Here is a 72,089-nt window from a genome sequence, read left to right as displayed (position 1 = left end):
ATAGATGCTTCCTACATTGATGGAAGGGGTTTTTCCATCAATGTGGTTAATCCACCTCTCTGGGAGGCAGTAGTTAGGTCAATGGAAGAATTGACCTAGCTGTGTCTACACCATGGGTTAGGTCAACCAAACACAGTGCCCAGGGCACAAAATTCTTCACAGCTCTGAGAAAGGCAGCTAGGTCAATCAATTGTTTAAGTTTAGACCAGGTCTTAATCTGAACTGGTTCTCCCATTGCTCCTAGTAAAGAAGGATAATTACAGTTCTCTGTTCTGTTAATCAAAGAGCGGAAGTTTTAGATTAAAAATAGAATAAGTACAAGGAGCAAAGTGTTAAAAAGTAGAAGCCAGTGTGAAATGTAGATTGTGGCAGAGAGCCAAGAAACTAAAAGGTGATTTAAAGAAATGTATAAGAAGAAAGACAGACCAGAACCTGGGAAATGAAACACTTGGAAATGGAAGGGTTTGCTTCATGGATGTTTTTGTTTTATGTCTTGCTTCTGTTTCATTTTTTATTCTGTAATAAATGCTCAAAGAGCTCTGGCACAAATTAGTTGATTTCATTTTAGCTGTGTCAGAAAATACTCAAGAAACACATACCATCGGCTGTTACAAGCATACACAATTCCTGAATAGAAAAATAAAAGACAACAAAAAATAAAAGGATAAAAAAACTTAAAACCTATTATGTACAAACTGTTCAGATAGTACTATGCTCAGAACAATGTCTCATAAAGCCCATAAAGAGCTATTAAAATTGTACAACGCAGTGAACTTCCTTACTGCGTGTAAGACACACACACACAGGAAGTTTGCATAATGCTGGAAATCTAGTCTCTGCCAAGAGAGAATCTGGCTAGAGTTTAGTCAATTTCTTTTCTATTTGTTTAAAAAAATCAATTACAATTTAGTAATTTCACTTGCAATAGAATAAAAACAAACAGTCTTTCCTATCTCAAGCAGATCGTGCCCAGACTGAACTAACTGGCAAACCAATTGCAACTTGCAGAAGTCTGAGGTAATGTATGCCCCCTCTCCCCAGAGATCAGAGTGTGATATTTGCATATCCTCTTTCAGCCTCTTACAACACTTCCTGCTTTACCTAGTCAGTGAAAAATACTATACAAGGTGAAGCCCTATGCAATGATTATTTAGCAAGAGGCTCCGCCCCCGTAGTAATCACAAATAATTTTATATTATAATTTATGAAATTCTGTATTCAATCACAAATGTGTCATTAAAAACTGACTTTTGAGACACACACAACCTGTTGACTGAGTCTATCCAGTCTATGAATCAAAGCTGTGTCTTACCAGTTCACTGTAATCAGGCCTGTAAACTGCCTGGTATTAAATTGTTTTTTCCTGTCGTAGGCAAAGATACAGTGAAGTCAGACAGGTAACAGAATTAGTTCCTAGCTTGATCTCCAGACTTTGTGGAGCCAAATTACTCTCCACCAATCAGGAATGAGCAATGAAGGGTAGTGGCTGTGGGTCTGTTTTAATAGATTTTACCACATGGGCTGGAACTCCATAAGCCAGGAGTAGCGGGAGAGAATATTGTTTCACAAATATGATCCTGTAAAAAAAAGCTACAAATCTATTCTTCAATATTATTTCCCACAAAAGTGGGAATGTGTTTTAAGGATGTATGAACTTGTTGGAATAAAAAGAACATCCATCTCCATTACCTACATCACCCCATAGGATATGTTTACACTGCAATAAAACACTTGTGGCTGACTCAGGTCAGCTGACTTGGGCTCATGGGGCTCATGCTGCAGGTCTATAAAACTGCTGTGTAGTCATTTGGGCGGAGGCTGGAGACCAGGCTCTGGGAACGCACTGCCTCACAGGATCCTAGAACCCGGGCTTGGGCTTGAGCTGGAACATCTACACTACAATGTTATATTCCAACAGTCTGAGTCCCACTAGCCCAAGTCAGCTGAACCCAGACAGCTGTGAGTGTTTTATTGCAATGTAGACATACCCACATGTACATATATGCTCTTTCTTCCATACCATCCTTGGATTCTTCATTCAACTGGCCGATAGGACACTAACATCTCATATTTCAAATCCCACTCGAGCCTGCAAGAAATGTATGCCCACACTGACAAGGTAGAAAACTTGCAATAAGTGTTTGCAAATTAATTCCATCTTCAGCCCCCAACTAAAACCTCTCCAGCGCATCATCAATGATCTACAACCTATCCTGAAGGACGACCCATCACTCTCACAGATCTTGGGAGACAGGCCAGTCCTCGCTTACAGACAGCCCCCCAACCTGGAGCAAATACTCACCAGCAACCACACAACAGAACCACTAACCCAGGAACCTATCCTTGCAACAAACCCCGTTGCCAACTCTGTTCACATATCTATTCAGGGGACACCATCATAGCACTTAATCACATCAGCCACATCATCAGGGGCTCGTTCACCTGCACATCTACCAATGTGATGTATGCCATCATGTGCCAGCAATGCCCCTCTGCCATGTACATTGGCCAAACTGGACAGTCTCTACACAAAAGAATAAATGGACACAAATCAGACATCAAGAATTATAACAATCAAGAACCAGTCGGAGACCACTTCAACCTCCCTGGACACTCAATTACAGACCTAAAAGTCGCAATCCTTCAACAAAAAAACTTCAAAAACAGACTCCAATGAGAAACTGCTGAATTGGAATTAATTTGCAAACTGGACACCATTAAATTAGGCTTGAATAAAGACTGGGAGTAGGTGGGTCATTACACAAAGTAAAACTATTTCCCCATGCTAATTTTTCCCCCTACTGTTACTCGCACCTTCTTGTCAACTGTTCGAAATGGGCCATCCTGATTATCACTACAAAAGTTTTTTTTTCTCCTGCTGATAATAGCCCACCTTAACTAATGAGTCTCATTAGAGTTGGTATGTCAACCCCCATCTTTTCATGTTCTCTGTGTGTGTGTATATATATATATATATATATATATATATATATATATATATATAATCTTCCTACTGTATTTTCCACTGCATGCATCTGATGAAGTGGGTTTTAGCCCACGAAAGCTTATGCCCTAATAAATTTGTTAGTCTCTAAGGTGCCACAAGTACTCCTCGTTCTTTTTGCTGATACAGACTAACACAGCTACCACTCTGAAACCTTTGTAGATTGTCTTCTCAAATCATAATCTCTTAGGTGCAGGAATTGTGTTTCCTTATAGATGAGCCCAGTACCACTTGCATTTGGTGTGCTACTTCAACACAAATATTCAAATAATAATGGCAGCATATAACAAACCTTCATAAAATAGAACCCAAATCAAACTTTCTTTGAGGTTCAAAAATGTTCAGTTCACTTTTGTTTGCATGTGCAAGAGAAAGGGATGGGACTGAAAAAAGAAGTGCCAAAATAAGACAAGAGAAGCTGTTCTTTGCTGCTTCCCGAGGTAGACTGTGGTGTGTCTGGCCTGAATAGAAACAGGAAGCAATAGAAGTGTTTCAAGAAGGCCTGTTTCAAAAAGATGCCTAAGCCAAGTGCTGCAAACCCCAGGAGGTTCAAATTGTTAATATGCTTTGGATAAACATCCAAACACATGGAATATCTGAGCTGTTTGAAGCACAGCCACCAGTAATATCTTTCTTCTAGAGTTTTAGACATGCATTAAAAAAGAAGCTAATTATTAAAAGAACAAAAATAGATTTTATCTTGCCTATCATCACATTATTTCTGTGACAGACTGTTCAAATCCTGTTTTATAAATCTTTTATACCACATCTCAAAAATGTCTATTGTTTGGTTATCAACGGGTAATAAATCACAGATATAAAGAAAACAGCTAGGTAGCCCTATTTAACATGCATCTAGTGAACATACATCCTGCTAGACTACTATACTGTAGACACTCTTTTTTTAAACTACAGACAACAATAGCCTGTACATAAAAAGAGAATTTTGTTTCATTTAATTTAGAGATATGTTTCGCATCCTTCCAGTTAGCTGCTACTCACACAAGGCAGACAGTATATTTTGCAAGGCTCAGAGTACACAGTTTATTTAAAGAGACCCTGTCAGGTTAAAAATACAAATTTTAAAACCAAATTTCTTTTCCTGTGGTACTCAATGAATATTACAAAATGTTACTTTAATGTGCACTGTGAAAATACGCTAGTCATACCATTTCAAGTAAGTTTCACTTTCTGGTTCCTACACATTAATTAGCACAATATGCAGTAATAGGTTTGCAAAAGACTAAACTAAGGCCCTGGTTATATCCTTCCCAATGTTGTTTTTCTCACATTTCAGGTGAGAATCTCTAAGTTTGTGCTTCCAGGGTGAAATACTGGCCCTGTTGAAGTCAATGCAGATTTGCCATTGACTTCAATAGAGCTACAGTTTCACTTGCAGTGTTTCCATCAGATCATTCCCTTGGGGAGGTAGCCCTCCACCCATTCCTCAGAACAGGTATGGGGTTTGGACCAAAACAATTGTTGATCTCCTGGTGCTAGGCATGTGTTGGAAATTAATGACATTGCTGTTCTGTATTTTTCTCAGGATAACAGATGTATAGCCTGGGAGTCAGAAGCTGACCCATGTCCTCTAGAGATGTCTCTATGCCTTTGGAGTAGTTGATGGAGGAATCAGTGGTCTTGGGAAATGGAGGACTTAATGGACCAGTTTCTCTAATTTCTTAAATTACAAATCACAAAACTTGTTACCATCAAACCGACTCATACCTGGTAGCCAAGTGGCTCAAACTGCTGTATCAGGAGCAAATACATATTACAATTATTATAACTGGTATCTCTCTCTGCATGCAAATGGCTGCATTTCCCATATCCCCTTGTGGAATGTCATAATGCACAAGTTGCCAGAGGGATGGACAAGGGTAACTGCCAATGGGAAAGATAGCAATAGCCAATGACTACCCAAATCTCATGGGTTCTGATCTTAGCAGGGTGCAACACATGGGCTCAGCACAACCTTTTCAGTGACTTGCCTCAGGTTCTTCTAGATTGATTCTAGAAGCTCTTGTTAAGATGCATCTGACCAGTTCTTGGTTTGCACTGTATTGAAGGGTGCATAGCACTAACCCTCAGGTTTTCTGTACCAACTAAACCTGCTCTGGGGCAATGGTGAGGCTGAAAGTATGTGCAGAAGTGTGGAGTTGTGTACAGTTAAAGTGCTAGAAGCACATCTCTCCCTCTGACCATCTGGCCCTGGGCTGCTGTTCCAGCATGTTGAGGGCTCCCAACTGATTAGACAGCAGTTGAGCAACATTTTAAAAGGGGAAAAACCTTCATGAGGGAGCATATGAAAGACTTTGGAACCATTCATTCAGTACTGAGGAGGTGGGTTTTGGTCCCAGTGCATTTGCATCATTGGCACTCCACCAAAGGACACAACTGCACATTCCTCCCTCCCTCCACCCCTGCAAGCAACAAGTTAACAGGTAATGAGGGGTTAATTTAGTTTTCCTCTTTTAAGAAGTTGTGCTATAAGTTGTTCATTTATAGGCATTTCTGCAGCACTTGTTACCATAGTTTCTGAGCACCCCACAATATGAAAGATATATCACATTTCCTCTAGTTTGTAGACCCCTCTACCCTTCTCCTCTTAAGCTGGTGTCACACAGTGATAGGAGCTGGTAGTTGATTCTTTCTTCCATGGGTGTCCTTATGGTATGGTTGACTGGAGCAATGCCTGTTTCTTAGCCCAATTTCCTTCAGACATTTGTGCATAATTGTACACCTTTCCTAAGAGGAAACCTATACTGTGTGTGCTCTAGTGATCCAGGTGAGTATAGAAAGCCTGGTGGGGAACAGAGAAAGAAAACAGACTTTGAGGTAAGAAAGAACTATTCCATTCAGAGGCAAGGACCTTGAAATAGTCTCAAAATTCATTTGCAGCCAGAGCAATGTCCAGAGCACTGGTGTGATGTGTTCATGATGGTCAGTTCCACTTGGGAGGCAGGCTGCTGCATTCTGTAGCATCTGTCACAGCCTGTTAGGTAAAGCTGATTGCAGTAATCCAGATGTAGACTTTGTTAGCAGGGCAGTAAGGGGCATAGGCACTGGCTCCGTGGGTTCTCTGGGGCTGAAGCACCCATGGGGAAAAATAAGTGGGTGCTCCACACCCATCAGCAGCCAAGCTCCCCCATCCTCACCTCCTTCTCCCGCCGAGTGTGCCGCATCCCCGCTCCTCCCGCTCCCTCCCAGCGCTTCCCGCCCTCCCTCCTCTGCCTAACAGCTGTTTGGCGGCGCTTCGGACAGGGGTTCTCAAACTGGGAGTCGGGACCCCTCAGGGGATTGCAAGGTTATTACATGGGGAGGTCGCAAGCTGTCAGCCTCCACCCCAAGCCCCGCTTTGCCTCCAGCATTTATAATGGTGTTAAATATATAAAAAAAGTATTTTTAATTTATTAGGGGGGTCGCACTCAGGGGCTTGCTATGTGAAAGGGTTCACCAGTACAAAAGTTTGAGAACTACTGGTTTAGGACTTTCTGGGAGGGAGGGGGAGGCGCGGGGACACGGTGCGTTCAGGGGAGGAGGTGGAGAAGAGGCAGGGCAGGGGCGGGGACTTGGGGGAAGGGGGTGGAATGCGAGTGGGAAGGGGGCAAGGCTGGGGTGGGAAAAGGTATATCGAATTATTTTGTATGAGGATGTCAAATAAAATACCATTAAATATCAGTAGAGTGAACTTCGGTAGCTCAATACTTGTTAACAATTTAGGGCCCAGCCCTTCATGAAATCCATGGAGATGGACCCCATGCCTACGCAGAACCCGTTGAAGGCAACAGAGGTCTCCCTGAATGGTTCTCAGTGCAGGACTAAAGCCTTAGGTATTAGTGTTCATTGCCAGTGACACAATACTTAGAAAGAAATATTTTTTCTGTTTTGGAATCAGTACATTTCCCCAGGTTATGATCTAGCTACTTTACACATAGGTGTGTTATTACATAGTCATCCTGGATAGGGGGTTTACACGTTTCTCAGAACCAGGACACTGTACTGGATGGGGTTGGTCTGATTTAGTATAGCAATTCCTATGATGTTATGAACCATTAACTAACCACAAAACAATTGTCCTGAGGTATTAAACTTACTTGTTTGAAATTCTTATTTAGTCTTTCCACCTGTCCCATCTGTTTAGTCATACATGCTGTTCTTTGATGAGATTTCATTTCATTCACTTTAGCCCGATTCTTCTATAGCATACCTCCTTTCACTGGAATCCCCTCATGAAGAAGAGACTCTTCCAATAGAATTCCTGACAAGGGAGATTTGTGACAGGGAATCTACAAATAATACTTTAAAAGAAAAAAAAAACCCACTGTATTTAAGAGACATGGGATTCTTCAAGAGAATTCCTCCTTTGTAAGGCCCCACCCAGGAGATGTGAAGGCTTTTTGAGAAGTTATAGTAGTTATACACATTTTACAAGTCTTTCCATTTTATGAGGTATTACCCCAAACTCTGATGTACTGAACATAACATCCCAATTTTGTCTCCTTTTTTCAAACAAATGTGATATTCCTTCTTACATAAATTAAAACCATAGGACCCAGTCCTGCAGTCCTTACTCAGCCAAAGATTCATTTCCCAAGAGGACTATAGAATAAGGCCCATATGGGCAGGTTGTGGCTGGCTCCTTTGCAGATGTTCAAGGAAGAGTGCACTAAAAGCTTTGCCCCTGCCCCCCACCCATGCAAGTCAGCAGAGGTGCCCGACAGAACAGGAGCGTGAACACTGCATCTCCTGAAGGTGTGTAGTGGTGAATGCACTCCCCTGTGGTGGTGAATGCATGGGCGGGAGGTGCAATGGTTTCCTAGTGTTCCCACTAAAGTGGTGTCGTCATCCACTTCCCACCCAATGCCACCTTACACACTTACAGGTAAATGCCACACAGCAGGTGTGTGTTTATTGTGTGATATTCATATGCAGAAGAATTCTCCTGATTTCCCAACTCCTATGCACTGAGACTTAAAGTCCCACCTAGGCCCTGGACCTCTGCATAGGGGAGCATATACCCATTGGGAGGAGTTTACAAGACAGACCAGTTAGCTCCAAATAGAAAGGAGATTATACTCAAACTTGAGACAAATGAACAATAAAGACCTTTCATACTGTATTTGGACTCCTTTGAATTTCTTACACAGCTATTGCAGACATTCACAGAAGTCTAGGGTTTTGGTTTTTTTGTTTTTTTTAAAAAAGGACAATTTTTCAAGTGTACCTAACCAGAATAAAAAGCCCAAGCTTTTTGATTTTAATCGTAGCTCCCTCAGTCCACCACATCCTTTGGCACCATTAGCTGATGGCTCTCTGAGTTAGCTCTGTGTGGTCTCTTACTGTCACATGCTCTTTAATGACATTCTGAACACATTTAAAACAGTACTTCAGAAAAAGAAAGAAGCAAGAGATAAAGGATGTAGATGAACAGCAGTTTCTGATTAGAGCATTCACAGAGATCACTATAGCTTTTGTTTTTATAAAAGCAACTAAGAACATATTTTTTGCTGTTTATATACAAATACTCCTGTCTTCTGCATCCAGTATTTTCTGTTTCTCGTTTTCCATGGGCATAGCCCAAGGACATTTTAGGGGAGTGCGGGGGGAAATAAAAAAGAAAGACTTTTGAAGTTATTATTCCAGCACTCAGTGGGACTCCTAGAACAGTTTCAGCAGGCCCAACAGCCAGAAACATGCACACACACACCCCTACAGTATGCTACACAATTGCGCTTTTTCTGCTGGGGCCTCTTCCCTGATGTGTAACTGCCATTCAGGACTGAATAAAGAATATCTTGCTGAAAAACAAGTCAGAACAAATGAATTATATTTCCACATAATAGCTACAGTTTCTCCATGTTTTTCCTCTTGTAAGTCTCTTGCCATTACTGTAAGTACAAGTATTGTTCATTTTCCTTCTCAAAAAGCTTGATCTATGTGCAGGAATATTTTACACTTTTTGTTAAGTAAAATTTTTTTTGCAATCTGTCATTGCTCTAGTACACACGCCAATTATGCCTACCAAATTAGATAAGATTACATCTCTATGTCTAGTATTTATTTCCTTTAGGTTCCCTACCCTTAATATTATCATTAATTTGCACCATCATGACGCTTAGGAACGCCAGTCATGGACTAGGACCCTACTGTGCTAGGCACTGTACAATCATAGAACACAAAGACAGTCCCTGCCCCAAAGAGCTTACTACAGGAAATCTTCAAGATTTTCAAAAATTGGCTCCTAAAATTAGGCTTCTAAATCCTTATTCCAGGCACCAAATTAAGTGGCCTAATTTATTAATATTACTGAGCATAAGGCAGCTTCAACTGAAGTCAATGGAAGCTGCCAAGTGCTCCATTCTTCTGAAAACCAGGCTACCTATTTAGGCACCTAAGTTAGGGTTTAAGAGCCGAAACGTTAATCATCCATTTTTGAAAATTATGCCCAGTACCTTGACTTCTGCAAATACCAAGTTTCTTTATTGGCAAATATTTAGCTATCTAAGACAATTGGCCACCTGCACAGAAAACCAAAGAATATTTTCTATTTGCAAGGCATTAGGCATTCCCATTCCAAAAGCTTTGAGTGATTCTCTAATATGATTTTTAACAAATAAACAGCATGAACCTTCAAGTAAAGGGAAATTGAAATGACCTTGTTTATGGTGGACACATGGACGATGAGCTCTGGGGATAACAAATCACTTACTGAAATCACTTACTGAAATCAGTTTATAGCTAGTAACCAGAGCTAGGGGATTTTCATATAGAACAGTAAGTGAAAACTTAGCACAAAATATGCAAAGAATTGTATATGGCATTACAATTGTGTGGGGTACCTTAACTCTACACTTCCATCCTTTCAGATATTTTTAAAAAGCAACATGTAACAAGAACAGCCCACTCCAGAATGCCCTCTTCCAGCAGGCCATAGCACAAGTGTGTATGCCTCAGTTTCTCCTTTAGGGTCCCCACAAATTATTCAAACAGTCATTCTTAGTGCAAATAGCCCTTGTGAGATTCATTTATTACAAAAGAAAGCTCCATGCACATAAATGATGACAAGAGTCCTACAACCATAGTCCAGAATTCCCCAGCATAGTTCAAAAACACCCCAGCTCTCCAGCACAGCCCCAGCACCCCTTCCCAATACCCCAGCTCTCCAGCACAGTCTTCTCCTGTCATTATATCAGGACAGCCATCCAGGCCCTGCCAGCTGGAGTACAACCCCACTCTTCCCAGTGGCAACCCAACAACATTTCTGCTGGGAGCATTCCTCACTCCCCCAACCCTCTCACAATTCTTCTGCATCCAGCTCTCCATCTCTAGAAATGTCAATGGATAAACTCCTCCTCTGCTTCCCCGCCTTCAGCCTTCTCCAGCCCTTGGCTCCAGCTTTCCCGCTTAGATTCAGCAGGCAATTCCTTCTGCTCCTGCTGCTGCCTTCAGCCCTCTCCAGCCCTACAGCCCAGCTCTCTGACTTGGGGACATCAGCCAGCAAAATCATCTTGCTGCTGTCCTTCCTTCAGCATTCTCCCAAGAAACACTTTCTGCTTCCTTCTGGGATCTTCTGCAGTCCCCTGGCAGCTCTCACCTGCCCTTCCTGAATGAACCAGTCTGTTCTGACTCACTGGGACCCTGTTTCCTTGCTTCCTTCAGGGATTTCCTCTCCCTGGGCCTCTCCCTGTCCCTTTACAGACCCTACGTGCTGCCTGGTCCTGGGAGCACCTGCTCTGGAACAAGGGCACTGGACTATCTCAAAAGTTACTGATACATATTTACAACCTTAACTGCAGCTTAATGATATTTTGATCTGGGAATTAAAGTACTGTGTATTCAGCACTAGTTTCCAAAGTTCACACACTTACAGTATTGCTATTATTATATTTGTCTTTTGGTAGCATCTAGAGGCCACAGGCAGGGCCCCACTGAGCTACACACCATACACAGATAACAAAAAAGTTAGACCCCATCCCACCATTTACAATCTTAGCATAAGACAACAGTTGGACACAATAAACAAACAAGAGGGAGAGGAGAGGACAAGGTTACAGTGAAAAGATCATGGTCCTTCTTATAAACAGCAGTCACAACACACCAAGGAGAAAATCCAGCACCTCAAGTGCCTAGTCATCGTGGAATGTTTTGTAGACATCATGGCAGGGGTGAATTAAGGATAAGAACACTAAGAATATACTTAGGGCTTCTGGTTTCCAGGTTTTATTAATTTCATTTTTCAGGATTCCTTTTCAGCAATGTTTAGCAATGTCCAAAAATCCAAGGGGCAGGGGAAGGGTCTGGGCTGACTCTTTCTCCATACTGTAGTGAGTAATCCCTTTGTAATGCTCACTAGTGTACGTTAGCAGATTACTGTTTCAAACAACAGAACTTAAAGCACACGAGGGAACTGTTACCACACACCAGCAGGGTCCACAAGGACCAATTAATGCACAACACATTAGTGCGTTTTAGAAATCACACCTCCGTCATCTACGTTACTGTTCTGCGTAGACAAGCCCTTAGATACAAGTAACCATTTCCAGTGTTTATTGGAGAAACACCTCTTTTTAAAAAAATCAGGGGTGTTTTATTGGTGTTTATTGGTTAAAACCTAAAATCAGAAGCCCTAAATATACTCTACAAATACCAGGTGTCTATTAAAATGAACTGTTAGGGCATGTAGGTCTTCCAATAGATGTTACTCCTAATGCTATCTTCTTCAACCTTCCCTCTGCTCAGTAAGCAAACTGCATTTGGAGTGTTTCTGTACAGGGCCTGTGATTTAATAAGACCATGAGCACACCATAGAACGGGAAACCATTAGCCTCTAGCTCAGAGGTGGGCAAACCATGGCCCGCGGGCCACATCCAGCCCGCGGGACCCTCCTGCCTGGCCCCTGATTTCCTGGCCCAAGAGGCTCACCCCTGGCCCCTCCCCCACTGTTCCCCATCCCTCGTAGCCAGCACAACGCTCTGGGCAGCGGGGCTGCAAGCTCCTGGGGCAGCGCAGCTGCAGATCCCGGCCTGACCCGGTGCTCGGTGCTGCGCAGGGCGTGGCCGGCTCCTGCCGGGCAGTACGGCTGTAGCACCACCAGCCACGGGTGCTCCAGGCAGCGCGGTAAAAGGGCAGGGAGCGAGGGGCAGGGGGGGTTGGATAGAGGGCAGGGGAGTTCGGAGTGATGGTCAAGGGGTGGGAGTGTGGATAGGGGTCGGGGCGGTCAGAGGGCGAGGAACAGGGTGGTTGAATGGGGGCAGGGGTCCCGGGGGGGGCAGTCAGGAAGGAGGGGGGCAATGAGGGGTAGGGGTTCCAGGGGCAGTCAGGGAGAAGGGGTGGTTGGATGGGGGTAGTCAGGAAGGAGGGGGGGTTGGATGGGGCAGCGGGGGGCAGTCAGGGGACAGGGAGAAGTGGGGGTGGATGGGGTAGGGGTCCCAGAGGGGCCATCAGGGAACAGTGGGGGTTGGATGGGGCAAGAGTCCGGGGAGGCCATCAGGGGGCCAGGCCATGGCCCCCTCCCCTAACTGGCTCTCCATACAATTTCCAAAACCCAATGCGGCCCTCAGGCCAAAAAGTTTGCCTGCCCCTGCTCTAGCTGATATATTAGTGGGGAACACATGCTTTAATACTTCTACGTGGACGTTGAATCTGCAATCTGAAGGAGAGACTGTGGCCACAGTTCTGCATGGCGTGCAAAGGGGTGGGATGGGAGGAGCACAGGAAACTCTCCCTTTTATGCCCTCCAGGCAGAGGCCAGCCATAAGTGCAGTCACACCACTCCCCTGACTACAACGCTTGCTCCCGACTTGTGCCCCCACAGCCGCTGGCCGATTTGAAGGCCAAAATGAAGAAGCAGGAGTTGGCAGGGCTGTAGCCCCACCCCTTCCAAACCGACCAGCAGAGGTGGCTGTCTGTGCACAGTACCCTTTTAAGGGTGCTGAAGTGGGTGTGCTCCCCCTGTGCAGTAGGGAGCCCCAGGAGGTATCATGGGGAAGTGCCTCCCAGAGTTCCCCCTGTCCAGCACCCCTACAACATGAAACTACGCCAGACAGGCACAACTGCACTGTTAGCAGACAAAGATTACACAGGGAAAGAACGGAGTGGGATGCACTCCCAACATGCTCTTGTAGATGGTTTGTGAGAGTAACTCCAGAAAACAGGCAGCGTTATATTGTGAACACTGGTAGACTAGGTTCTGTTGTAAGCTGCTGATTATTTTAAGAGTCAGTCTCCTGAAAAGGCAAACTCACTTCCTCGTCAAATAACCTACATGAAATTATTAAGATTTGTAAGTCTGAAAGTGGCATAGAATATCTATTGCACTACAGGTCTAAGGTCAGTTTCAGGTGGGTCTTTTGATTGTTGGTAACAAGGCTCTCAGAAACCGTCTGGGGCACTTCAAAACAGCCAAAATGCATCTAGAGGAAGTCAGAATTACTGTAAGTATTAGGCTTCTATATCTATTACCGCCAGCTCCCCTCCCACCCTTTCGTTCACATACCTACCAACACAGTTTTCTGTGCTGTTATTCCGGAGAGCAACACCACAGATTCTTGTTAGTTCCTCAATAACATCACAGCTCTGATGAACCAGGGTTTCATGTGCTGTAGCAGAATGGAATAGAACTGAGATAGCATCAGAGGAAATGCTGTCCTTTGATGACATTACAGCGAAATGAGTGACAGGGCATCACTACAGAAGGGAGGCAGTGCCCTCTCTGCTTGTGGGCAGATTCCAGAATCCCCCCAAAATGTAAGGATGGGTGTACTTGGAACTTTGTGGGGCTATCGAGGTTATATACAGGAAAGGCATACCAACCTGTTTCCATCCCAGCTAGCTTGATGAAATATAGCTTTTGTAGTGCTAATGAGGCCAATACACCATCAAATTAGGCCTGAATAAAGACTGGGAGTGGATGGGTCACTACAAGAACTAATTTCCCTCTACTGATACTCACACCTTCTTGTCAACTGTTTGAAATGGGCCCCTTTGATTGCATTGGCCTCATTAGCACTACAAAAATGATTTTTCCTCCCTTGGTATTCACCCCTTCTTGTCAACTGTTGAGAATAGGCCACTTCCACCTTAATTGAATTGGTTCATTAGCACTGACCCCCTACTTGGTACGGCAACTCCCATCTTTTCATGGGCTGCCTATTTATACCTGCCTACTTTGTATTTTCCACTCCATGCATCTGATGAAGTGGGTTTTAACCCACAAAAGCTTATGCCCAAATAAATTTGTTAGTCTCTAAGGTGCCACGAGAAGTCCTCGTTGTTTTTGCTGATACAGACTAACACGGCTACCACTCTGAAACCTATGCACACAAAGGACACTTCACCAGGAATCTAGACTTCCACATTAGTCTTGGATTGGATTCCAATTGTGCCGTATGGATTCATAAAAATAGGACTGGGACAATGGATTGGCATGCAGTGTTGTTGTAGCTGTATTGGTCACAGGATATTAGAGAGACAAGGTGGGTGAGGTAATATCTTTTATAGGACCAACTTCTGTTGGTGAGAGAGACAAGCTTTCAAGCTACATGCAGCTCTTCCTCAGGACTGGAAAAGACTCAGAGTGTCACAGCTACATACAAGATTGAACAGATAATTTAGCATAAGTAGTTAGCACATATTCTAAGGGACTATTCAAGGTGAAGTGGCCCATTAACACTCCTGTTCTCATAGGACAAAAAGGAGGGTTAGTAGGTTGCAGATTATTGTAATAAGCCATAAATCCAGTGTCTTTATTAAGACCATGATTTTTAGTGTCTGGCAAAGTTATGACTTTAAGCTCCAGGCTCGTCTTTTGAAAATCTTGTGCAGGTTTCCCTTGTGGAGGACTGATGGGTCACATACAGAGTGATCGCTTTATGAAAAGTTTCAGAGTAGCAATCATGTTAGTCTGTATCCGCAAAAAGAAAAGGAGGACTTGTGGCACTTTAGAGACTAACAAATTTATTTGAGCATAAGCTTTCGTAAGCTACAACTCACTTCATCGGATGCATGCAGTGGAAAATACAGTGGGGAGATTTTATATACACAGAGAACATGAAACAATGGGCATTATCATACACACTGTAACGAGAGGTTTCAGAGTAACAGCCGTGTTAGTCTGTATTCGCAAAAAGAAAAGGAGTACTTGTGGCACCTTAGAGACTAACCAATTTATTAGAGCATGAGCTTTCGTGAGCTACACCTCACTTCATCGGATCAGAGTGATCACGAGATCACCGGATCATGAGAGTGATCAGGTAAGGTGAGCTATTACCAGCAGGAGAGCGGGGGCTGGGGGGAACCTTTTGTAGTGATAATCAAGGTGGGTCATTTCCAGCAGTTGACAAGAACGTCTGAGGAACAGTGGGGAGGGGGAGAAAATAAACATGGGAAAATAGTTTTACTTTGTGTAATGACCCATCCACTCCCGTCTTAGTTTGCAAATTAATTCCAATTCAGCAGTCTTTTGTTGGAGTCTGTTTTTGAACAGTTCTTTTTTGTTGAAGAATTGCGACTTTTAGATCTGTAATTGAGTGACCAAAGAGATTGAAGTGTTCTCCGACTGGTTTTTGAATGTTATAATTCTTGATGTCTGATTTGTGTCCATTTATTCTTTTACGTAGAGACTGTCCAGTTTGGCCAATGTACATGGCAGAGGGGCATTGCTGGCACATGATGGCATATATCACATTGGTAAATGTGTAGGTGAACGAGCCTCTGATGGTGTGGCTGATGTGATTAGGCTCTATGATGGTGTCATCTAAATAGATATGTGGACACAGTTGGCAATGGGCTTTGTTGCAAGGATAGGTTCCTGAGTTAGTGTTTTTGTTGTGTGGTTGCTGGTGAGTATTTGCTTCAGGTTGGAGGGCTGTCTGTAAGCGAGGACTGGCCTGTCTCCCAAGATCTGTGAGAGTGATGGATCATCCTTCAGGATAGGTTGTAGAGCCTTGTACAGAGGAAGTATTTCAATAGCTTTAATTTCATTTCAAGAGGATTTCAAGAGCCAGCACTGTGTAGCCTTTTATCAAGGGTTACGTTATCATAAGCATAAAACTTCTTCTTTTAATATATCTTTTGAGTTTTTTCAAAGCAACCAATTTCCTTTGGAAATGCTTCCATTACAGCATATGCCATGCCCTGTGAGAAAGGGTTTAATCCATGCTGCTGCTGCTGCCTATTGTGTCAAAAAAGAGCAATGCAAATATTCATGCTATTCAGAAACAGGAGCTACAGTGCAGAGAATGGCTTCCTGGTTGCATAGTAACTATCCAAACCTAACTGCATTTGCACGCACACATCACCAAAACCTTCTAATAATTTTTGGTAGCATATTTCAAAGATTGATTAGGCAGTCTTTCATAACTGCCTGAATGGTTCTATTAATTTGTCACTGTTCTCAGTTCCTTTAAGGTACCTTAGGTTTGGGTTTATATTAACCTGAGATCCTTTTTCATACTGCTCCATGTTAATGGAGTTCAGTTTAACATTCAAGGGCTGTTTTGCCCACCTCTTTGCTGCGGCCTTAAAATTTGATCATGAGAATGTTCTCCATTAAAAAGTCAACATTGCCAATGGAAATTATATCGTTCATGCAGAGCCAAACTGTACCCCTACATGTAGGGAGAAGGAAATCCCATGAGGTCCCCTCACAGAGCACTTTCCTCTTCATCTTTTGGGGTTGGCCCCTGCAGAAAAAAGCCAAGGCCTGGGCCACAAATCTCTGTGCAATGTCACTGTACCTCCACAACTGCAGACCCAGATCCCCACAGCATAGCTCAGTTGGAGCCATTCAGTCTCAGACATCCTTGACTGCAGCTGCCCAAGACCCCCTTTCAAAAGGGGGATCCCTACCACAGAGGGGAAAGCAAAGGGGACCTCTGACTGCATTAAACTTTGAGGGCAATTCTCCATTGCGAGCATAGAGGGGAAGCCATGCACATCACCTTGGCTCCATCTCTGACCCACCCCTTCTCTCTTGAGCTACCTGCTTCAGTTTCCTACCCCATGTAGATCCCCATACCCAAAACCCCTCCAGTCGAAGGAGGGGTTTCTGCTTTTTATATGTGGTGGGTGGGACATGCACTGAAAGGACCCTTTGAAGGTGAATCACAAGAGGACTATTTGGAGCACATTTATTTCCAACCTAAACACAGGAGAAGATTGTGGCAATCCCAGATACCTCTGTACAGTGACCATGGGCTAATGCTGCCTTTCTAATTGCAGCTCCTGTACCACTGCAGGGTGGGGGCTGATATATTTTTTTCATCTGGAAAGTGCTACTCCTAACGTAGCGCTTCAAGAAAAACGATGCCCTTGTTTTAGCAAGTTCCCTACGTACTACTTGCCAGAGGTAGATTTGAGACAAGCATCAGATCATAGGGCTTTGTGCCGGTATGCATAAGAACACAAGGGCACTCCATCCAGCGGGTCCCTGGTAAACACGTATGCCTTGTGCCATTAGTAAAATTCTTCACTGTACCAGTCTAACACGGCAGTGATATTAAGCACAGACTTCCTGTTTTGTGGCATTTCTCACATTCCTAGCTTTTTTGGGAAAAAGGACCCTACCATATTATGTTTCAAAACATGACGCTAGAAGTCACTGCATGTTCAGTTTGCCGTACTGTAGCTGTGCAGAGTTTAGCTAAGCTCTGCAATGACTTCCTGTAATTGGAGCTAAGTGAAGCAATTTTCAAGAAAAGCGAAACTGATGATGAATTTGGGCTTTTTGCCTGGTGTATAAAAAGGCAACATAAAAAAAAAACAAAAACAGGTTCTCTGTAGCTTACTTTCATCAGTGAAACTAAACAAACAAAGCAAAAACAAACCTCTAAACGTTCCTGAAGGACACAGTGCAATGTGTGTTTGCTGCAGTAAATCCTGATGAGCTGGATTAAGTAATCACCAGACAGGACAGAAACTGTCCAATTTGAAAAGAGGCGCTTGCTTTCACATGTGAACCAAAAGAAACAGAACAGAAATACGGAGGATATGATGTAAAGAGATGAACAGACTAAAATTAGCTAGCATGCTTACTTGTTCTGAAGTGTTTTTAAGTTCTTTTCTTTGTTTTATTGAGAAGCCAACAGGGCACTGGGTGGTATGGAATTAGCACAGGGTAGAGGTGGGCAGCTATTATAAAACTAGAGATTCTCTCTGTTTCTGGTTTTGGGGACATCTTCCAAAATGCAGTTCTGTAAAAACTGGGAAACCAAGCATCAGCTAAACCTCAGGACTTAAAAGTTTCCTTTGGGTCATTTCTGCTCACCAATTGATCTGCGAATGGCATTTGAGGAGCTAACAAGGGGAAAGACTAACAGCCCAGGAAACTCTAACTGAGGTTTCAGAGTGGAGGCTGGCTCAGCTGAAATAACGAAGCCTTCAACAGCTCTTAGGGAGCTTGCACAGGAAGATCCTTATCATCCTGCTGCACAATGAGAGCACGTGCCTGACTCTGGAGGGTCACATTTATATGTACTCGCTAATAAAATCCGAAGAGCGAATACCCAATCACTGCCCATCCCAGGTTTTTTTCCCCTCAGCCTTCCAACATATTTTTGCTTTGTGAAGACTATGCCGATTCCTCCCTTCGTCCCTGCAGCAGCATTGGATGCCCTCCTCTCCTCCCACTGCTTCACTCCCTTTTCCTTTGAACACTAGGAAGAATGGAAAGGTGATACGTCTCATCACCTACTGTCCATTTTCAGTTGTCTTACAAGTGGGTGCTGCTCAAAATTTGCAAAATGTAAATGAAATGCATGAACCACAAGCAAAGCTTTTGTCAGGATGGGAAATTAATTCACTGTCTTTTGAGCCCCCTGGCAAGAAGCACATGAACAGAACAGTATGTAAGAGTTCAACTGGGCTGCAAACACAAAGCTGGATTATTTTCTCTACCGTGCTATTGTTGATCTCAGCAGAGCTATTTATAGCGTGCACTGCAATTTCCCCATGTACTTTGGATTTTGCAACTGAAAATGGAAAAAACAAGTTTTATCGTCAACATAGTTTAGTGTGATCTTCAATTCAGCATGAACCTTACAATAGAAAGTTTTTTTTCTAGGCAGAGGAATGAAGCAAAGCCAGGCACTTAGGAGGTGCATCTGAAGGAAGGATTTTGCTGTTAATGGGGAATGGGTGTGTAAAGACCAACCTTCACTGTCCATCATGATCCCACTGTCTCCACCTACCCTTCCCACCCTCTAGAGGTCTAACTGAGACATAGACTGTAGATACATAACACGCAATGTGTAGGTTACTGTTTCGCAATACGACAGAGTTTCCCATACCGTAGGCTGTGGTTCACTGTCCAGAGAGCACTTCCAGTCAGTCTGTAGAGAACAGAAGGGTCACAGGCTGTTGACCCTTCTCCTTGTTTCCACATGTCCAACTGAATTTTTAAAAATGCTTAATTACATTAAATAATTTATGAACATTATTTTCCATGCTGGTAATTGTTGTAGTTGCCACAGGGCTGTCATATGAATGTGAACAGGAGGGAGAAAGGGTCCACTTGACAGAAATAAGGGGAGAGAAGGTCCACAAGTCAATCTCACCATTAATATGTGATCCACCCCAGCAATAAGGGCCAGATTAAGTCAATAGGTGTCTTTCTATTAACTCAAATAGGAATTGTATCAGGCCCTAAGTGATGAGGAACAGTTCAATTAGAAAGTAAAAGAGTTCTTTAGGGCTACGTGTAATAATTGTACGATCAGTTCCAAGGTCACTAAAGAATCTATTGCAGTTGACATTAGTCCCAAGTTTACAGGTAGAAACCAACAAAATCTAATGTACATTTTCTTCAAATGAATGTAAATTTACTGCATGGCTGTGAATTAGTTGTTGGCCTAGAGAGTTTAAAGGATGTTTTCTGATTGTTTTCTTGCCCTTGAGTAAAATTTCAGTTAGTGTGAGATTTAGTGATGAGGTTACAGCCTTCCTTATTGCAAGGTAGGACTATTAAGAAAGAAAAAAAAAACATCCCAGAGTCAAACAGGATGTGGTAGGAGTGAGAAAAAAGAAGAGGTGTTCTAGGTGGAAAAGGGTGGGAAATAAGACAGAAGAGAAGGACTGTGCTAGAAAAGAAGAAGTATTAGTCAAAAGGAAACTTCAAGAATAGGAAGCCATTAAAAAACAAATACTTCGCTGCTAAGTAATTCAAAGGAAAATTTAAAATGAAAATTTCAAGACTACTGCAAAACTCTCAATAACTAGGATTGCACAAATCTGATTTACCCTGTGACTATGGAAAAAAATGCGAGCTTTCTTCATTGTCTGTCTGGTTGAGGAATGTGGATGATGTTAGGGTAGATTTTCAAAGGCACTAATAGGAATTAGGCATCCAACTCCTACTGACTTTTCCTGGGAGTTGGGTAGCAAACTATCCTTTAGGTCTTTGAAAATCTCCCTATTGTCTTTATTTGCCAGTATAAGCTCACATAACACAAAGCCAGAATTACAGTATATACGATTATATCATGGACTGTATGAAATCAATAGGTCATGTAAAATTTTCTTTAGATATGCAGAAGATATATAAAAAGGCTAACCTGCTGCAATCTGTCCACTACAAATGATCTGAAATGCACATTTTCAATAGGACGGCAACCCAGCTAAACCTGCAAGCATAATTTTTCAGATCCAGTTCTTGCAGGCATAAAAGCTCAGATTTGTGCAGGCAAACGGCAAATAATGCACATGCAAATAATGCAGTCAGCCATCAAACTACTCAGTTTCCAGACATAAATCTAGTTGCACGTACAATTTACACCTGAAAATTTTTGAAGGTAAAAAACTATGGAAACGTGACTAGTGGCAGTTAGAGAAGTGTTTTTGGAATTTGCAATATATTACACATGCATATGTAAGAATTTTACATGGGTATATTTAAGAAATTGTATTATCTTCTCAACTCTTCACTTCTGAACATGTAAACTCTAAGGGTAAAATTCTGGCCCCACTGATGTCAATGGAAAAACTCTCATTGACTTCAGTGGGGGCAGGATTTCACCCTTAGGATTTTTTAACTAATACTCTCTAACTTGCAGACATAGCACAGACTTTTCCTCTATTAACATTAGTTAACCCATTTTATTATGAGAGAAAATTAAATTCATGCTTTTGCTAAAAGCATCATGGTTGCCAATGCCTGTTTTAAAATTATGCACAAGGTCCCCCTGACATTAACTGCTGATAGAAGCGGCAGAAATTTGCAGCATCCTTACTCAATATGATAGATCTTAACCCATTTGAAGTAGCTCTTTTTTTGTTAGAACAATATTCATGGTGGCCTCGTTGTGGTATAACGAGGCATGCAGGTGTGCACGGCACTTTTCCTTGCTTAGACCTTTTTAAACAACATAACAAAAAGTGCACACGCACACACACAAATTCATCCCAGCTGTCCTCTTTGACATGCCGCTGATTTTAGCGCTTCATCATTGTATCAAGGCTGGTGCTTTGAAGCAGAGCCTGAACAAAGTGTGCCACTTGGTAGTCATGGTAGCTGGGTTTTTTTAAAAAATAAGCTTTTTCACAGTGTATAAAAAGGTGATTTTTTTTTTAAGATGCATGTGCTCTATATGAGTTTCTCCTCCACTCCATCACAGTTGGTTAACAAAAACATAGGACAAAAGCCTGAAAGCACAGTCCCTATCCCCCACCCCCAGCACGTGTAGTCTTTAAAACCCAGCTTTGTACTCACCATAGCTGGGCTCTGTCAGTCGTCCTGTGTTCACTGCTGGACAACCACCCCAGCCTTTCCTGCTGGGGTACAACCCCGCTCGTCCCAGCAGGAACTCTCACGGCCTCTCTGCTGAAAGCATCCTTGCCAGGGGAGCATCCCTCACTGTTCTGGGCCCTCTCATGATTCCTCTGTGACCCACTTCTCGGTAAGGAGACCTCAGCAAATAAGCTGCTCCACTGCTCACCCTTCCATCAGCCTTCTCTGGCCCTGGGCTCTGCCTTGCTGGTTTATTGCCAAAACGTATCTCCTGCCGCTGCCACTGCTGCCTTCGGTCCTGGCTCTCTGGCGTGGAGATGTTAGCCAGCAAACCTCTCTTGCGGCTCTCTTGCCTTTAGCCCTCTCCCAGGAACCACTTTCTCCCTCTGGGAGCTCTCATCTCCTGTTCCTCCTGACTGAACCAGTCTGCTCTACCGCTCTGGGTCTCTTTCTCACCATGTCTCCCATACCCCCCCCCCATGTGCAGCCCACCCTCTTAAATGGTGCAAACAAGGAGCCCCTGGACTGGAACAGGAGCGCTGAGCCCAGTGGCATTTAGTGGGTCAGCTGCCCAGAGCACTATAAAAGGATGCTACAGCCCTGCCTTTACTGCTCAGTGAGTTTAAAGGGCAGTTGTACTAAAAGGTTGTCGTTTTCAGGTTTGAAAAGCTCAGTATGAGTTATAGGCCAAGCCAATTGTTTTTGAAAATAAAATAGTTGTTAGCCATCTGTAGTGTAACATTCACCCTGACCTCCTGGGTGCAGACAGATACTGCTGAACACATCAGCAGTACAGCCTGTGTCTACACTGGAAATGTCTAAGTCAGTGTCTGTTGCTGCTGGTTAACCTGAAGATGAGCAGCAGGGCATTCGCTGCAAGATCTTTTATTCCTCCACATTAACTCTTCATAATGGCTGTCTGAGGGTGGGGAAGTGTTAGAATTGGATCCAGCTACCTTCGTTGTCACTAGGAAGAGCCAAGCACACCTGCAGTAAGTCCTGGAGGCCAAGAGAGATGGATGAAAAGGATTCAGGCAGCTACATGGAGAGAGGAGTCTCTTTTTAAATGTAAACTCCCCCTCTGACCACAAATTAACCTCTTAATCCTGACAACAGCTTCTCTTTCTCAGCTCCATTCACAGGACAGAGGCTGGAACCCTCTCTGAGTTGAAATGGGTGACCATGGCTGCTACACATAAAAATTTCTCATTGAATCTACTCATTAAGTTTTTGTTGTTCTTGTTAAAACATGCTTTATTTTAATGAATTTTCAGTGAAATAGAGTGCACAGAAGCACCCACTCTAAATAGTCTGAATTTGTCATCACCATCAGGTAATCTTTGGAATTTTCAGTGCAGGCAGTTCTGGAGATCACATGTTTGGTAGGCTTTACCCTCAACTGAAGTGTAAAGCCAGGCATTATTGGTCTTCCCACAGAGCTTTACAAAATGTGACCGAGGGTCTATGCAGAAGAATTGCGAATATATTACAATTGTAAGCTCAGAAATTCACACTGTATTAATTGTAAGTTATATGCATTACAGTTTAAATTATAAATTGTAATTATGGGTCAGCCAAAACTTGAATTTCTTGAACTATTTGAAATTTGCACATCAAATGAAGACATCTGGAAACAATTATGAACAACATGGCAGAATTTTGTAATTTGTTTGTGGATGGATTTTCAAATGGGAACAATGAAATTTATCAAATACATTATTTATTGTGAAATTTTCAGTCATCACTAAGAGCTAATGCAGTTAGATCACTTTTAAATTCAATGAAAAGTAAGAGAAAACCCTGAGAAATGTACTTAAAATCTAGGGTGGGGGAGAGAATCACTGACATTTTTGTTTGAGCCCAGAGCACAGTATGGTAATTTAGCCTTGTAGCAGCGCTGTAACATTTCTTACAAGTACACCCAAAAAAAATTGCCCAGGATTAACCTTTGATTTAAGAGAGCAACCTGACAACACTCCCTCATCTTGTTTAATTGAAAAAGTAATTATTTCAAATTTTAAAATCAAATTTCATTTACCCACAGAGACTAACACTGCTCATTTTTACCTTCTGTTTTTCTGTCCAGTAAGAACATTTGGGGCATGACTAGTGGAACAGCGTACTGTATGAACCTCAAATGTGTATGCGCTTTGTCAAGTTGATCATCGCTTTGTTTTTTTATCTGAACAAGATACAGTCAACTTTAAAAATATGCAGCTATATCTTCTACAAATAGTCTGATGAGTGTTGTCTTGAACAGCTATAACAGGTTTGTGATTTCAACAGCTGAGATGGGCTGTCATCTCATGTGGTATCTGGGAGAGGGAGAAGTAATATGGGTTGTATGTACTTCCCCGGGTAAGATTCAGTGTGCAGAGCCACTCTACACTATTGCAGTGACAAAAGGAAACAACCTCCTTTTCACTCTCCCCAGGCTCCTGCCATTTGGAGCCCAGTGGAAGAGAGAAATAGGACAAGAGGTTTCTCTCTTTCCATTCTCCCTCAAGCATGCAGCCACTTGGAAAAGAGAGCTTCATAGCAACAATAGGCAGTTTTTCATAAGGGCCAGAAAACAGCCTTGCAGCATGCAAGCAGTACAGAGCAGCTGCCCTAGGGAGCTCCAGAGAAGAAAGGACCTTGGAGCAAGAGCTAACAGCAGAAATAACCAGCGACATTAATTCAGCTAAATAAACCAACTGAATCACAATGTCGAATGATCCCTAGCCTTTACACAGGTGAATGGAGGGAGCACGGAAGGATTGGTTATTCAAATATCTTTTCAAATACTTTACAGTGCTTGACTGTAAATATTCCAAATTTGAGCTGTGTTACTTGCTTGTGACTGATGAAACGGGGAACAGAAACAATGGCACATGATCTAAGAAGATTAGCATGCATGCAGTATTGGCACTCACGGGTGTGACTATCATTTTGCTTGTTAAATGGAGTCAAACCCAGGACCCCCAAAGTTATGAGCATAAGCCTCTAGCTCGAGCTACAGGGCTGAATCGCCGCAGTGGTAACTGTAGCAGACTCAGTTTCTATGGATCAGACACAACCGGGGATGCAGCAAGGCATACACTGAACAGTGGGTTACACATGCTTGCTTAAACTTTAATGTCTGCAATTCTTGTGCCTGGAACTTTGAAATTCATTTTCTGACAGTAAAACTCAAATTTCCAGGGAACGCAAACACAAAGAGAGGCACGAGCACAGTTCTATTTACTGGCCCAGGTCTACTTTGTTGGCCCTATTATTCTGACATAGTACCCATGGAAACTGCTATTAAAAGAAAACTTCAGTAAATCAAAATCTTTTTTTGTTCCTGATCCCACAAACAAGAGTTTAACAACTAAATTCTCCTTCAGCAGAGGGTTTATTTTAAAATAAGCATCCTAAAACTGTAAGTTTGGAGTGTCATTCCCTTATTTTCAAAGTGCTTTAATCAAGTCATTGTAGGTACTGTGTGACCTAGAGAAGGAGAGAATCTCTAAAACCAGTCAGCGTCGTTTTCCAGATTCTACCCTTTGTTGTTCTTTCACAACAGTAATCTGCCCAAAGTAGGCTGGACTGGTGCAAATTGGATGGGTCTTGTACTGAATGTTGCCACAACAAAACACACAATGAAGAGATAGACGATGGTATATAATTCCCCCTTCACTCCCAGTTATTACAAAGGCACACCAGACCCAAAAATCAGCATGACCAGCCAGTCTCAGGGAATCCAGCAACTTTTACAGGCAGAAAAACGTGCAAAAGACAAACTAGAAGAAGCCAAAAAGAGTAAGTATCTGGCCTGCGTTTATTGTATTTTCCCACTGAATACTCATTAGATAAAAACCACTGTATTTATTTTTAAATGTTGGGTTCTTTTTCCTGGCCAGTGCAACTGAGCTGCCCTGGAAGGTATTGCCATTTGCTGCTGGTTTAGCTCAGATGCAAATTACTATCCCCCAGAGCAAATGGGAAGCAGACAGGGTACTGTACCTGACAACGCCACTATCTAGCCCTAAATGAAGTCAAAGTGAGTTTTGCAAGAGTTAGGGATACAAAGTTAGGCCCTTAGTTATGATAACTTAAAGCTTGTGGCTGCTTACTTTTGATTTGGAGGAACTTTAAAAAAAAAATTAGTCAGCCAAAAGGAATATTTCCAAATCAGAAATCTGGATAATTGACAAGCATAATTATATACATGTACTTAAACTGTGCCCATACTTAATCAGGACCTGAGATGCCAGGTGCACTTACTCTGCTGTGCATGAACATACATTCCTACTGTCATCACCTCAACCACTGCCACACCACATGGGATACTCGCAGAGCCTTTTTAGCTTAAAACACCTTCCAAACCCCTTGGAGCCAGAAACTGACATCAGAATGCTAAGTGCTTCTGGCAGTGCTGAGGCACGGGGATGAGAGTTAGAGTCCGGAAATACAGAAACCCAGCTATTGTTTTGTCAAAGTTACAAAACATATTTATTGATCAAGTACCTGCTTCATCTATATTATTTTTAAGCAAATTATGTTTGTCTCCTCTTTAAGAATTATTGGTGATTAGGAAACAACTAGAACCTGTCCCTCTCATGAACTATTTTATTATTTAGTATCAGAAACAGGGCAAAAGGTAAGACCTTTCTCTAAAAAGGACAAATTTGAAGTACCAGATTCATTCACAATCTAAAGAACTGGGATAGATTTTTGTCTGTATGCTAAATATTGCAATCTGTGCCTATTAGTGTAAATGACAAAACTCTAAATGACTTAAGTGCAAGTAAGGTCAGGCCTTAGCAAGATTCCCATTTGGGATTTCTAAGATCTAGTTTACAGAAAGTTTGTGTACCGGTATGGTCATTCTGGTTAGGGGGGTGCTTTTTTTACTGTGATAATTATAGTGGGACTGGTGCTTAAAACAGGCATATTGTATTCTCCTTGCCTTACAGGAATAGCTATAGTAGTGTAGGTATAGTCTACAGTAGAAAAGGTTGCTCTATGAGTGTAGCAATACCACAAAAACTTCCTAGTATAGACAGTTTTTACCAGCAAAAATATGCTTTTGGCAACACAGTTTAGAGCAGGTCCTCAAACAAAATAAGGTACACCAGCAATTGGATTTTTATGCCAATATAGCTGCGTCTACACTAGGGCTTTTGCTGGTATAACAGTGGTCTATCGATGGTATTTTCAGAATTCTTCTATGAACCATAATTTAAAGCATTATAGTTTTTTATTCACTGTCTGAATGTCCGTGTTTCACAGCAGTAATTTAACACAGACCAGATATACTAGTTTAAATCCAGAATAATTTCAACAACTTCTGGATTTAGACCTATGTAAATGACAGCAGAATTTGACTCATGATTGGAAATAAATAAAATAGAATGTAAACAAAAAAAACAAATATTTCTGAAACAGTCATTTAAAAATACTAATGTATCTGTTATAATTATCACTTAACAGGTAACCTGTGCACATAGTAATTTGTAAAGCAAGTCAAGCATATTCTGTTTCAATTCAGAAAACACCAACTTTGAGCCAATTTGTACCAGTTAACATCAGAAGATCCTGCTCACAGGTTGGCAATCAGCAAATCTCAGTTGCAAAGCAAAACAGTGAACTTGTCCTACCTGTTCTAATGCAACCCTTTTTATGTTAACTGTAAATATGACCTGCATTGAAAAACAGCTGTTGTGCAACTTCTCCAGTGGATTTTGCAAAGGGGATAAGCAAATGTCCTCTGGAGCCTAGAATGAGACTACCAACTCATTTCATACATTGCAGAAACAACCTTTGAACCCAAATCTCCCTTTAAAATTATGCCACCTTGCCTCCCCTATTTTCATTAATAATTACCCAGCTCTCAAAAATAAACATGCATTGTCAGAGCAGGGATGTCAGTCCAGCAAGGCTCCTTTTGGACAAAACAAGAGAGAAAAGAAACACTAATAGAAATATGTTTTTAAAACAAATGATGTATCTGGCCTTTTCTTGGTTAATATCTGGTATATAATGTAATATAAAAACTGCAAATACCGAACCACTAACATATATTAAATTTGTATAAAGTGCGGCATATCCTCCTCAAAATGAGTATTCCAAATACCTACATGACAGACAATTTAATGACAGGTTTCAGAGTAATAGCCGTGTTAGTCTGTATTTGCAAAAAGGAGTACTTGTGGCACCTTAGCGACTAACCAATTTATTTGAGCATAAGCTTTCGTGAGCTACAGTATGCATCGGATGAAGTGAGCTGTAGCTCACGAAAGCTTATGCTCAAATAAATTGGTTAGTCTCTAAGGTGCCACAAGTACTCCTGTTCTTTAGACAATTTAATGTGGTCTTGAAACTAAAATGTTCTAATTTTTTTTAAGAATGCCATTTTAGTGCTTGGCAAATTACCATCATGTCATCCATATGTAGACACTTACCAGAGAATCCTCAATTATGTATTTGAAATTCCAAAGCATATTTGAGCAAGGCAGCTTTAGTTTAATAGAAAGTGATACATACATTTTTTTTTGACTAAAGTAAAATGTGGCATTTGCAGAAATGACCGATTTACCATGATTTAGTTTTTATGCATGACTTCACAAACCTGCAGCAGTCCTAAAAATCTCACCAATACTTTACTAATCAAGTCTAGTATATTACTATTAAAGAACTACTGCTCCAAGAGTACATTTTTATTCCTGGCGCCTTAGAGTCTAACCAATTTATTTGAACATGAGCTTTCATCCGATGAAGTGAGCTGTAGCTCACGAAAGCTTATGCTCAAATAAATTGGTTAGTCTCTAAGGTGCCACAAGTACTCCTTTTCTTTTTGCGAATACAGACTAACACGGCTGTTACTCTGAAACCTGTCATTTTTATTCCTGGCAGTATTTAATAATACTTTCCAGCTGAATAGAGGAGATGACAACTAATAAAGGGCTACCGAACCACAAAAGGTGAAACTGCAGCCTGGCCAGCATGATGGCAGTGTAGAGGGGTAAGAGAGCCCTCCCCCCACTCTCCCAGCACCACCTTGCAGGGGTTCGGAGCATCACAGAAGGCGAAGCACCTTCAGCAGAACTGCTATGTCCTTTCCCATACAGGTGGGGAGAGGGGATGGGGAGCAGGCAGAGCCAGTGCTGTTCTGCTGCCTGTGCTCCCCTTCCCCAATAAATGTGCCTTTTCAATGAAATTCTCTTTGTGGAAGATCTGATTATTGTTGCTGAAGTTGGTGGCCATGGTTTTTGGTCAAAACTCGAAGTCAGCATAATTATACATTTACACACACCATCTCAAATTTATTTATTGATTATTTTTGCCCCTCCCAAAATGAATATAGCAATCTCTCTTTGTCATCAGAATGGCCTTCCTGCCTTCAGATATTTCTAGCAGACGCTTCTCAATAGCCTTGGCTGAATTTCGGTTTTGTGCCATCACCAAACATGTAGTACCAGATCCCCTGACTTGAGCAGAGCTATACTGATTTACACAGGCAGAGAATCTGACCCATAAAGTTATCTGTATCCCTGAACAACAGGCCTAACTTTGAAAAGCAAGACTTGTGCAGATAGGGTAGCAGACAAGAGGTTAGTGTTAGACAAACTGATTCATTAATTTTGGCGTGCCTCTAGTAAAACAGCAGGTTTAGATATATTAATACTTAATGTAATCAGGTGCAGCAGTCTATGCCCTATTACATACGTAGGCAGCAATGTCCACTAGCAGCAATTCACCCGTAGCTCTTCCAAAACAAAGTCACTGGTGTGCCATGACCAATGGTATCATGGAGAAACTAAATGGCTGCCACTGTTAAGTGACAACCAGTGTGTGGCAGCAGATATGGTATATCTTACTTACTAGAACACAGTAAAAAAATTTCTGTTTTTTTTAATTCATCAGATTAATTACCAAAACCAGAGAAATCCAATTTTGTAATGTGTCTTAGTTTATTTAATATGGGGTCAGGAGGGATTGTTCGTGATTAAATGGGTAACAAATGTACTAGAGATGGGCCCCAGCTGGAATCCCAAATTTGAAACTCCCCCAGACTTAAGGGTAGCTTAGTTAGTTCTCGAGAACCAAACCCAGATTGTGGATGATGTACATCAGCACAGCTCCCATCAAAGTCAATTGGAGCTCCATGGGTTTACATGTGCTGAGAATCTGACACCCTCATTTAATTATTAAGGGGTAGCGCTATAAAGCTTTAACTGGAAACCCAGATCTGAAGACCTTCAAATTTAGAGGGGTTGTATTTCAAAATAAAGACCCAACCCCAGCTCCAAATTCTGTTGGTTAGGCCAATCTCAAGTATTTACATGAGTCATTCAATCTATGCTTACTGCTTCTGGATATTTGGAGCAGTAACAGAACCTGATGTAGCAAAGTCTGATTCAAGAAATAGAAGAAAAAGAATATACTTTAATCTTAAATGGGTAAAAAAATGTCCATCCTCTGCCCTTCTCTACAAACTCTTAGTGATCTCCAGTGACATGTGGACTCTGACAAATCTAATTAAGTAAACATAAAAACATTCCACAAGATGGGCTGATGTTCAGTAAATCCACCAGGTTCTACACTGTGTATTACTCCTTCTGTATAAAGGCTTTATATAATCATACCTGATCCCTCCTTGAATCCCACAATAAGCACATTCAGTGAGTCAAGTAGCCCATAAATCAATACGAGGCTTTTAGGAATTTACTGCTTCTAAATCTATTCACTGAAATGCTGGTAGTGACTTGGGACTGGCCTGCTCACTGAGCAGATAATTTACCCCTGAATCAGTCATTTTTACTTAGAATTTTCTTGAGTTACAGACCCATTAAAAGCACTTTTTCTGGCAAACTTCAGATTCATTTTTGAGCTATGCCTAGGAGAGTTATATTACTGTATGTTACATCTGATATGGCTTCATATGTACAAAACAACTGAAACCAATCCACAGTAGCATGATGTACTACAGAAGAAATGAACAATTGCCTCAATCTGATGCTGCTGTCTGAACTAAATCATGTACCAAAAGTGGATAGTTAGGGCCTGAAAGTGTTCTTACTTACACCAGTTTTACAACAGGTTTCAGAGTAACAGCCGTGTTAGTCTGTATTTGCAAAAAGAAAAGGAGTACTTGTGGCACCTTAGAGACTAACCAATTTATTTGAGCATAAGCTTTCGTGAGCTACAGTATGCATCTGATGAAGTGAGCTGTAGCTCACGAAAGCTTATGCTCAAATAAATTGGTTAGTCTCTAAGGTGCCACAAGTACTCCTTTTCAGTTTTACAACACTGATTTCAGTAGAGTTACTCCTGATTTACACTGGTGCAACTGACATCAGAATCAGGCCTTCAGTGTCTAGCAGACTCTGAGAAATGGCATTTGAGGACTACATGCAGGGCAATTTTAGTAGGATAGATTCAAAATGTGACATCTCTTGGCAAGTTTCACTGTAAGAGCAGATTAAAGCTGATCAAAATGCTTAATAATGTATAAAGGCCTGGCATATTTAAGGATAGTGTGGGAGGGGTTGTGGGATTGGCTGGTTTTATCTTAGAAATATAAGGAACATCAACTCTTAGCTCTCCGCTTTTGCTGAAGAACTTATCTGGGGGTTTCAGAAAAGGATTTTTTTTTAACTCTCACACTTTAAATAAAGGGAGGTGCATGTGATGAGCCTTTTTCTCCAAAGCATTAATAAGTGTAAAGTTGTGAATAGGTGTTAACCAAAAAAGAAGCTATTTTAAATAGACTAAGACTTGCTTTCTTAAATGCCCAACGTTCACTCTCATGGTTCTTGGGTGTGTGTGAACAAATGATTTTGGGGATCTCTGACTGAAATAAAAATTGAAAATAAATTGGTTCAAGTCAACCCAAAACAAATATTTCTGGCAAACTGAAAAAGTAAAAAAATATCATTTTTGCTCAGCCTGAAACAAAATACTTAATTTGAGTGGCTTTTACCTATTTTAAATAAAGCTGAAGTAAAATTTCAAATAAAAATCTAAACTTTTGTTTTGAAAACATCAGCATGAAATGTTTAAATTTTTAGGATTTTTTTTTTACCAAAACAATCCAGCAAATTTTATGCAAATTCACAAAATGTTTTGGTTGACCAGAATCTACAATTTTTGGCCAAAAAAAAAAAAAAAGTTTCATCTGAAAAATGTCATCATGCTCTGCGTGTGATATCATCATTTCATTCATTTATATGTCATCATAGAGTCTTCCAGGCATGACAAGACCTAATATAAAAACAAAAAAACACAAAAGTGACAAACCCATTTCTTTTTCCCCCTTGTGGATCAGTTTTAAATCTAGCATTTATAGCTCCCTCCAGGAGTGCTGGAAGAATTTTTATAGTAGGGGTGCTGAGAACCATTGAACCAAACTGTAAACCTTGTATAAATAGAAACCACTTCAAGCCAGGGGGTACGGCAGCACCACCAGCAGCCCTAGTTCCAGCAACTATGGTTCCCTCAGCTGAAAAGTGCTGGTTTCCCAGACAGCAGTTTGTGGAGAATTTGTAGGATCCTGTAGGGATTAGGGGGATTTTGACAAAATCCTATGAAACAAATACACATATAGATATCAAATTCCAACAGTTATCACAAATTCACCACTTGTTTCATGTTCCAATTCCATAAGCAACATGTTTCTATTAATTCTTTCTCTCTCCTCCTACACAGAGCATCCTGTCAGATCCAGGAGTTACATAGATCATATCCAACACTGCACTGATTTTACACGCTGTTAGTACTCATTGACATCAGTGTGACTGTTCACAGTGTGTAAAGTTAAGCATGTACATAAGTCATTTCAGAATCAGGGCCTTAGTCTTTATTACAGCTAAGGGTCACTTAGCATAATACAGTAAAAGCTGGGTTATCCGACACTTTATTAACCAGAAAGCGCTATTAACTGGCATTTCTGATATCTCCCAACTAGTAACTGGGACTAGTATACTGCCCAGGAGGTTATGCAATTGTACATTCTGCACTCTACTTTCATGCAAAAGAGGCAGAAGACAAGTAAGCAAGCTGCCGTCAGGGATTTATTCAAAACAGCAGCTTCCAGGGTGTCATAGGGTCATTACAGATTCAGCCCAATCTCCTACACCTTCTACATCTACAAATGATAATTGATGTTGATAATGATGACTCTGAGGCACTGCAAGATCCTGAAGTGTCTTCTGAATCATCAAAGATTAAATTATATTCAGTATAGTTTTAATGTTAAGTGTATTTTTAGTGATCTGGGTGTATGCCATGTGCTTCCCATAGTGATATATAGTTTCATAAGATAACCTACTGTATAGAAAACTTTACCTGTATAAACGTAAGTGCTTCAAGAAACCAACCACTCTGCAGTGCAGTACTGGAATGATGAGTCCTTGTATACTATTTTATTCTTGATTAATTTTATTGTATTCTAATTCTTTGAAAATTGGTATTCCATTGGTAAGTATAATTCTTAGCTAACCGCACACTCCTGCCCCTTCCCCCCCCATTCCTAACATGCCAGATAACAAAGATTTTTCTGTAATAAATAAATAAATTAATATTGATTTTGCCATCACTTTCATGTTTCCACACATTAGAAAACAAAAGCTGCTTTGATGTCCTCTGTGTCTTAATCACCCACCTGTGCATTTTACAAGTGTTAGGATGAAAGGGGGGCGGGCAATAAAATGTAAATGTTGCAACTTAGCTTGTTAGTGGCTGAGCTGTATCTTCAAAGTGCCTTGGAAATTTGCCAGCATTAAATAGAATCCAGTTGGTGTGGACTGAAGGGTTCCTGGCAGCGAATCAATACAGCAAATCTTATAGAATAATGTCTCTTCCAATCAGTGACAACTCAAACCTGTTCTCTGATTGCTACTGTTGCCAATTAAGCAAAGATAAGCATTTTATTTGAACATGAAGCAGTGATAAGAAATGGTCATTTATGTTGTGATAAAGAAAATCAGTTGAAAATGCCGTATGCTCTATTGTTGACAACCCTACCCATTTTTTATGATTGTTGTGTACTTGTAGACAAGAAGGGCCTGATACCATAGGTTGGGCGCTTTCGTGACTTAGGACCACAAGTTCTATTGGCTTTCAGTGGAACCTGTGTTCCCTAAATCATTTAGGCACTCCTGAAAATCTTACTAGTAATCTGCAAGCAATCAAAACTCTCAAGTACTTTACTGGGGATTCAGCACATGGAATACTATGCTGTGTAGAATAAGTACTGTGTGGAGACAACCATCTCTTCAGGCACAATGCTAATTTCAAAGTAACCCTATGTTTCCTCTCTCTGTCCAGGAAAGGGAAAGAGACTGAAGCAAGCCAAAGAAGAAGCCATAGCAGAGATAGACCACTACAGGTTACAGAGGGAGAGGGAATTCAGGCACAAACAATCTAATGTAAGTAAGAAGCTTACATACATATTTCACTATGTCCATGGAAGTCAATAGAGAAGGGGAGGACATGATTCAATAAGCATTGTATTAAGTCCTTACTGTAGATCCTTTATATACGGTACACTATCAGCTGTCCAACAATTCATAATGAATTTACTTATTCACTGAAAATATTAGCAATGGGGCTGGACTTCAAAGTTCAGCTCTTTTCACAAACTTCAGGGACTTTTGGATCTGGGGCTTTGGATCCAAACCTTACTAAAATTCAGGACTGTTCAGATGCTGGGGATCATTCAGGCCCGTCTCTTGGGAAATATATATAATGCACATATTTTTTGAAAAGTACCTTCAGTTTCTCTTTTTTAATGCCAGGCAGATTTTCTGTTAACATCAGAGCAGAAGCTGGAGTAAGGTACAATTCTGGTTGCTAACTAATATACAAAGAGTTCAGCTGCAGTGACTCAAAGCTTATCGATGTCAACAGTTATCTTTCCACTGACTTCAGAAGGCTTTGGGTCAGGCCCTATGAAAAGCTATTGCGTTTATTCATTTATAGTGTCGGACAAAATTTTACAGGCAAAACATTTTTTCAGTGAAAAATGCAGATTCAACAACACCACAACGTTTTACAAGTTTGTGTTTATGTCATCAAAATTTGGTTGCAAAAAAACCAAAACAAAAAACAGAATTCTGATCAAATGTGAACTTTTTGTTTTGGAAAATTTTTGGTTTGAAATGACTTTTCATTGCAAAATTTCCTTAATTTGTTTATATACATAAAAATCCAAAATGATCTTTCTTTCAACTTTTTGATTCATCAACAAGTGGAAAAATATTCACTTTTGGTCCAAGCCAAACAATTTTTCTAAACTGTCCGTGAAATGCAAAATCTATTATTTATCTAGTTCTGATAATTTAATCTTAGCTTCCAACTATGCACACAGCAACATCTGTTCAAAACTGATTTTTTTTCCATTACATTTTTCAGAGTAAAACAGTAATCTGGCTGGCATTTTTTCACCTGAATTTCTGAAATTTAGTAAATTTTAGATATTCCATCATTTTTCAATTTTCTTTGCTGTTTTCATGAAGGGGTATCACAAACTATTCTCTTTGCTTTACTGGACTTCCTTTTTGTCTGATTCCGTGTAAAGCTACAACAGCTGAATGGGGTGGGGAGGAGAAGAGGAAGTCAAATTTATCAGCTTGTCACTTCAGCCAGAGTGTCAGCTCCAAGAGATAATCTCACAGTAAAGCAGGCAGACTTGTCCTGCACATGCTATTTCAGATTTTTACTGACAATTGAAAAAAAGGTAAAATATCTTTCAGATGTGTTCACCTTTACATTCAAGCCAGAAAGAGAGAAATTGTCGTCTGATGTCTGAAACAGCAAAGGAGACAGAAATTTCTCTGTGCCTTACTTTGAGCAAAGGAGAAAGAAATTTCTCTGTGCATTATTTTGAGCACAATCTTCTCATTACACCCACAATTACCACACTGAGCTAATATTGTAGATTGTGAATTGAAGCAGTTTACACAAGACTACAAGAGCACATACAGCTCTTCCAGTGCCAGCATGTTGTAAACGATCATTACAACCCTCCTTCACTTTCCCTGACCCCTTTATGTCGGACATTTGTCTGTCCCAGAAGAATGACAACATTATTAACCCAAGCCTGGAGGGCAGTACGGAGGGCAGTGCCAGAGCAGTGGTCCCTAACTAGTTCATGTGCTGGCTCATGTGTTCCTATGAAAACATTTATAATTCCACAGTTATTACAGCCACATTTAAAGTTCCCCATTGTACTTAGCATCTTGACTGTGGCTCATTAGAGACATGTTGGACTAAATTCTGTGCGGACTCACACCCCAGCCACAACGTATCAGACCATAATACACAATAACAATAAACAACAATTGGTGTTGAATAAGAGTGATAATTGCTAATATCCACTTTAGCAGCGTGCAAAATTTGAGCACAGATCTGGATCCAAAATTTGCCAAACAGCTCTATCTTTATAGCAGACTAAATCAACTCTCTCCCCAGGATTCTAACTTTGGGGTGTACAAAATCCATTTCTGAATGTTGAGAGTCTCTCTCATAGTGAAATAACACTATGGCCCTTCCACATGAGGATCTCCAAGAGCTCGATAAACATGAATGAATTAAGCCTAAGAAATGGAGTGTAAATAAGTGCATAATTTACCTGGTTAATTTAAACTACAATGAACGGGTTACACAACATCCTTAAGGTATGGCACCTACCTATGGAGATACAAGGCCTGATGCTGATCTCATTCATACCAGATGTAAGATTAGGAGCAACACTATGGAAGTCATTGGTCTGACACTGCAGTAAAATCCTCAAAGTCAAAACAGATCATAACTTAAATACAACATCAAATGAAGTTCAATAATATGAAGGGTTTGAAATCAGTAGTAGAAAACAAGAACATGAAAAAATCTAGGCAGAAATTCAATCGTTAATTAACTTATAACACTGTATGTTTTTCCTATGGTGTGAATTAAGGGGGAAGGGTCCCTGGTGTGGAGGAGGCTCCACCCAAGTGCGTAGTAACACTCTTGAGCATTTTCCATAGGGTTGATTTGGAGACAACATCTAGCTACCCTGAATCTGCATAAAGTTCTCTCTATGGAGATGGCTCGCTATGTGGAAGGAGTCAGATCTTTCCCAAGTAAAGGCCCTCAGGGTTTGGCCCAAAGTTAAGATACATATAATGCTAATTATTATCCTCAGAAAAATAATTATTACAGATAATGATAATCCCTTCCCAGCATTTAAAATTTTGTTTGTTTCCTTTTATTTCTCTCAAACTAGCAAAAGTTTTAATTCTATATTATAGATCAATTGTTTACTCGATGCTACTTAGAAAATGAATATCATTTCAATGGAAATCCTTCTAAAGGATAATCTTTATTCATTCACTTTGTCATCTTTGAAGGCAAAAATTGGGCTAAAGTCACAAGGAAAATGAATTTGGTGATATTAGGTGAGCAGCAAGAGACCACTGATTTGGTCGCCTTCATGTATCCTCTCTACACACACATAACATGCATCTTTTGAAAGCTTATTATGTCTACTTTAAGATGAAGTATATTGTGGACCTGTCAAATGGTGCTGTTACCACAGAAATGAGAACAAACAATGACACTATCAACATGTTAAAATGACTACTTTGAAATATTTGCATTAGTTTCTGGTAGTTTAATGACTCTCTGTACTATTTCAAGACATGAAATCGGATTTTTTTGTGACCTCAAATCATCACAATAGCAATCTAAAGGGTAAAACAAAATGTAATAATAAATTTGTTAAGAGCACTCGGCCTCAAATGCAAAAAAATCACAAGCCACGTAGAACACAGCTGAATTGCTTACCTGCAGCATTTGATTTGCAGTACAAGCTGCATACACATCAGAATCAACAAGAAGCTTTAGCAATCCTGCATCTCCCCAGAATTTCCCAATACATGCTATAAAACAGCACAAGGTACAAATCATAGAATCATAGAATATCAGGGTTGGAAGGGACCTCGGGAGGTCATCTAGTCCAACCCCCTGCTCAAAAGCAGGACCCATACCCAATTAAATCATCCCAGCCAGGGCTTTGTCAAGCCTGACCTTAAAAACTTCTAAGGAAGGAGATTCCACCACCTCCCTAGGCAACGCATTCCAGTGTTTCACCACCCTCCTAGTGAAAAAGTTTTTCCTAATATCCAACCTAAACCTCCCCCACTGCAACTTGAGACCATTACTCCTTGTCCTGTCCTCTTCCACCACTGAGAATAGTCTAGAACCATCCTCTCTAGAACTCTCTCTCAGGTAGTTGAAAGCAGCTATCAAATCCCCCCTCATTCTTCTCTTCCGCAGACTAAACAATCCCAGTTCCCTCAGCCTCTCCTCATAACTCATGTGTTCCAGACCCCTAATCATTTTGCTGTTCATATTGGTACCAAGTTCATTTGAGACAGTCCATTTCACTTGCCGAGCAACAGCATACAGCTGCTGATTCTTGGTGTCAAGGACATGCTGCTGTCCTACAGCGGCTGACATTTCAGCACTGTAGGACAGACTCTGGCCTTGGCAGCTGTCTTGTATCCACAATAGGTGCATATGCAACTACTGTGTAGGTGCTTTTCTTTGTTGCAAGCTATCAATATCATTTGGTATTGGCAGGACATCATGAGGTAATAGTCTTAAAGACACCAGGAGAAATCTTGGACAGAGTTCATTGGTAAGATACCAAAATTTATTTTCTCAAGTACTTTTTCATGGCAAGTCAGTTCTGGACGTGTTCTAGTTTTTCAAATGCTGCATACTGCATCAGAGACTCTAATTACTCGGGGAGACTAAGTGACTTTTCTTTCCCATGGTTCAGTGAATTTCTCATGATGCTGGACTATCTGCAGTTTGTTCTTGAAATAGCACTCTAGCCACGGAATGGAAGGTATTCTTTCCATCAGTGGTCTCTGTGTTGATGTCTATACTATCATCTCCATCATGAATGAGATTTCTACCAGCATGAAGTGGTTCAATTCCGTTTGGAATGAGCACACCTCACTGGAGTCTTTCTACTTCGGCTGTTGCCGCATTAGTCATGAATCACCTTAGCTCATCATAATTGATGCAGAATCCCTGATGATGTTGTATGTCAATTAAATTGCATGACCCAAACTCAGGTGTAGCTGCGTAGCAAAGCTTATGTGTAATGGTGTGATAATTTTGGACCTGTTAAATACTATGCACTGCACGACTGAGAAGCAACTCCTCTGACTGTCTTCTGAGGTATGACACTCATTGCTGTCTGAGTTATATGCCTCTTTATCTAGCAACCAAAGGACAAACTCCTGCACTAATTAGGGTACAAAAGCAGCTAAGCTCTGTAAACTGCAATCACCTGGCATTGGATAATATGCGGAGGCTTTCATTTTGGCTATTTCAGACTGAAGGACTGAAGTAGCATTATACAAAACCACTTGTTCATTTGAAAGCTGGTCATCAGGCTCACTCATCAGAAGAACATCTATAAAACATTTGGATGAGTTAAGTTCCTGCTTCAGATGACTAGCAGCTTAGATACCATCAGCTAATGTCATTGCACTGAAGAGAATGATGGTAGACTTGCCTTGTCCATGTTGTGTATGGAATGAATTTGCAAAACCTCATTGTTGTTTCTGATCTTGCCTGTAATTTGGGACTGGAATAGCTTGCAGCTTCTACATCTGAGAGAAGTAGAGCTTTATAGCTTTTTAGCAGCTTGGACAGGAGAAGAGCCTTCTTGTTTCACATAAAGATCATTGTCTATCTCTTCAATCAGCTGATAAAATGCAGTGTCATAAGTGTAACTAGATGGTTTTGCTTTAAGATTTATTTTACATAAATAGGAAGAAAGGCATGTTGAGTGATACAGTGCATCCTTAGCAATCAAGTCTTCCACACATAGTCTGTGCAACATGTCATCATCTCCTCTTTCAAGTGCTGTCTCCCTTACATTGGTTGCTCTCTAAAATGTTTCTAATTTACAACTTTTCTTATTTTTCTTGCGTGTTTCTCTCAAGTAAACAATGCACCAGGATCAAACACTGGAGGATGTGCTTGCTCTGGTGACTATGAAAGCATGTGAACATGATGCTCTCTGCTCAGATTCAGAGTCAGTTTTCTTTCCTGGGTTCAATACATTCCTGACATGTGCCAAATTTGACTTGCTTGTGTTTTTCCAAAAGCAGCCCCGGTGATAGAATATTGGTGGCACATCACCTAAACTAGATAACTCATCCAGTCGCCACCAATACAATTAATCTCTCCTGGCTTCGGCTGCCAGCACCACAGAATTCTGTGCAGCTCTGGTGGCTTCTGACAGTTTTGCGTTCTTTTGATTTTTTTGACAAACAACTCATTTTTCAATGCTTGTGGGGAATCTTTTTCTCTTTAACGTAAGCTTTACGGGACTTGTATCCTCCACAACTTCATATATTTCCCTGTGAAGGTAAAATTCCGATGGTATATTGTGAGCACTATCACAACCACCACCACCATTTTCCATTTTGTAGACGTATACAAATTTGTGCTAAATTAGATACAGTTTAGACCTATGGTACTATCAAAATTGCCATTTCCATTTAGTGAGCACTTGATTGAAGCCCAGCATGAAGCTGTGTATTGTCATCTCTAACAGGAATACTGATCTGTGCAAAATTAAATTTAAAAGCTAGATTCTAGACTATTTCAGTGGCTTGTACTACATGCATCGGCAATTACAAATTAAAACCTCCTACCAGGCAAACTATTTGCTACATTGTATGTACAAAAGCTTATAAATGGAGGCACATTACATTAGGAATTCACATGCATTTAAATCTACCCACTATGCAGTATAAACCATTGGCACATAATCTGCTACTACTGGTGCCCAAACTTCAGCAAGAGTTTGATCTGGTCAGCAAATTTCAATTGAAAATATAGGAAACTATAATCACGTGTGAGACCCTGACAATTCAGAATATGCAATGCAAAAACATTTCATGTAAGTATGTTGCAATATGTTGATATTTGCCCTTTTTATCACATGCTAAACAGCGTCATCATTTCTGAAAAGAAAAACAAACTTGGCCATGCAAAACTAATATATATTTTTAATGCATTGTCATTTGGTAGCTTGGACCAATAAACACCACATTGAGGTGTTGAAATTAATGTAAACAGTATTTGTGGAACTGTGCAAAAAAACGACAATCATTTTGGGTACCATTGTTTCACTTTGCCTTAAGGCTTACAGTACCCCTTGATAGCTCTACATCAGACCTCATCTAAACACACACAAAATAAATTTTCCAATGATACATGATGAGGGTGTGCCAACATTAAACTCCAAAAATATGGCCCTTTTTGGAGAATTGCTGCTCACCTATATGCTCCCTTGTATCTTGTGACCATTGGACCACAACACAATTTGCCTCAACAAGTAGCCTCGGCTCAAGAGAACCACAAGACTGAAACAGTAGTAAGGGTGTGCCTTGGAACCACAAAACCTAAAATTCATACTATGTATTGCTCCTTTATCACACTCACAGGATGTTCTCTTTAGCTATGGGTAGCTACTGTATATTGCACTATTTTTAGAATTATCTGCAACAACAGACCAGAGAAAAACTGCAACTCTTATGAAAAAGCCCTATAGAATTGAATATTGATGACTACAACTGGATTATATAGAGATCTAAGAGGCTATCAATCTCTATTCATTTCTTTTCCCAGGTTTTGTGAGCCATCCTACAGCAAGGAAGATTATGTTCGATTAAACTCTTTAGGACTTTTCTATAAGGGAAGCACACTCACAGGAAGTTGGGGCAGTGGAGGGATAAGTGGAGGGATAAGTCACAGATTTGGAATGTGTGCATCTGTTTACAACATAACCTTGCTAAAATGTTCCGCTAGTCAAGAAAGAAGGGAAGATACAATTACATCCAAAGCGAATGTCCTGATATTTATTGTGCCAGAAGCTGTCTGGTATTTGGCCAGATAAGAAAATGTAATATTAAAAGGCCTCAAATGAGGCCTATTGAGGGTTATACATCAGTAACCATGGAAGATGTTTCAGTGCTTTGGAAACACAAAGGCTTCATTTTTAATTTATTTATTTATTAGGAAGCATTCCCATCTTCCACACTTCAAAAGCCATGGTTTGCATTAATTTTATAAGCTCAAACAACCTATCAGTGATAGAATGTCATGGATTAATCAATAAAATGAAAATATTCAAAAATGTTAAAGAGAAAAAACTCTTCATAAACATTGTACGCAACAGTGACATTGGAAACCTGCACTACATGGGGACATTTCAACGCTAACAAGTATCCAAAGCGTTCCCATTAATCCTGTTTATTATGTTTATGGTTTAATGTACTTTAAACCTTACTTTTACAGAGTACTGTGAAAGGTTTGCATAATGTTTATGTTCGGGGATAGAAAGACATTCTTAGAGGCTGCCCTGGCTACAGTAAACATGGCTGTGATGTAAGCCTTTATTTTGCTCATAGGGTTTCTCTTGTTTTGCCTTTGTAGATAATGGGATCCCAAGGTAACCTCTCCACTAAAATAGAAGAGCAAACAACAGAAAAAATCCGAGACATCACCAGTAGCTTCCACAAGTATATGGAAAACATAATGAAACAACTTTTGAACATTGTATATGACATCAAGCCTGAAATCCACCCAAACTACAGAGACACAGTTTAAATCCCATTGATGTGTGCATGTATCAACAGAAGGCACACTGTTTTCCTAGTAACCCAAATCATCATCTCCTTTATGGGATTGTCTGTACATGAAAGAGAAACACTAAGCCCAAAGCACACAGCTATACACAAAAATTTTTATGTGACAAAATTCTATGAGGTTTCCCAAGAATTTGGTGGAATGGATTTGTTTTTCCTATTGATAGCTATTACCCTGTCATTTAAATAGTAGAAAGTTGACAACAGCAGAACAAGTGATTATTTGACACTGACAGCTTTTTAGTGGGTGTCTTTATTTCTTTTCTTATATAAAGTGTTCTGTACTACTTGGGGTATTGCATGAAATTGTTTGTCCCAATCCTTAGTACATTTTAAATGATCAGATATGTAATAATGTTTCATTTTACTTAAAATTAAAGAACTTCTTTCTTGTTTTGAGCAAATGGACTGTGTTGGTTATGGATATTATAGTAGTAGGCTGTTTCAGTTTCCTGTATGCATTTGCAATGACATGTCTAGAGTAATGACCCTTAAATCACAATTCAGACAAGTTGGGTGACCAACACGACTAGAACAACGCTACATGCAATAACATAGTTCATATTTCCACAGTGGTGGCTCTTCGTAATTTATAAAATGTAAATGCACAATATAGTTCTGGCTGATTTTACATATTTACCTGCCATGCCACTCTCAAAGAATTGTCCTACTGTTAAATTGCACCATATACCCTACAGGCTTTGCTTTAGGTCTGAAAATCGATATAAATGATTTATACTAATAATGAAATAGCTTTAGCTCAAGATACATAACAGAATATCTGTCATGAAGCAAAAAAAATTAGGTAGGGCTGTTTTCTGCAATCCTTACATTGAATACTACCTAAATCCATGAGGAGTTTCACTGAAATCAAATTACTTAGGGCCAGATCCTGTTGCTTTTACATTGGGCCAGATTCTCCCATCTTTACTCACCTTGAGTAGTACGTGAGTCCTCAAATAGCTCCATTGATTTTTGTGGAGTAGAATACCACTCAAGGTGAGAATAGCAGAATCTGCCCCATCCTGATCCAGCCCCTTAGAAGTCATTGGAAAAACTCCCATTAACTTCAATGGGATTTTGATCAGGCCCTATGTCATGAGCTCAGCTGAATGCTTGTTTTCATTAGAAAATTATGTCAAGTTAGATCATAACCTTAAGGAGTTGCAATAACTAGCAAAACAATTACCATGACTTTTTTTAGTCTATGTAGACTGAAACAAGTTGTGTTCCACTTCATGCCAGTGGGTCATAGGCAAATCCTTGTTCCAGTTAGGTTTACCCAGATGACATGGCGTTAAACACAGCTTGCCTCTGTGCAGAGAGACTGCACTGCCATAGTAAACTGTGTCAGTTAACATGAGTCCTCAAGGTTGTATCCTAATTCTATATAATCATCTAGTGAAAACAAGTGCTGATTATTACATTTTCTGTGGTTGCTTAGACTCTGTGTATACAAGCATACTTCAGACATGAAAATTTATGTCTGTTCTGAATTCCAGACTAAGAGAATACTGAGTATCAAGGAAAATATTTTTTGGGTGGCTTCTTAGCAGTTGCTAACAGAGCACTTATTCTGATGTTTCAAAATGAAAAGATACACTGATTTGCTAGTGGAATGAAGATATGGTGTGAGTTAAAACAATTCAGGGAGAATGGTGTAAGACAATTTCTTGTAATGGTTGCAACTTAAAAGTGTGGAATAATTGTTTTCAGAAAGCTTTAAAGCTTTTCAGACAGAGGATTATCTTCTGATTTCAGTTAATCTGGTGTAATGCCAAAATAAGTACAGTGATTTTAGTGGAGGTACTCCAAATGTGCACAGGATTAACTGAACCTGGTGTACAATGTAGAGGATAACTAACTTAATTGTTTCAGAGTAGCGGCCGTGTTAGTCTGTATCCGCAAAAAGAAAAGAAGTACTTGTTGCACCTTAGAGACTAACCTATACCAGAAACCTACTGGCCGCTATGCTTACCTACATGCCTCCAGCTTTCATCTAGACCACACCAAACAATCCATTGTCTACAGCCAAGCTCTACGATACAACCTCATTTGCTCCAACCCCTCAGACAGAGACAAACACCTACAAGATATCTATCGAGCTTTCTTACAACTATAATACCCTCCTGCTCAAGTGAAGAAACAGATTGACAGAGCCAGAAGAGTACCCAGAAGTTACCTACTACAGGACAGGCCCAACAAAGAAAATAACGGAAAGCCACTAGCCATCACCTTCAGCCCCCAACTAAAACCTCTCCAATGCATCATCAAGGATCTACAACCTATCCTGAAGGACGACCCAACACTTCAATCTCTTTGGTCACTCAATTACAGACCTAAAAGTGGCAATTCTTCAACAAAAAAACTTCAAAAACAGACTCCAACGAGAGACTGCTGAATTGGAATTAATTTGAAAACTGGACACAATTAACTTAGGCTTGAATAAAGACTGGGAGTGGATGTGTCATTACACAAAGTAAAAATATTTCCCCATGTTTATTCCCCCCCACACACACACACACTGTTCCTCAGACATTCTTGTCAACTGCTGGAAATGGCCCACCTTGATTCTCACTACAAAAGGTTTTTTTCCCCCCCGCTCTCCTGCTGGTAATAGCTCACCTTACCTGATCACTCTTGTTACAGTGTGTATGGTAACACCCATTGTTTCATGTTCTTTGTGTATATAAAATCTCCCCACTGTATTTTCTACTGCATGCATCCGATGAAGTGAGCTGTAGCTCACGAAAGCTTATGCTCAAATAAATTGGTTAGTCTCTAAAGTGCCACAAGTACTCCTTTTCTTTTTGCGGATACAGACTAGCACGGCTGCTACTCTGAAACCTGACACATTGTTTCTCTGCTTCACCACAGAGCTCCACCTCTTCCTCTTTGGCTTCTAAATAAATGTTTAAAGACAGTGCATAGATCTTGTGGAAGTGATATGTGAATCAGTGTGAGGATGGATTGAATACTACAGAATATAGCAGCAGGTAAGGATTGAATACTACAGAATATATCATGAAACGCTTGATATTAAAAAGCACAAAAATCCAGCTTTTAATGATTACATTTCTAGAGCTCAGCAGATGAGGTATTTGCCTTGCAGAGAAAGGAGTGGTAAGGAAAAAATATGCACCAATAGGTTTCCCACCTGTTATTGGAAAGTTGGTGTACTAATATGATGCAATTTGGTGTATTGCTGAGCTGCATTGTATTAAAAAAAATGTGCCCACTAAACGACAGCAGTGTGTGAAGTGATGCAGTGTTGTTTAGCAGAGCAGGGAGTAAGAGTAAATAAACCAGGGCTCTGCTCCAGTTTCTGCCATTGACTCAGTGTGTAGCCTTGGACAAATCATTTGAACTCTGTGTCACAGTTTACCTATCTGTTAAATGGGAATAATACTCCTCCCTCATAGTAAAGCATTCCACGATGCTCTAAAAAAATAGTGGGCCCAATACTTCAAGTTGCTAAACCAGAGGATACTCGTGAGGGGTTCATCTCTCACTGGCCCCTCCATTATTATCAATGATGATGACATTATCTTCATAATGACATCATTAACAAGAATGTAATGTTGCAAACATTTATCATCTTTCTAATCACTAGATCTTCAGCTGATGTGCACTGGTGTAGCAGCATTTCTGCATTGCCAACTAGTGCAATTTTGTCACAAGTCTGCAAGGTAAGATGCTTTTTGAAACATCACAGCTCCTAGATTCATACAATTAGAGGGGTATCTCTGGGTTCATTTTGTTTAAAGTAAGTTTCTAGTCCTCGTGGTTGCAGAGAAAAGCCTGAAAATGTGACCTGAAGGGTCAGAAACAAGAAGGGAAATAGAAAGAAACCAACTATGGTTTTGTATGTTTGGTTGGTTGGTAGGTAATCTCGTGCTTTTTAGGGACCTGGCTCACGATTTGTGAACATTTAGGGTGGGCAAACCTGCACTGTCTTTAATAAATCTCTGTAAATTTACACCAACTGAGGATCTGGTCCTTCGTGTCTTTCCAAAATATTGCATAGCATAGATAGAATAGTACCAATTAGAATAGCAGTTACAAAGTGATGGCAGTTAGGCACAAGTGATCAGTGAGAATACAAATTGAACAAAACAAGTACCAAATCAATTAGCATACCAATTACCAGACACCAAGCCAACTAGAATTCCACTTTCAAACCCAATTACCCAATTACAATGCCAACTGCCTATATATAAATATATAATATGAATATATAATATTTAATATATAATTATAATATATAATATATAATTTATATATAATTATAATATAATATATTATATATATTTATATATATAATATATAATTTATATATAATTTTATATAATATATAATTTAAATAACATTTTAAAAATATAAAAATAGCATTTAAAAACTAATATAAAATATTGATATAAAAACAAAATGTTTTGATTGACCCCAAAAAAATTAGTTTCATAGGAAATTTTCAAAATTTTGAAATTTTGTTCCTGTTCAGAATGATGTTTTTTATGTCAGAGTTTCTCATGGAACAGCTCTAGTGATATATCTGCTGCACTCATAATGTTCTAGTCTGCTTCATGACATCCCTTCCCCCTGCCCCAAGCCAGTTCCATCAAGGAGGACAGTTACTCTCCCCAACACACTGCACATTTAGTAATATGGCAGAAATTCATAGAAGCATAGAGTTGTAGGACTGGAAGGGACCTCGAGAGGTCATCTAGTCCAGTCCCCTGCAGGACTATGTTTTGTCTACACCATCCCTGACAGGTGTTTGTCCAACCTGCTCTTAAAAATCCCCAATGATGGAGATTCCACAACCTCCCTTGGCAACTTATTTCCAGTACTTAACCACCATGACAGTTAGGAAGTTTTTCAAAATGTCCAACCTAAACCTCCCTTGTTGCAATTTAAACCCAGATCTTACAATAACATTGATTATTGTTGTTTAGAATTTGAACACAAATGCAGACCACAGGATGGGCACTTAGGGGGATGTTTGCAAAGGCACAAAGGCAGGAAGGTGTCTAACTCTCCTTGACTTTCTCTGAGAATTGGGTACCTAACTGCCATTGGAACCTATAAAAGTGCCCCCTCTTATAATTATAAATGAAATCAATGGCTAAATAAATCTCAGGCAATTCTCTAGGAAGTTTCCCTTGTGCCAATCTCACATCTCGTCCTGGCACTTTGTGTTTCAACAGGTTTCAGAGTAGCAGCCATGTTAGTCTGTATTCGCAAAATACAACAGGTTTTCAAAACATGTACAACTGTGTAGGGACCAAAATTTCCATTTCATGGGAAATTTCATGATTTTGAAATTTGTTTTAATTCCAAATCTTGCTTCCACTGAAATCAATCACAAACCATTTGTTGATTTCAGTGGGAGTAGGACTGGGTCCACAGTAGGACAGATGCCATCATATAGCCTAATGAATTGGTTAAATCCTCCAAAGGCTTGCAATCTAAAGTTATAAAAATGCCTCTGCTGCCTCAAAAGGAAGAGCTGCACTATAAAAGATGACTTAAAACCAAACTCAGTTCCCCAGAAAAAGAGAATTAAGAGAAACAGTCAAAAGCTAGGAAGGAAGTGCAACAGCTGGTTTGAGAAACTCCTGGCACAAACAGGTTTCAGAGTAACAGCTGTGTTAGTCTGTATTCGCAAAAAGAAAAGGAGTACTTGTGGCACCTTAGAGATTAACCAATTTATTTGAGCATAAGCTTTCGTGAGCTACAGCTCACGTGCCACAAGTACTCCTTTTCTTTCTGGCACAAACAATTATTTCCAAGTCTTGGGATTTTTTAGCGTATGCAATGATATCCTGCTGCACTTGTGCTGTCAGAGTTTCTCTAGATGTCTACACTTAGGGATAAATGTTCATTTATGATCCATAGGGATTTAATGGCATGATTCCTATTCATGGGCGATCTGTGACTCCATCTAAATCCCGTCATGCAGGGTGGATAGTGTATCCATAAGAGTGTCTTCCCCATCTCAGTTTCATTTCATGTTACCTGGAGAATGAATTCAGAGGGGTGTTTTTCTGACTAACCATTAAGCAATTTCCTACAAGAAAGGAAAGCAAGATATTGAGAGTTGGAATCAGTGTTAACTGGTTAGATTGTGCATATTGTAGACTGAAATTGGCTCCATTCCCCTGATTTAGATTGCAACAGGATTTGTGTTAGTGGGATCTTCCGTAATCCAATATATTCTGAAGCCCAGATTATCAGTACAATATCACCTGCTGTTAGAGATAATCATATATATATATATATATAGCTTGACAAGTGTATGCATGAGGTTCTTTGCAAAACAGAATAAGACATAGTCCCTGCACCAAAGACAATTCAAGGGACCACGAGTAAAATTTTTGTATAAAATGGAGTGACCTGACCTGCTAGGGATCTATCTCCAATAGAGCTCAGGCACTGCTAGAAGAAACATGGGAACAGGCAGAAACCTGGCACTGGCTGTGAGACCTGGGAGTCCTTAGCTACTATGGATGGGGGTAGAGCAGTCAAATGGACCACTGGTGCACAGTAGCTGGTGTACTAGTGGCTTTTGCCAAGGACACTGGGACAAACCCCTCATTTTACAGAAAGTGCCATGGACCTTTTGGGAAAAATTATCAAAGGGGCCTCAGCATGACCAGAGACCTGTGTACATGGTTTTCAAGCTCTGATTTCTGTGTTCTTGAATGTATAAGCGTGAGTGCTTAAAAAGTGAAGGTGCAAATTTACACTTGCACAAACAGGCCTTGCTCAGAAAAACTGGCCTTTATTAAACACACAAAGCAGAAAGAACCTTGGTTTCTAATGACTGATCCAAAAGACCACTGCATAGTGGGACTGCATGGAACTTAACATCTACCTTGGAAGTATGAGATTTCAAACTGTGCATCCTGAGATCAGACGTGAATCCAACCCTGAATCTTAGGCCTCTCGGCCATCCTTTCCAACATTTCAAAAATAACTGCCAAAGACACAAAATAAGTACATTTCCAGGGCACCAAAAGGTAAACCATAGCAGAAAGGTAACCCCCGTTTTTTGGGACTTTTTCCTATATAGGCACCTATTACCCCCCATCTCCTAAAGGACGAGGTTTAGTAAATGAAGGAATATTCTGCAAACCTAAGTACAATGCATTTTATACAAAGCTGGCCTAGAGCTCCATTCAACAGCTGTTTAAAAAAAGACATTTCTGTTTTTCTGCTGCTCTTTCAAATTATTTAAAGGCAGAAGCAAACTCATGAGACGGTCAGCAATCAATCTTTTTTTCTTTTTTTTAAACTCTTCAGAGGTACCATTGCTTTTGTTTTTGTGTGTCCGTCCCACCTTTCCATCTAAACAAATGTGACCAAACTCCCACTCACTCCCTCAAACACATCCACCTACCCCTACCTTTCTCTCAGTGAAAAGGAAGACTATTCCTGGAGTGCTGTCTGGAAGAAACCACGCACAGATAGTACTTCTCCATGGGTCAAGCAGAGTCTGCAGACTATCATGCAAGCACTGCCCCACATCCCATGTGTCTCCACAAACACTGGAGATTACACTTCAGCCATATGTTATAGTTGGGGTCTGGTTATGCACACACCCCTTACAGGCACACACTTTTTGACATAATACTGAGCTGAAAAGCTCATGAGAACAATCTGGGAGATTACTTGATTTTCTACATCCAGACATGGGTAGAAATATTGTGAGGTGGTACGTGCTACAGTGAGAAAATAAGTGTTTTACTTTCCTCACTGCCTTATGATCTCATAAATGACAGCTTCGTCTTTTTTCTGCTTCCCAACCCTTTTGGATTTGCATGACAGAGAGAATGGGCTTTATCTAACAGTAACCCATCTGAAGGTGGAAGACAGGAAAGAGATGACGGAGGGCTAGACTTAAAAAGATGCCATAGTGGAAGTCAGACCACAGATCCTCCTTCCCTACAAGAAGATAAAAAATAGGGCTGGTCAGAAAAATTCTGTCAACACTGTTTGGGGGTTTGAGTAAAATGAAAATGTTTTTTTCCAGGGAAAACTTCAGTAATTCATCAAAATCTTGAAAACTGAAATATTTTTATTCAAAATGGTGGGAATTGTAATGCAGATGCCTTTTGCTTCCATCCTCCCCCAAGCTTCAGCATTTCTGGCCAGACTAAAACTCCCATGATTCAGCCAGGGTCTCATATAATGTACCTCCCCGCTTCACCAATAGGGGAGAAAGTGGTGCATCCTGGAAGGTATAGTTTGACAAGCGAGCTAGGCCCTTAGAGATCAATGGCAGCATAAGGTACCTGAACTACAATTCCCATGAGGCATCAGTTTGAATTGAAACACCACTTTTTGGACAAAACATTTTGCCCAAAAGTCAAATTTTTCTGTGGGGGAAAAAATGCTGCTTTCCAACCAACTGAAAGAAAGAAAGAAAGAAAGAAAGAAAGAAAGAAAGAAAGAAAGAAAGAAAGAAAGAAAGAAAGAAAGATTTCTGGGACCTGAGTAAGGCTGGGATGGCTCAGGAGCACGCTGCAGGTGACACACACTGGGCTCTCCATTGAAGTTTGGGTTCTGTAAAACCCTCTGTACAAATAATCATTGGAGAAAGGACTTGAATTTGGGTCTCTTATATCCCAGGTGAACGCTCTAACAACCTGCCTAGAGAGTCATTCTCACTCTAGTGCCGTGACTGTTCAAATATTTTATACAAAATGGAAAAGCTTCAGCAGGAGAGACTGAGAGCAACCGACCTCGGAATATTGTATAGCCCACTGGTGAGGGCATTCACCTCAGAGGGAAGAGAGATGCTCCTGAGCAAGGATTCAAACCTACCTCTCCCACATCCCAAATGAGTGTCCTAGCCCCCGGGCTAGTGAATATAAGGGGTGACAGCAGTGCCACCACAAACTGAACCATTTATTTCCTTTGTTTTTATTTTTTTCTTAAGGGTTACAAAATCCCAGAAACAAAATGTTTCATTTGATCCAAACCAAATTTTTGGTAAGTTTTTAGATTTGCTGAAAATTAAAAAAAAAAAATGGTTTGAACCACTCTCCAAACCCAAACTAGCAAACTGAAAAATCAAAGTTATTTGCCCAGCTCTAATGTTCTCCCCAGCCTTCCACACTCAGAAAGGGGGGAGCCATATCTTGAGCTAACCAGAGCTTTCAAGTGTCATTAGCAGCTAGTCCCAGTTCTAGTCGATTGCAATACCCAAGCACAGTCATACTCTGGTTAAGTAGCAAATAGGAATATTATGCAAAATTTTATACACTCATATGGTACATACACACACAATCCAGTAGTGCTTTTACTAATTCTGTGCATATACAAAAGTCAAGCAACTGCCGCTTATAGAATACGTGAGTGTCATATTTTACTGCCATTTTCATGGTGGTCTGTCCTTTTTACATTGATTATCCCTCATTTTATGGTAGCAAAAGTCACTTCAAACTTTGAATCTTCCCTGAGGAATGTTAACACTTATTACGAGTACATGACCCAACCAGTATTATTATAAAACACCTGGAAAATGGTACATTGGAGTATTATTTAATATACTCTAGGGCACTTACAGGGCATGACTGCATGTGGAATTTCATGCTGACTTGCAAGCTTATTATCTCTCTGAAAGTACTAGGTGCTTTATTGAAGGATGTGCTGAGACTAAATTACCTGATCGATGCAGATTTCTGCAAGTCCCTGTTCCCCCAAATATTTGATTTACCCATGGTAAATCCAGACTTCTCCAAGAGGCTACTGTGTTTTCATTTCACTCCTGGAAATATGGAAATTATTGCTTAGTACTCTGCTCCACAAACTGTTAACCTGACTAAAACAAAGCTCTCCAATGAAATGAAAAATCATGTAGATTACAAAAGGGAGATGATTCCACTAATCGGTATTAAATGGACATAGCTTTAACAAGCTATTCAATTCAAATTCACTGGTAAATCTATACAGTTACCATTCAACAATACATGAAAACAAAAGCAAAATATGTATAGCAAATTCAGCAGAACTTAACTTACTACTTATCACGAGTTAAACATTTTTCTATGTACATATAATATATGTATAAATTATAATATATAAATGTATATTATATGCCTCTCAAAAAGCCTAGATATTACATAGATATTATATAGGTAGGTAGACAGAAACTAACAAAAGAGAGACAATGTAAATTTTGTTCAACAATGCTGCGCACATGCGTTCGCTGAGTAAACACTTTTCTTTCCTCTGTTGTTTTGCAGTCTCCTGTTTTGCTGTGTCTTTTATTGCATCATGTGTGAAATTAGATTGCAATTCTTTGAGGAACAGACCATTTTTGCATTACGGACTCAGTTCTGCAAAGTGCTGAGCATTCTGGCTGGAACTGGGTGGCAAACAATTGTTATGTTGCATGACAGTTTAAGATTTCAAACATTTTCCCTTCCAAAATCTGGACAAAAAGTCAAAGTTTCGAAAATTTCTTCAAAAAGATGATCCAAAAAAAAAAAATGGATTGGATCAATTGAAATATGTTATTGTGTTGACTATTTTAAAAGTCGAATAAAATTTTAATTACAAATCAATACAGGGTGAGTTAAAGGCATTTTTACTCTGAGGGCTATGATTTGATGTGTTTAACCCACAGCGTTATTTTAAAGTAGATTTGCATGTGAGGAAATAATGTGCATGTTACCAATGATGCTTTTTATCAGAGGCAACTAAATTTTCACCCTACAGGGAATGTCAGTGTGAAATTGCCAGACCAGCAGCAATAACCATGGCTCAAATCCAATGCTTTAACCCACCCAAAGCTGCTGTTTTGCCAGAACAGACAGAGATCTGTGTGAATGGAGACAGGCTTTGTGCAGCTGGGAGGCTCAGAACTGCACCCAAGCTTGTTTCTTATCAGAGAATGGACATATGCTAATGTCCACAAAAGAGCAATTACATGATAATCCTGAGTGTCTGCTTCTGCTAGTGCAACCCACTTCCTCAAGGATTTCCTTTTCGGACAGTTGGCCTGATTCTGATACCCAGTGTAAGTGTAATACGTGGCACCCTGAGTGGTCCCACTGATAAGGTGGTGAATCTGTCCCAATGTAAATTTGCTGTAAGGGAATTCCCTACACAACTCCTATGGGTTTCTTGGGAATAGCCCTTAAATTTTTTTTCTGGTTATGTGGGAGAGTCATTAAGAGACAAAACTTCTTGGGCCAGATTCTAAAATGTTTAAATTAGTGTCTCAACTGAAGTCAATGGAGCTACACCATTTACACCTGCTGAGAATTTGGCCCCTCTTCTGTTCGCATTTTAACCTTGCACCCTACTATCCCTCTGTTAGTCACTATGCTGAGCTAGTTAGTCTGTTGTATCCAGCATTTGGTATCAGATACAATTGACATGGAGGGAGGAGCAGGTAGAGGAATAAGAAACAGAGAACCAGATTACAAAAACTGAGAATAATCACAGTTTGGGGGGGGGGGGGTTGGTGGGTTTTTTGGAGATCATGCATGCTGCATGAAAAGCTGTTTGTAAGTTTCAAGACTTCCTTGGGCTGCAATCTGTGAACAGTTATATTTTCCTCTAACACACAATGCCAGCTATGGAACTGAGTGGGATATTTCAAATTGGAGAATTTCAAAGGGACTTTACTTGACATACCCCAAAAATAAACACGCTACAAACTGAATAATAAATCAGCAAACTGCTCCCTTTTTAGTTACTTGCAAATATTTTCTAAACTTTTGTTTTTAGATGTTTAGCATTGCACCTGAAAAAAGTGTGGTCATGTTTTTTCAGGTTTCAATGAATACATTTTAGATCTCATAATTTAAAACTTGTACTACTCCCAACCCAGCCTATCAGTACCTATGCATTGTGCAGCACATTGCAAAATCACAGGGGACTGTCTGGTACTTCCTATGATCAGTAACTCCATTCATTATTAGTAGCATTTATTTGGTGCCCATCACCAAGGTACTTGGAGCCTCAAAAGACACAAGCTAAGACATTCAAGGTCTCAGTATGAAAGTGCAGATTGCATGTTCCATATAGATTTTAGCATTAAAATTTGATGCTCTAGCATCTGTTGGAACTAGGAATGATTTTAAAATGTATGGGAGCAACTCCCCAGGGAGATAAAGGTGTGGATATAACAAATAGAGATGGTCATGTTGAGAGGTGTTGATATTTGTCACACCTTTAATTAATCTAGCATTTTAATATCACTATAGTACAATGCTTTGCAAAACGTAGTACACTTGTTTGAGACTGGACTAGTATAACCTTTATCTTTTACTGCATGAGAACAGCATTCATTTGTATCTTTAGACATACTCCTCAGTGGCTAATAAAGGTGTTATATTCACAAGGAAATGTGGTCTTGTATGAAGCCGTGTGAAAAACCCACTGCCAAACACTATAGTCAGTCACTTTAGAGCACTACATGGTTAGTTTTCTTTATGACCAGAAAATATACTCTTTGTGCTGCTTTAGAAAAGGAGATATATGTTTCTTCATCATTTATTAATCTTGAGGTAGTTTGTCTCACCCAAACATTGAGAGACAACTCAGTATTCCAGGAAATCTTGCAAAATTTCTCTGTTGCATTTAAAATGGCAAAAAGCAAGGTTAGATGCATGCTAGTTACAGTAATTGTCATTAAAAGTCAAAGCACTGAAAACAAGCAGTAGGTTGGTTTAAATTTGAACATGCAAGTATCAAGTTTAATGAGTCTCTTTGTTCTCTCTGGGCCCTATGACCTGTTTTAGCCCTTTTTCTTTCTGCCTTGTAAACTTCAGGTCCATGGAAGGTGAAGATCAGTTTGATGGTGTGTGCAATATAAACAAGCATGTCTGCGTTTATGTTATATTGCCTCCCTTCCGTTTTGCTGGCATGAGAGTGGAGTCTTGCAGAGTTCTAAGAGCAATAAAGTTCAAAAGTCAACCAATCTGGCACTGAAGTAGGTTGTTATGACAGCTTGTGCAGAGAAGATCTCTGTGTATGCACAAGCATTCACTCACTTTTTTAGACAGCTACTGAAGTTCAGACCTGAGCCTGAGTTTGGCATACCTGGGAACTGGAAGAGTATTCTGAGTATGACGTGCAAAGGAACACAATGGGGAAATTTCCTCCAGTGCAGAAGCTCATGCATAGCTCTACACACCATTAGAGAAATGACTTAAGTAAGTAATGCAGGGGACAGTGTGCAGACCTCTGACCTGGAGCTACTTTCAAAAAGCAAGAAAAATTATGTTTAATGTCATTAGACACCCAAATACTATTGAAAGCCCATAGAATGTGGGCTTTTGTGAAAAACCTATCAAAGATATGTGTATGACCCTCATTAGTACAGTATCTGAACACCTTGTAATATTTAATGTATTTATTCTCACAACACTTCTGCGAGGCAGGGCAGTGCCATTTTACAGATGGGGAACTGAGGCACTGAGAGCTAAATGACTTGCCCAAGGTCAGACAAGAAGTCTGTGGTAGAGAAGGCACTTATCTCCCAATTCCTGAGCCTAACCACTAGACCATCTCTTCCTCACCAAAATCCCAGCCTATATTTTAAGTGGCAACCATAAAAATGTGGATGCTAGTCAGGTATCTACCATTAATATTAAAAACACAATTCTAATATTTGAACAAGTTCCATTTTGAAAGACTGGAAGCCTTATTTGATTCATTTATAATTCGCTAGTCAGAGGAAGTACGGTAGAACCTCAGAGTACCGGACACCAAGTTACAAACTGACCGGTCAACCATACCACATTTGGAACTGGAAGTGCACAATCAGGCAGCAGCAGAGACACACACAAAAGAAGAGGGGGGGTGGGGGCGGGAAGCAAATACAGTACAGTACTGAGTTAAACATAAACTGAAAAAAAAAAAAAAAAAAAAGGGAAAGTTTAAAAAAGGATTTGACAAGGTCAGGAAACTGTTTCCGTGCTTGTTTCATTTAAATTAAGAGACTTAAAAGCAGCACGTTTCTTCTGCATAGTAAAGTTTCAAAGCTGTATTAAGTCAATGTTCAGTTGTAAACTTTTGAAAGAACAAAGATAACGTTTTGTTCAGCATTACAAACAACCTCCATTCCTGAGGTGTTCGTAACTCTGAGGTTCTACTGAAGAATCCATTTACACAAGCCAGAAAACTTTAGTAAAGATTATGGCTGTCAAGCGTGATTAATCACGTGATTAATCGCACCGTTAAACAATAATAGAATACTATTTATTTAAATATTTTTGGATGTTTTCTACATTTTCAAATATATTGATTTCAATTACAACACAGAATACAAAGTGTGCAGAGCTCACTTTATATTTATTTTTATTACAAGTATTTGCACTGTATAAAAACAAAAGAAATAGTATTTTGCAATTCACCTAATACAAGTACTGTACTGCAATCTCTTTATCATGAAAGTTGAACTTACAAATGTAGAATTATGTACAAAATAAACTGCATTCAAAAATAAAATGATGTAAGATTTTAGAGCCTGCAAGTCCACTCAGTCCTACTTCTTGTTCAGCCAGTCGCTCCGACAAACAAGTTTGTTTACATTTGCAGGAGATAATGCTGCCTGCTTCTTGTTTACAATGCACCTGAAAGTGAGAACAGGCGTTCTCATGGCACTGTCGTAGCCAGCGTTGCAAGATATTTACATGCCAGATGTGCTAAAGATTCATATGCCCCTTCATGCTTCAAACACCATTTCTGGAGACATGCGTCCATGCTGATGACGGGTTCTACTCGATAACAATCCAAAGCAGTGTGGACCGACGCATGTTCATTTTTATTATCTGAGTCAGATGCCACCAGCAGAAGGTTGATTTTCTTTTTTGGTGGTTCAGGTTCTGTAGTTTCTGCATCAGAGTGTTGCTCTTTTAAGACTTCTGAAAGCATGCTCCAGACCCCGTCCCAATCAGATTTTGGAAAGCACTTCAGATTCTTAAATCTTGGATCGAGTGCAGTAGCTATCTTTAGAAATCTCACATTGGTACCTTCTTTGTGTTTTGTCAAATCTGCAGTGAAAAAGTGTTCTTAAAATGAAGCACATGTGCTGGGTCATCATCTGAGACTGCTGTAACTTGAAATAAATGGCAGAATGAGGGTAAAACAGAGCAGGGGACATACAATTCTCCCCCACGGAATAGAGTCACAAATTTAATTAATGCATTATTTTTTTAACAATGATCATCAGCATGGAAGCATGTCCTCTGGAATGGTGGCCGAAGAACAAAGGGGCAAACGAATGTTTAGCATATCTGGCATGTAAATACCTTGCAATGCCAGCTACAAAAGTAGGAGTATTGCCAGCAGATAGAGGGAAGTGATTATTCCCCTCTATTTTGCACTGGTGAGGCCACATCTGGAGTACTGCATCCAGTTTTGGGCCCCCCACTACAGAAAGGATGTGGACAAATTGGAGCGAGTCCAGCGGAGGGCAACGAAAATGATTAGGGGGCTAGGGCACATGATTTATGAGGAGAGGCTGAAGGAACTGGGATTATTTAGCCTGCGGAAGAGAAGAGTGAGGCGGGATTTGATAGCAGCCTTCAACTACCTGATGGGGGGTTCCAAAGAGGATGGAGCTAGGCTGTTCTCCATGGTTGCAGTCTCAAGTTGCAGTGGGGGAGGTCTAGGTTGGATATTAGGAAAACTATTTCACTAGAAGGGTGGTGAAGCACTGGAATGAGTTACCTAGGGAGGTGGTGGAATCTCCATCCTTAGAGGTTTTTAAGGCCTAGCTTGACAAAGCTCTGGCCAGGATGATTTAGTTGGGGTTGGTCCTGCTTTGAGCAGGGGGTTGGACTAGATGACCTCCTGAGGTCTCTTCCAACCCTAATCTTCTATGATTCTAAGAAGAGGGCAGCATTATCTCCTGTAAATGTAAACAAACTTGTTTGTCTTAGCAATTGGCTGAACAAGAAGGAGGACTGAGTGGACTTGTAGGCTCTGAAGTTTGACATTGTTTTGTTTTTGTACACTTTTATTTCAGTTACAACACAGAATACAATATATATGGAAACGTAGAAAAACATCCAAAATATTTAATACATTTCAATTGGTATTCTATTGTTTAACAGTGGGATTAAAACGACGATTAATCGTGATTAATTTTTTTGAGTTAATCGCGTGAGTTAACTGCGATTAATTGACATCTCTACTAAAGATCAATTTGGATGAATGCTTTAAAACTAATAAGTTATTTGATTAAGTTTGCTTTTACTCTTCAATTTGCAAATCTGTCTAAAATAGGCTACAAAAATCTCAGTTTACTCATCATTTGAAATCATTCACAGAATAATTTTGCAAAACTTTCTCAGTTAGTAGCTTCTTTGCCTGTCAGTGTTTTGTTATGTCAAGTATTCACATCTGAAGTTATTATTACATGTGTATTGATATAGCACTTATGTTCCATAGAGGGGTCAGGGCCCTATTCATAGGCTAGAAGGGACAACTGTGCTCACTGAGCCTGATATCCTGCATAACATGCCGTAGAGCTTTCCCCAAAATAATTCCTGGTTGAACTACAGCATATTTTTTACACAAAACATCTAATTTTAAACATTGCCAGTGATGGAGAGTCCAACACAAACCTTGGAAAGTTGTTCTAGTGGTTAATTACTCTCACTGTGAAACATTTACACCTTATTTCCAGTCTGTGTTTGCCTAGCTTCAATTGCCAACAATGGGATTTTGTTGCATCTTTGTCTGCTAGATTGAAGAGCCTATTATCAAATACTTGTTCCCCATGTAGGTACAGTATTTATAACCTGTGATCAAGCCACCCCATTGGATTAGGCACTGTGCAAACATGCAATGGCAAAGTGATCCCTCCACCACTCTGGTTTTCCCATGTAGATCACATGGTCTGTTTGTAGCTGAGTGTAGCATTTAGAATTAGTTTTCCAGAGCAAATACGCACAATTACAAATCTCAGAGTAACAGCCGTGTTAGTCTGTATTCGCAAAAAGAAAAGGAGTACCTGTGGCACCTTAGAGACTAACCAATTTATTTGAGCATGAGCTTTCGTGAGCTCCGATGAAGTGAGCTGTAGCTCACGAAAGCTCATGCTCAAATAAATTGGTTAGTCTCTAAGGTGCCACAGGTACTCCTTTTCTAATTACAAATCTGAAATTCATTTTCTTCAAATATTTTGCAATATTTGCTCAAAATCTGCCATTTCTGTGAACACACTGAAGTAAATTTGTTTGCATATTTGAATAAAATGTTCACTAAACCTGAGGTAAGGTTAAGTCATATTCTGGACTACTCCATCAAGTAAACTTTTTGAATAATCCATTAGTGGACATTTCTTATCTGTTCCTCTTACAGATAAAGCTCTCAGAGGGAACCCTAATGAATTCTAGATACTCCCCTGTGCCTAACTTTTCATCTTATTTTTGCTTCTTCTCCAGTAAGAGCTATACTTTAACCTGTGGTGGGTAGATAAGTAAACATGAGTATACACCCTATAATCCATCTTTCTGGCAGAAGGCAAGAGTATGTCTTATTAAATGAGAATGCTGCCCCCTACTGAGTTAAAAAGGTACACAATAGTTGAGAAAAAAATCCCAACAGGATTGTGTCTAGAGTCATTAACTGAAGAAGTGTCATGTACCTTCCATCTTCAATTAAGACTACTGACCCCAAACTCCTGAACCTTCTCTACATAAACAAGTAATTTCTGGTTGCTAACTCACAGTGCACCTCAAATAAGTTCTCACAGAATAGCTGGCTTTTAGACAGGTTTCTCAGTCACCTATCATTAAGGGGTTGTACAAAATTGAAAACTGGATCATGAGGAGAGGGTACCACAAAGTCATTTCCCAATAAAGCTATAATCTACCTTGCATAATTCTAGCACGTCTATTTCTAAACAAGTCACTTCACTGCTGTTGGGCAGATTCTTTTAGTAGATCTACAGAAAAAGAGGAACCTATTTCCACAGGCTACTGCCATTGCTGGCTAATCCCATTACTATAACAACATCAAGAGTAATTAGGCAGTGACAATTATGGCTAAGCCTCTATTTTTGACCTCACATTTCTTTATTGGACCCACTATTTCAAGGACAAATGATCCAACTGACCTCCAGTTGTAACCTTCATCAGATATTCCTGAATTCTGCAGCTCTGCTATTCTAATCTTTCCTTGTCTTTTATTCAGTGGCCACTCTTACAAATTTCCCACTTATCTCCATACTTGCAGTATTCCATAGCATAAACACCAATACATGGAACACTGCAACTATTAAGGTAGCATTATTAATTTAGGGAAAAGTTGATCTGCTATTATGAGCAACCACTTTACTTAAAGAGGGCAAGGAAGAGGCTGTGTTTAAAACACATCTGCAGAGGTTATTTCAGGTTGCCAATATGGATAGAATAACCAGTTAAATTACATTCTGCATATTCTTTTATGAACTGTTTCTGGTGGAGAGCTAATTCATTCCAGCCGGACCTCTCAACCACTCTGCTTTAGCACACTGAATTTTATTTAAGTTACTCTGCTATCCCCCTCCCCACTCCTGTTTACTCCACATTTTCTGTGGCCTAACATTCATGGGAATGTCTGGTTCCTTCCTCACACAGAGTCATTAGGGAGTCAAGATTCAAATGAAAGCCATACCAAAACACATTCTTCTGTCTTCTAGAGGGGCTTCCTGGTTCTCAGGCTGGAGCTGCTGCCCATCTGCCCAGGAAGGAGAAGGAGAACAGATTTGTTAGAAACAAGGAGGTGTTTTAGAGTATGCCACGATGTTTGGAGGAAGGAGGAGGCCAGGATCTGAAGACCTGAGCAACTGTGGTTGGGAAGAGAATAGTAATGCAGGATTCCTTTCTGATAACATTTTCCAGATAGATTAGATAGAGGTGTGTGTGTGTGTGATTCAATATGACTGTTTTTCAAAAGTGGAAATTCACAAAAGCATTTTCTCAAACTTATCCATTTTTAGACATCATCAATGGAAACTATTTTTGTATCACCATTTAGTCAGAGTAAAAGGCTTCCCCAACACCCAAATTTAGAAATTTTTAAAAAGGATATTGATTTTAAAAAGAAAAAAGAAAAGAAAAGATGATTTTTAGAATAATGACTTGCTGTGGTCTGACTTTTACTCTCTGGAGCTCTCTACTATAAATTTGGGGCCAGGTTTCAAAAGAACTCAGCACTCATTTAGGCACCTAAAGACGTGGCCAGATATTCAAAAGTGCTCAGTGTGAGTGCTGGGTGCTGAGCTGTTTTGAAATCACGGTAATTGGTATTTAGGAGATTATGAGCTATTATTTAATCACATAATGAGTCTCTGCATTCTCCTCTTGCCTGCTCCCCCAATGCCTTCAGAGAAAGATTTTATTCTAGACCAGGAACAATAATTCTGTTGTTAAACACTAGATGGCACCATGAACTCATCAAATCATATAAATTTACACCACTTGCTGGTTTCTAACCAAAGAAAGAAAAAAGGGAGAATAAAAAAGAAATTATACACTAATTTGGCATCTATAAATCAGGAGATGAATTTATATCATGAAACATTCATTTTACACGAAGAAAAAAGTCAACTCTGGAATAAACTGTGTTGCACACTGAAGCACAAAACAGCAGCTATGCTAAAGTGTGCTTGACCTTGCCCCTGCCTCTGCCCCAGGTGACCTGTATTGTCTCCTGACCTGTGAGGTTTCAAATAAAATCCTATTTCTCTCTGTCTCATTGCTCCAGAATAATAAATTTATTAGAGAAGATTTCATCCCCTTCGACTGGAGTTAGAATATCCGGGGGATATCCCTCCAGGAGCTCAGCATGGAAAGTTGGCGGGTGGACCAAAACAGGGCTGGAACTGTGGCACCACAGTGATGATTAAGTGACAGTGATGTAGCCTGGCATGCCCTCTGACATTTGTTCCACAAATGAACTGAGTCCAATCCTGATACTTCAGCACTTATGTAACATCAGCAGGGTCTACGCACCCATCCAGTTATGGGTACTCAACTTCAATCTGTTCCTTGGTGGCCACATTTAGGGCTAAATCTTGTGCTGCCTGGCCACAATAAGAGGGTATGGAGGGGTTCTTCCCCTGTGCATGCAGCAAAGCAGAATCTCTGCCTTATGTCCAGGAGCACACTAGGAAACTGACCTGCCTTCCTCACTTGCCAGTGCTCGGTGTCCCTAAAGGAGCACGTTGTGCCTGCTGGAATAGAAGTTAGTGCTGGTTCGTGCATAGATTACAATCTGCAGCATGTACTTGCTGTGAGACATACACTGTTCTTTCTAAGGAGCAGTTCAGCACATCTGGCTGCTCCTTCATCCCCTGGCCCAACCAGAGCGATGCCAGCCCATGCTGGCAGGATAGCTTTTTTGCTGAACATATAACTGGCACCCACTCTGCTCCTCCTCAATTCACACAAGCCTCAGCAGGATGCTGTCCACTCAGTGCTTAGTGCAAACAGAATTCACGTTACCATAAATGTGCCAAACAGTAAGCAAGATGTGCTCACCCACAACAAAAAAAAAAAAGTGCCGCCTTTGAAATGGGATAGTAATGCTTTTACATACGCATAGTAGGTGTGTGAATCTTGTCTGTCCATCTGTTATCTGAAGGTTTCTGCCTCTGCTTACTGCTAGAATTTTTCCTTGAGTCTTCATCAGCGGCACAAATCACATCAGTGACCTTTATAGGCTAACTAAACCCCTTTACTTTTCCAGTATTCTCATATCATATAATTATTATAACATGTTATCTAGTTATAGTTTTAACCCTATGGACTTCTAGCTGGATTTAAGTTCCTCTCAGTGGCTTTTAAAACCTACAGTAGCAGTAAGCTCTGAGATAAAATATGGTTCACATTGTAGAATTGCTTATATTTTCCCATGTAACAGAGGCTTCATTAAAGTTTCAATCACTATTAACTGAACGTTTGCTAGCTACAATCACCAAGACCTCCACGCGTGGTCCAATCTACATGCAGAAATGAGAACTCTGACTTTAAAACGTTTGGCCAGGAAACATAAATGAAACAGGAAACAGACCAGCCAACTGTGCAGCACACAGTGCCATCTAGTCACTGCCCTAAGTCAGGTTCACGTGGCTGGTTGTGACTTTATTCCCTGCCCATTTCCCTCCCAGGTTTCTGAGACTGCACAGTAGACTCAATAGAACCATCACCAAACCCGCTGATTGAGGCATGACCACCAGGTAAGTATGAACAATACCGGTTTTGTTTTTTCACTCCATCAGGAGTTCCATGGGACTCATTTACAAGGAGGCAGAAGGGATCTCATGCTTGCTTGAGAGAAAAGCATTCTGTATCACTTCTCCACAGAGCAGGACACCAGGGTGCTTCATTAGGATACTATAGCCCTTTGGAGGCAGAACACTTGAGGTAAGTGACAGTGCAGAAGCAAGGAGTCAAATCAGCACTGTGTGGTGGCTCATGTACTCCAGACTTCTATGTCACACTTGCTAAAGGAGCCAGAGCCAGGCCCTGGGGAGGCTGCTTCTTTTACAGATAAACAGAGGGCAAACCTGTAAAACCTTGTGGCAAAGCTCTTTTAAAGAGCACAAATTACACAGCTTTGTGACAAGGCTGCATGCTCGCTTTCTCTCTTACGGTTTTCTATACTACCCAAGTTTGAGGACCTGCTTCTTTGTGTGGAGAGGAGTTGGACTCGATGACCTCATGAAGTCTCTTCCAACCCTAATCTTCTATGATGCTATGAATTCCAGCACCAACTATGCATCAAAACATAGGAAAGTATGCAAGGGATGTGCTGAGTGAGCCACCAGGAGGCTACAGCAATGGTGGAAGAGACTAGTGCAACTTTGGCAGCATAGCTGGGCATTGATAGGAGCACAATGAAATCTAATAAAGACAGCAAAAGTCTGGTGCTGTAAGCATGGCACTACCAGGTACTGGGTAGATCAGCTGCCCCTTCCTAGATAAACAAAAAAAAAAGGCTGAGACAAGGGCACCAGAACCTTTGTAGAAGTGGATGGGCTAAGGGCAAAGTGCCCCCTCCTTCTCCACAGCTGCCTCTGGCAGTGAGCCCGCTGCCCTCTCTTCTCGTGCCACAGCAGCCCCTGGTGGGTAAAAGGTGTAATTGCAGCACCTCCCTGGCAGAATCTATTATTCTGCAGGGGAAAAAAAAAATCTGTGGGGCACATGAATTCTGTGCTTATATTTCTTTTGTTAAAAGGTGGAGGGCATGTCCCTCCCACTTTTAAAAGTGGGGGGCCATAGCTCCCTGGCCCTCCTAGTACTGCTGGCAGCCGCTGAGATGCAATCACAGCCCACATGCACTTTGCTGAAGCCATCCAGCCTTATTCATCAGAACCTCTACCTTTTGGCTCAGAAGCCAGACTCCTGGCTCAGAGAAACTAAGTGACAATTTCAAAACCAAGGTTACACAGAGTCTCTGGCAAAGCTGGGAACTGAACCCAGAGCTTCTTAATATTGTATTAACCCACAAGACTTCAGGTTCCTTTCTGTAAAATGGGAGTGGTAATAACAGTTCCCTAACCCTCATAGTTGTTATGAGGGTAAGTGCATTAGTGTATATGAGGTGCATTGTTACGACAGTAATGGGTCCCCATAACTGGAGTCAGAAATGTCTGTAATCAAAGACCATATATTCCTTAATAAGAAGCCTCCAAAACATAAGTACCTGATGAATCCAAATATTAGCTTATTGGACCTTGCCTTCAAGACCAACAGCCTTAGGTGGTAACAACTTCCAAATGGGCTGGGCTAGATTCAATCCACTGCCATAGAAGAAGGATGTTTTGATGATTAAGGCATTGAACTAGGACTGTGGACACGTGGGTTCAATTCTCAGCTCTGTCACATTTTCTCATCCTTTTGCTGTCTTGTGTGTCACATGGGGGACAGGCAGACAGGGTTTGTACATACATATACAGAATCTAGGCCAATGTTTGTGCAGTGCCTAACACAATGGGGCCCTGATCCTGGCTGTTGCCTCTGAGGCCGACTGTAATACAAATAAATAATTGATGTGAAAATGTTCATAATCCATTACCCATTCTCTCACCCAGCTAGTCTCCAACCCTTAGTAAACACTGAAGTCTACTACGTAAATGAGGAATAGCCACCTGCTTGATAATCAGTCTAAAAATCTAACAGCCTGTTATTCCTGCCCAAATGAAACAAAAAACAAAACAAAACATAAAGGCTCACCACTACTCACCACTGTGGAGAGGTGAAAGTGGCAAGCAACAACATCAGTTAGTTTACTTATTTTATTTACATTTGTACCATCTGTTACTGATATATTTTTTCTACTCCTATTCAGTGTGGATTCTTCCTTGCGAGACAAGTTCTCATGTATTTTTCCCATGTACCTGGAGTTAAGTTTTTTTTTTTTTAAAAGACAAAATTATTTGTTAAAGAAGAGAGGGAGAAGCATTCCCCCCCACTCCAACCTTCTCCCCCTCCTATTACTTAGGCACATAGAGGGGAAGAACAGCATATCATCGCCTGTGATGGGATATTAGATGGTGTGGGATCTGAGTTACCCAGGAAAGAATTTTCTGCAGTATCTGGCTGGTGAATCTTGCCCATATGCTCAGGGTTTAGCTGATTGCCATATTGGGGGAAGGAATTTTCCTCCAGGGCAGATTGGAAGAGGCCCTGGAGGTTTCTCGCCTTCCTCTGTAGCATGGCGCACGGGTCACTTGCTGGAGGATTCTCTGCTCCTTGAAGTCTTTAAACCACGATTTGAGGACTTCAATAGCTCAGACATAGGTGAGAGGTTTTTCGCAGGAGTGGGTGGGTGAAATTCTGTGGCCTGCGTTGTGCAGGAGGTCGGACTAGATGATCATAATGGTCCCTTCTGACCTTAGTATCTATGAATCTATCTATTAAGGCTGTCCAGCCAGTGAGATGTGGCAAGAGAAGTAAAAGGCCTAGATTCAGCCCTCAATAAGAGAATAAACATATGTGATATTTCTGGTGTTCAGTTGACATACGTCATTAGATAGCATTTAGACAGATCCTCTATGATCTGCAGCAACTGATGTAGCTAAGGTTGATATGCTACTTTCACTATAACACACATACACAGAGAGAGAGAGAGAGAGAGAGAGAGTCCCGTTGTTTATAACTACTGCTGAGTGAGTAATTTGCAAAGAACAATTTTATTTGACATAGTTACTCTTCTGTGTGTGAATTTTTCACAAGCAGCTCATGCCTCTCTCTGATTCATTTGCTTTTCTAAATGATTCTTCAGCAACTAATTTTTGGTCTTTAGATTGTTTCCCAGGAGCTCACTGTGAATATATGTCTCAGTTTCCCACTCTAAGACTGGGATGTTAACACTTTCTCCCTGTCACCAGAAGTTCCTTCCCCAGGGTACCCTCAGGGCTCTAGGTGTGGCCTTCACACTCACCAAGGCCAGTGCTCTGCAATATCCAGGTGGTTTTTCTGCTCCAGTTCCAGACTTAGAAGGCTCAGCCCTCTGGCTGGGCCCCAGAGCATCTACCCTTTCCAGGTTGTCAATTAACAGGAAGAAGGGGAAATAACACAAGGCTGGGTTGAGGCTCTCTTTCTTCAGAGGATGCTCATCAGACTGTGGCCCTAAACTGAGTTCACAAGTAAATAGAAAGGAACAGACCCATCTCAATGTGTGTCAACATCTGGCTCTCCCTTCCAAATGGGATGGGCCATCAGGCAGCAGCCATTCCAGGAGCTCCTGCCTTTAATCAGCCCTCTCTCCAGGAGAGGAGGACCGAAGGTTAGCTCTCTTGCCTGTTCTGCCTTCAACTGAGCTGTGTTTCTCCCTTCTAAGTGTCTCTCTCCAATTCTGACATCTCTCACAAGAGTATCAGGGCAATCACCCAACCCATATTAGTTCATTAATCCCATGTTACCTAGTGTGGGATTTACATAACCCATCAAACTCCATATAGTACTTCACAGGCTTACTAAACCCATGGTCCTCTTAGCTGAGGACCTAATTTATCGGTACTCATTAGCTGAGTTGGAGATGTGTGTGAAAAAGAATCCGCCTCCAAACAGATATGTGGCACAGCGGCTGGCCTGCTGCCATAAGCAAGTCTAACACTGGGCCTATCCCCCACAAAAGCAAATGAGCCTTTTCACCAGGTGCGTTTTAAAGAGGCAGTGCAAAGCATACCACATTAGCATAAACTAAGGGTATATGATCAACAAGAGTATGACCAGTTTGTTATTCTGTTTAGAAAGCTGTCACAGGACAGGCATCCTGATTAGAACTCCATTTTCACATTCTCCGGAGTTCAGATAAAAAGTCTGCCTAGGTCTGCTGTGAGACCCTTATTCATTCCACAGAGGAAGAAGGCCCTAAAGGAAAACTACCTCCATACAGCTTAGCCTTTCGGTATGAAAGTTCACAATGTACGAAGCAATTCACACTAAGAATAAACTGTGAAATGCATTTTTTAAAAAGTGTTCTATTACCACTGGAATTTCTCAGTCTGGTACTGGAGGTAGCCATCTTTCTCTGACAGAAAGCTCCTTGTGCCACTAGCAATGTGAGAGCTCGGGGGAAGAGTCTGTGAATTGGTTTCCAAGCCTGCTTTAAGAAAAGTTTAACAATCGGAAAAGAAATTCCAATATTTAAATCAAATAGCTAACATTTAAATATTAAAGGCCAGACTGTATCTGGCCTGCACTAGTATTGAGAAGTGGATGCAAACTTCCCCCTGCTGGGCTTGGACGCAAGTGCAAGAACCGAGGGCCTGATTCAGTGGATAATGAACTACACCAGGCTTAACTTTAAAGAGCCCAGTCCTCCAGCTGCCCTGCATGGTCAGTGTCCTGCCCCTGCATGGAGCCCCACTGAAGTCCATGACTCTGCACAGGCACTGCGGCCTGCACCATGCAGGACAACTTGCAGGATGGGGATCTAATTCAGTTGTTAGCAGTGATCAGGCGTCTGCCTGACATGTTCACATCCACTCCATCCCAAAAAGCGTCCTACAACAAAGACAGCATCCGCTGTGCAGGAAATCGTAACTTTTTACTGATTTGTTTGTCAATAATAGAGAAAAGATTCTCAGCATTTCTATTAAACAGAAATTTTTAAAATTTAAAGGAGTTTATTGTTCACTTTGGGGTGGAAGGCAAACTGGATTTTAAGGCTCTTGCCACACCCACAGCAGGTGTCAAACAGCACAGCTACACTGAAGCAAGTGCAGCTATGCTGATTTACCCCAGCTGAGAATCTGGGCCTTAAACAGCTTCTGGTTTCAAATTGAGATTTGCAGACCAGCACATTATGAATCAGACTATTTAGGTGTAAGAATATTGGACATTGCAAAGTAGTGAGGTTTAAAAAGCACTTAGTGTGCATTCATAGTAAATATTTTTTATTTTAAAATAGGTCATGCATTTTGTATGATGGATTTAAAAAGCAAAAATACAATACACATACAATAATGCATGCTATAAAGCATAGTCACACATTGTTTTGAATACACATACAGGTACCATGGGTCACTTAATCTCATCAAAAATCCACATTTAAATATTATGGGCAAATGTCTGCTGTCAGATCGTGAGTTCAGTTAGCAATGGGGAAAGCTTTTAGAGTTCAAGGTTCTGAAAACCTCTCCAACTGTTGCTTTTTTAATTGCCAATCTATCTGATTTTGCAAATTTTTCCTTGTAATTTAAATCCATTCCCCCTTGCTTCACCCACGTTGATTCAGTGCTTTGAAATACATTTAACCAGTTAAAGGGAAACCTGTGCTAACAACATATGTCTAAAGTGCTCATCTACAAGGGGAAATTTACTGGCATAACTATATGACTGGAGTCACACTGGTGCAACTCCCTGCATGGATGCTCTTGTTCCAAAATAAGAATGCCTTTTTTTGGTTTAATTTATATGGCTTTGCAAGTAGTATAATTATTCCAGTTTAGCTATGCTGATAAATGTCCCTGAAAACAGAGAAACCTCCTTCTCCTGAAAAGAAAAAGGCTAGCACAAGTGAATGGGCTATATATGGTATTTCATTAGCGTTTTTCTTTCACCACATCTGTTTCTCTGTTTACATTCTACATGTTTGGGAAGCAGCACTGTCCAGTGGATAGGGCACTTGTCCAAAAGAACTAGCTTCCCTTCCTGTCCATTGCTTTGACTTGCTGTGTGAAATTGAGCAAGTCACTAAACTGCCTTATGCCTCAGTTTCCCCACCCATAAAATGGTGATAATACCCACCTTTGGAAAGCAACTTTTCTTTGAGATCAATAGAAGCAAAGTATTATGGATTTTATCATTAAATACTAGTTTGATAAGTTTCATTAGTTTTTCTTCCACCTCTGATCCATCTTTCACTTTGTTTGAAGTTAGATAAAATAAGTTCACGCATTCCCAACCCCAATATTCTAGCTCTCCTCCCTTCCCCCACCACCGCCCTAAATGTGTAGAACTCCCACTGCACCATTTATCTGTTGCCAGTAGTTACAGCAGTTCTACATACATAGGAACAGCAGAATATCAGAGTTGAGATCCATTGTGTGGATCTAATCAATATCATTTCCCATGGACAGATGAGGAAGGAAGAAGAAAAGTGTTTAAATATTAGCATCTGAATCCGAGCATAGAGGAGACAAGAATGCTTCATGGACAATTTAGATACAACTCTTAATTTTGTAGAGGGTGCATAAATTCCATGGTGACTGATACCTTCCACATCCCTAAAATAGAGCTGGGAGCAAAATTACACCCTGATATATTAATGGAATACAACAGGTCAATTTTAAAAGCCCTTAAAGTACATTTACAGACAGATCATTATTGATCTGACCTCAAAGACAAACAGTGTATGTACTTTTCAGTCTGATGTATTAGATTAAAAATAATCTCTACATTTAACACTGTGATAGGCTAAAAGAAAGTAAGCAACTCAAAAGATCTACTGAAACTATTATAGGAGTTTCATTACAAAAGCAAGACAGTTCCACTGTGAAGTTGAAAATCCAGTCATGCATTCTGCTTTCACTCCTCCACTGTACCCTGAGAGGGTAATGGACTTCCAAATATGGGGGTTCATGGATTTGACTATTCCTGGACACCAGCCTTAGTGCCAAGCTTCCTTACTTTTGGGGTGATGGTTAAGTCAGACCCACACCATCATCATCACTTTAACATAGGTTTTGTTTGTTTGATTGATTAGCCAACAGGCTGGAGTTGGTTACAATTTTTTTTTTAAAGTGCCCATAGCCACATATTGACATCACACGCATCTGCCTGAGGCACCAGAAGGTACTCTGCTGCTGAAAGGAGCAGCAAAATGAATGGCCAAGTATCTCCATGGTAACAGCAGTGCATGCCAGGAAATTGAGCCATGAAGGGACAGAATTGCATTATGCCAGAAATAAGTCTCCATAACAACAATGGAGCAATGATAAGGAAAAGGAAGTATCAAGCCATGACTGCACTGGGCCATACAGGAAAGGTGGTTGCTCAGATAGGATGCTACTTGTCTACTTCAATTTTAAAGGCTATTTGAATTAGACACAATGCGTAATTGGTTACACACAATAAATTTATCACACACACACAGAACATACTAGGTATTTTACAATGTACACAGAACATACTAGGTACTATGCCATAGAGAGCATACATACATAGAGAGTCTAAATACACAAGGACAGCTAATTAGGCCAGTGTGGTTTCTAAACAAGGCACCTTAGTACCCAGAGAGCAAACAGAAGAAAAATGAGTCAGTGCCATAAACCATAATCACAGATTCAGGGATTTCATTTCAGAGACAATTTGAGATTATATGCTGGAGTATCAGGCAATATTACTAAATACTGCTTGGGCTATGCTGCCTTTTCTCTTTGCTGATAGCTTGAGACAACAGAAAAGGTAGGCAGTTTAAAAAGAAAAACGTAGGTCTCTCTGAAAGTGGGTTTATCCATCTAATGGACACACACTCGTATCTGTCCACCACCTTATGGTCAGATAACTGAGGTACCCAAAAAACAACTACTGAAACAGGGCCATCTACTATGTGGGTGGGTGTTTAAAGAGAAAGATAAAACACCTTGGTAAGGTGATAACAGGCAATTCTTGAAATGTTCTTTGCTATTCTTGTGGCATAGCATTGCCACTTATTAAGTTTTCACCTGCATCATGGTCTTTCAGGTACTTTAGATGACAGGTCACTTTTTTAATATCTCTATATGCACAATTTGTAAAGATTACTGAAATACACAAAGAAGTGAGCTGGAGCACCTTGAGATGAGTGAAGGCAGCGCATTGACCTGGGAAAACTCTCCACATCTCTGACAAGAACTCAGTAACAACCAAAACAGGAAACGTCTCCAGAGAATGCATCCCAGCTTTTAACACTGGACTCAGCATGAGCAGTGACAGGACTTTGGGATGCTAGGCTGCAAATCCTTATTCCTGAACACTGATGTCACTGGGTGAAATCCTAACCTCATTGGCAAAATTCCCATTTACTTTATTGACTTCAGAAGGAGCCAGAACTTCACCCACTGATAATGTGTGAGCAAGTTAGCACTATGTGCAGGAGTAAGGGCGTATAGATCATAGAATACCACTGTTGGAAGGGACCTCAGGACGTCATCTAGTCCAACCCCCTGCTCAAAGCAGGATGAATCCCCAATTTTTGCCCCAGATCCCAAATGGCCCCCCTC

The 72,089-nt window shown here is 40.5% G+C and overlaps 1 protein-coding gene across 1 annotated transcript; it reads left to right on the top strand.

Annotated features, from left to right (window-relative positions):
• Positions 1–25,407: 25,407 nt before the first annotated feature.
• ATP6V1G3 (ATPase H+ transporting V1 subunit G3) lies at positions 25,408–42,804 on the top strand. Its single transcript, XM_073358219.1, has 3 exons — positions 25,408–25,511; positions 34,023–34,123; positions 42,204–42,804. Exons 1-3 carry the CDS (start codon positions 25,430–25,432, stop codon positions 42,375–42,377), a joined length of 357 nt encoding a protein of 118 aa, XP_073214320.1. The 5' UTR covers positions 25,408–25,429; the 3' UTR covers positions 42,378–42,804.
• Positions 42,805–72,089: the final 29,285 nt, after the last annotated feature.

Source organism: Lepidochelys kempii, chromosome 8 (genome assembly GCF_965140265.1).
Source record: "Lepidochelys kempii isolate rLepKem1 chromosome 8, rLepKem1.hap2, whole genome shotgun sequence".
Classification (NCBI taxonomy): domain Eukaryota; kingdom Metazoa; phylum Chordata; order Testudines; family Cheloniidae; genus Lepidochelys; species Lepidochelys kempii.
The sequence above is the reverse complement of the archived record's forward strand: the minus strand, read 5'-3'. Positions and strand labels throughout refer to the sequence as shown.

Bases quoted from the DNA above. Each gene is read 5' to 3' on its own strand.
- ATP6V1G3 (XM_073358219.1), top strand. From the start codon at position 25,430: ATGACCAGCCAGTCTCAGGGAATCCAGCAACTTTTACAGGCAGAAAAA. The intron at 25,512-34,022 runs GTAAGTATCTGG...CTCTCTGTCCAG, and splicing joins ACTAGAAGAAGCCAAAAAGA to GAAAGGGAAAGAGACTGAAG. The intron at 34,124-42,203 runs GTAAGTAAGAAG...TTGCCTTTGTAG, and splicing joins TCAGGCACAAACAATCTAAT to ATAATGGGATCCCAAGGTAA.